Here is a 72,089-nt window from a genome sequence, read left to right on the forward strand (position 1 = left end):
TCCTCACATTTTTCTTGCAGCCATTTCATTTTAGCTTCCCTGCACTTTCTATTTATTTCATTTCTCTGAGACTTGTATTTCTGTATTCCTGAATTTCCCTGATTATTTTTGTACTTCCTTCTTTCATCGACCAACTGTAGTATTTCTTCCGCCACTCATCTTTTCTTTGCAGTTACCTTCTTGCCACGTGTGTTTTTCCTTCCAACTTCTGTGATTGTTCTTTCCAGAGATGTCCATTCCTCTTCAACTGTACTGCCTACTGAGCGATTCCTTATTGCTGTATCTATAGCCTCACAGAATTTCGAAGGTATCTCCTCATTCAGTATCCCACTTCCTTGCGTATTGATTATTGGTAACTAATACCTTACACTTCAGCCTACTCTCCATTACTACCACATTGTGATCTGAGTCTACATCTACTTCTAGGTACACCTTACAATCCAGTATCTGACTTCGTAATCTGTGTCTGACCATGACGTAATCTAACTGAAATCTTCCCGTATCACCTGGCCTTTTCCAAGTATACCTCCTCCTCTTGTGATTCTTGAACAGAGTATTCGCTATTACTAGCTGAAATTTATTGCAGAACTGACTTAGTCTTTCTCCTCTCTCATTGATTGTCCCAAGCCCATTTTCTCGTGTAACCTTTTCCTCTACTCCTTCCTCCTACAACTGCAATCCATTCCCTCATGACTATTAGATTTTCGTATCCCTTTGCATACTGTTTTACCCTTTTAACATATTTATATATTTTCTCTATCTCAACTTGCGACGTCAGCATTTATACCTGAACCGTTGTTGTTGTTATTAGTTCATTGTTGATTCTGGTAACAACAATCCTATCACTGAAATGTTCACAGCCGGCCGACGTGGCCGAGCGGTTCTAGGCGCTTCAGTCTGGAACCGCGCGACCGCTACGGTCGCAGATTCGAATCCTGCCTCGGGCATGGATGTGTGTGATGTCCTTAGGTAAGTTAGGTTTAAGTAGTTCTGAGTACTAGGGGACTGATGACCTCAGATGTTAAGTCCCATAGTGCTCAGAACCATTTGAACCATTTTGAACTGTTCACAGTAACGCACTCTCTGTTCTAACTTCGTATCCATAACGAATCCTACGCCCGTTATACCATTTTCAGGTGCTGTTGATGTTACCCTGTAGTCATCTGATCAGAAATTATTATCTTCTCACCGTTTCACTTCACTGACCCCTACTACATCTAGATTGAGCCTTTGAGTTTCCCTCTTCAGACTTTCTAGCTTCCTACCACGTTCAAGCTTCTGTCATTCCACGCCCCCGACTTTCGCTGGTTATTCAATCTTTTTCTCGTAGTCACCTACCGTTTGGCGGTCCCCTCATGGAGGTACGAATGGGGGACTATTATGGAATATTTTCAAAGGGAGAGATCATCATGACACTTTTTCCACTACAGGCCACATGTCCTGTGGATACACATTATGTGTCTTTAATGCAGTGATTTTCATGTGTCCATCAGCGGCCACGCCATGCGCTGGTGTCCGCTCGGGCCTTGCGACTGACTGACCGGTTGTCACGCTAATCCCCAAACAAAAGCACCTGCGAAATTTCGGTCGAAATACGTGCCCCTGCAGAATACCGACACACGTGAGAACTCTTCCCACGGTAAATTTCTGACTGAGAATGGATTCCGCCATGTGCTGTAAACTGTCGTCTATGCTGGAGAGAAAGTATCTCACGACAAAAAATTCAGTTTTATATATCATAACAGATAATGATTACTTATAAAATATAATTTTCAGGGTCTGGATCTCACTTTCATTTGTTGGGAAAGTTCACATCCAGCAACTACATATCCTAATCACGTATTTACACTGCAGGGGATTGAAGGTGTCGTGTTATTAAAAAATTTTCCTGTGTGCTCCCATCTACCTCTAAACTTGCTTGCATCTGCGTTAAAGGATGACAGAAAGTCGATAGAGCGATCGCTTGAGATGGAGTTGTAACGAGATTTAATGTTAGACTGATGATGCATTCTAGAGAGACAGGGAAATGTTGCTGCAGGTCTTTGACCACTTTTTTCGGTTGTTCTGTCGGGACGCATCAGTTGAGTGTCATAACTTGCGTCCGATGTGTGTTCTGTGGGTGTGACTTAGACCACAGTGTACTTGGGATCGTTAACAGTAAAGCGCTCAGTCATGCGCGATGATACGTGTCCATCCTGTTTCTACATATCCTCTAGATGAACGATGATTTTTGCGACGTACTCCATTCCCCTCCTGCAACTTGAGCATAAAATCGAATCTTCATTTTCATAACTATGGAGATTAAAAGTTAGCAATATGTGTCTGTGAGGTACTGCAATCCTCATGTATGCATCCGCTTGAAAGATGTCCTTTTTATGGAGGTAGTGGCGTCATGACGTGCAGTTTCACATGTCAAATACTACAGCGATGCGCATGTCCCTTTCTTTGTACGAGGCATTCTCCGTTACTAAAGATCATTATACCGTATATAGGACCGATACGAGCATAGTAAATTTTCTGAACCGTGATCAAGTCTAACAGTTGGCGTTTTACACCTCTGGAAAGATCTATTGTGTGTGCATCATAAAGAATCGATGTTTTCAGGAAGTAGTTTTTTCATTTTACAGTTTGTAACCATAGTTTATCGTAGAGGAACCTGCGGGGACAATGTATGTCATGCGCTGAAAATACACTCCTGGAAATTGAAATAAGAACACCGTGAATTCATTGTCCCAGGAAGGGAAAACTTTATTGACACATTCCTGGGGTCAGATACATCACATGATCACACTGACAGAACCACAGGCACATAGACACAGGCAACAGAGCATGCACAATGTCGGCACTAGTACAGTGTATATCCACCTTTCGCAGCAATGCAGGCTGCTATTCTCCCATGGAGACGATCGTAGAGATGCTGGATGTAGTCCTGTGGAACGGCTTGCCATGCCATTTCCACCTGGCGCCTCAGTTGGACCAGAGTTCGTGCTGGACGTGCAGACCGCGTGAGACGACGCTTCATCCAGTCCCAAACATGCTCAATGGGGGACAGATCCGGAGATCTTGCTGGCCAGGGTAGTTGACTTACACCTTCTAGAGCACGTTGGGTGGCACGGGATACATGCGGACGTGCATTGTCCTGTTGGAACAGCAAGTTCCCTTGCCGGTCTAGGAATGGTAGAACGATGGGTTCGATGACGGTTTGGATGTACCGTGCACTATTCAGTGTCCCCTCGACGATCACCAGTGGTGTACGGCCAGTGTAGGAGATCGCTCCCCACACCATGATGCCGGGTGTTGGCCCTGTGTGCCTCGGTCGTATGCAGTCCTGATTGTGGCGCTCACCTGCACGGCTCCAAACACGCATACGGCCATCATTGGCACCAAGGCAGAAGCGACTCTCATCGCTGAAGACGACATGTCTCCATTCGTCCCTCCATTCACGCCTGTCGCGACACCACTGGAGGCGGGCTGCACGATGTTGGGGCGTGAGCGGAAGACGGCCTAACGGTGTGCGGGACCGTAGCCCAGCTTCATGGAGACGGTTGCGAATGGTCCTCGCCGATACCCCAGGAGCAACAGTGTCCCTAATTTGCTGGGAAGTGGCGGTGCGGTCCCCTACGGCACTGCATAGGATCCTACGGTCTTGGCGTGCATCCGTGCGTCGCTGCGGTCCGGTCCCAGGTCGACGGGCACGTGCACCTTCCGCCGACCACTGGCGACAACATCGATGTACTGTGGAGACCTCACGCCCCACGTGTTGAGCAATTCGGCGGTACGTCCACCCGGCCTCCCGCATGCCCACTATACGCCCTCGCTCAAAGTCCGTCAACTGCACATACGGTTCACGTCCACGCTGTCGCGGCATGCTACCAGTGTTAAAGACTGCGATGGAGCTCCGTATGCCACGGCAAACTGGCTGACACTGACGGCGGCGGTGCACAAATGCTGCGCAGCTAGCGCCATTCGACGGCCAACACCGCGGTTCCTGGTGTGTCCGCTGTGCCGTGCGTGTGATCATTGCTTGTACAGCCCTCTCGCAGTGTCCGGAGCAAGTATGGTGGGTCTGACACACCGGTGTCAATGTGTTCTTTTTTCCATTTCCAGGAGTGTATATTTCTTACATTTGGATAGTAACAGCGTCGCATTCCACACGACTAATAGATCGGAGATGCAGCGATGTAACATTCCAGCAAGTTTTAAATGCAGAACCGTGTAGCCTTAGGAGTGCATGTGTTTATGTTCTGTCTTACAAATACGTTCTTATTACTAACCTCAGGCACTAGAAAAGTACCTTAGAATTGATAGCGCAGTTTATTTACGTAAAATGCTTCAAAATCTGTCCATCCGGAGCTCCGTCATGCATGGAAAGTACCTGATTCTTGTTCCTAACCATCTGTGATGTCATCACAACACTTTCATATCTACTATACACCGGCGAGGGGTGATAAACCCATCGACATTCTCGCATTTGGAGAAATCTTGTGCTCTTGGTGTGGGGCAGCAGTTTCAGTCTCTGTTCCTTCACGAAACGTGGAATCTGGAGGTCTACTTCTGGTCATTTGCAGATTAAATGGATGACGGTGTTGCAGGGAGCGTTGGTCAAAGACAATGTGGACTGATTTTTCAGTCTCTATCCTAAGAATGCGAGAACTCCCTTCCGCAAATTACCACGAGCAATTAAACAGAGAACCGACTCGTGGAGATAACATCTTAGACCTACTGATAACAAACAGAACCGAACTTTTCGACTCTGTAAGCGCAGAACAGGGAATCAGTGGTCATAAGGCCGTTGAAGCATCCTTGAATATGGAAGTAAATAGGAATATAAAAGAAGGGAGGAAGGTTTATCTGTTTAACAAGAGTAATAGAAGGCAGATTTCAGACTACCTAACAGATCAAAACGAAAATTTCTGTTCCGACACTGACAATGTTGAGTGTTTATGGAAAAAGTTCAAGGCAATCGTAAAATGCGTTTTAGACAGGTACGTGCCGAGTAAAACTGTGAGGGACGGGAGAAACCCACCGTGGTTCAACAACAAAGTTAGGAAACTACTGCCAAAGCAAAGAGAGCTTCGCTGCAAGTTTAAACGCAGCGAAAACCTCTTAGACAAACAGAAGCTAAACGATGTCAAAGTTGGCGTAAGGAGGGCTATTCGTGAAGCGTTCAGTGAATTCGAAAGTAAAATTCTATGTACCGACTTGACAGAAAATCCTAGGAAGTTCTGGTCTTACGTTAAATCAGTAAATGGCTCGAAACAGCATATCCAGACACTCCAGGATGATGATGGCATTGAAACAGAGGATGACACGCGTAAAGCTGAAATACTAAACACATTTTTTTAAAGCTGTTTCACAGAGGAAGACCGCACTGCAGTTCCTTCTCTAAATCCTCGCACAAACGAAAAAATGGCTGACATAGAAATAAGTGTCCAAGGAATAGAAAAGCAACTGAAATAAATCAACAGAGGAAAGTCCACTGGACCTGACGGGATACCAGTTCAATTCTACACATAGTACGCGAAAGAACTTGCCCTTCTCCTAACAGCCGTGTACCGCAAGTCTCTAGAGGAACGGAAGGTTCCAAATGATTGGAAAAGAGCACAGGTAGTCCCAGTCTTCAAGAAGGGTCGTCGAGCAGATGCGCAAAACTATAGACCTATATTTCTGACGTCGATCTGTTGTAGAATTTTAGAACATGATTTTTGCTCGCGTATCATGTCGTTTCTGGAAACCCAGAATCTACTCTGTAGGAATCAACATGGATTCCAAAAACAGCGATCGTGTGAGACCCAACTCGCTTTATTTGTTCATGAGACCCAGAAAATATTAGATATAGGCTCCCAGGTAGATGCCATTTTCCTTGACTTCCGGAAGGCGTTCGATACAGTACCGCGCTGTCGCCTGATAAACAAAGCAAGAGCCTACGGAATATCAGACCAGCTGTGTGGCTGGATTGAAGAGTTTTTAGCAAACGGAACACAGCATGTTGTTCTCAATGGAGAGACGTCTACAGACGTTAAAGTAACCTCTGGCGTGCCAGAGGGGAGTGTTATGGGACCATTGCTTTTCACAATATATATAAATGACCTAGTAGATAGTGTTGAAAGTTCCATGCGGCTTTTCGCGGATGATGCTGTAGTATACAGAGAAGTTGCAGCATTAGAAAATTGCAGAGAAATGCAGGAAGATCTGCAGCGGATAGGCACTTGGTGCAGGGAGTGGCAACTGACCCTTAACATAGACAAATGTAATGTATTGCGAATACATAGAAAGAATGATCCTTTATTGTATGATTATATGATAGCGGAACAAACACTTCTGTAAAATATCTGGGAGTATGCATGCGGAACGATTTGAAGTGGAATGATCATATAAAATTAATTGTTGCTAAGGCGGGTGCCAGGTTGAGATTCATTGGGAGAGTCCTTAGAAAATGTAGTCCATCAACAATGGAGGAGGCTTACAAAACACTCGTTCGAGTATTACTCATCAGTGTGGGATCCGTACCAGATCGGTTTGACGGAGGAGGTAGAGAAGATCAAAAGAAGAGCGGCGCGTTTCGTCACAGGGTTATTTGGTAACTGTGATAGCGTTACGGAGATGTTTAGCAAACTCAAGTGGCAGAGTCTGCAAGAGAGGCGCTCTGCATCGCGGTGTAGCTTGCTCGCCAGGTTTCGAGAGGGTGCGTTTCTGGATGGGGTATCGAATATATTGCTTCCCCCTACTTATACCTCCCGAGGAGATCACGAATGTAAAATTAGAGAGATTCGAGCGCGGACGGAGGCTTTCCGGCAGTCGTTCTTCCCGCGAACCATACGCGACTGGAACAGGAAAGGGAGGTAATGACAGTGGCACGTAAAGTGCCCTCCACCACACACCGTTGGTTGGCTTGCGGAGTATAAATGTAGATGTAGATGTAGATGTCCGCATAGGTAAAGATCGGCAATCGTAATCGTAGATTACGCACTATGATCGAAGTGCTAGAAATTGTGCTCGCTGTCTGGTATACTTTGGTTTATATGTTAGATAATTAACAGTGAATCACGTACTGTACCTGTCATCTACCTGTATTCGCAATGGTACTTGCAAAGTAGAGGAGGGGCAGTTTAGCGATGATACAGAAACTGGGAAGCATGCTACCGTGTCACTGATCGGCATTGTAAAAAAGTTGGTTCAGCTGCTAAAATTGATAGCACTATCAATTTTGATGCTTATTATAGTACATCGGTGGTGTCTTTTCCATCCCATCCTTCCACTAGTACGTTGTTGATTACCACATGATAATTGACTAACATCGCTTGTTTGAGCTGATGAGAGAGTTGGACAGCAGTTCTGAAACGCTCCAGAATGCCGCAAAACTTCCAGTTTCCTAGTGTTGTGTCCTGTATTTCAATCATTCAGTGTGTGTGTTGTGGGAGCAGCAGCAACATGATTTACAAAGTTCGATGTCCAGTTTCCTGTGAGAGACAATGGATCGAAAAGTGTTAATGTCAGTTTAGGACCTGACACAGAACACAAAGTCGTGGCGGAAAAAACAAAATGTATGGCTAGTTACAGCAGCAAAAAACAATGTAGGAGACAACAGAACAGGGACCCTCTCTTGCGACTGAGAGTCTGTGGGTTATGACCCTCCTACAGTACAGCGATGGAACTTAACGCTGGTCTGTGTAAGCGACTTCGATCTTTGACTGAATCAATATCTGTATATTTAATGGGATCGGCACATAAGCTCAATGTCAGCACACAGACGATATTTGTTTCTGATATTATACAGGGTGATTCAAAAAGAATACCACAACTTTAGGAATTTAAAACTCTGCAACGACAAAAGGCAGAGCTAAGCACTATCTGTCGGCGAATTAAGGGAGCTATAAAGTTTCATTTAGTTGTACATTTGTTCGCTTGAGGCGCTGTTGACTAGGCGTCAGCTTCAGTTGATGCTAAGATGGCGACCGCTCAACAGAAAGCTTTTTATGTTATTGAGTACGGCAGAAGTGAATCGACGACAGGTGTTCAGCGTGCATTTCGAACGAAGTATGGTGTTAAACCTCCTGATAGGTGGTGTATTAAACGTTGGTATAAACAGTTTACAGAGAATGGGTGTTTGTGCAAAGGGAAAAGTTCTGGACGGCCGAGAACGAGTGATGAAAATGTAGCACGCATCCAGCAAGCATTTGTTCGCAGCCCAGGAAAATCGACTCGCAGAGCTAGCAGAGAGCTGCAAATTCCACAATCAACTGTATGGAGAGTCCTACGAAAAAGGTTAGTTATGAAACCTTATCGTCTGAAATTGGTTCAAGCTCTGTCTGCAACTGATAAGATTAAAAGAATCGATTTCTGCGATTTTATCCTTGCTCAAATGGAAACAGATGAATCTTTCGTTTCAAAGATTGTGTTTAGTGATGAAGCAACTTTCCACACTAACGGGAAAGTCAACCGTCACAATGTCTGTATATGGAGCACTGAGAATCCGCGGGAAAGAACTCAGTATGAACGTGCCTCGCCTAAGGTGAACGTTTTCTGTGCCATTTCAGCCAATAAAGTTTTTGGTCCCTTTTTCTTCGAAGGTGCTACTGTAACTGGACTACAGTATCTGGAGATGTTAGAGAATTGGCTGTTCCCTCAGCTCGAACAAGAAGCACAACAATTCATATTTCAGCAGGATGGAGCGCCACCACATTGGCACTTATCTGTCTGTAACTACCTGAACGTCAACTACCCGAGGCGATGGATCGGCCGCCAGGCAGCCCGTGACAGAGCACTTCATCACTGGCCTCCAAAAAGCCCTGATATTACCCCCTGCGATTTTTTCTTATGGGGGTATGTTAAGGATATGGTGTTTCGGCCACCTCTCTCAGCCACCATTGATGATTTGAAACGAGAAATAACAGCAGCTATCCAAACTGTTACGCCTGATATGCTACAAAGAGTGTGGAACGAGTTGGAGTATCGGGTTGATATTGCTCGTGTGTCTGGAGGGGGCCATATTGAACATCTCTGAACTTGTTTTTGAGTGAAAAAAAACCTTTTTAAATACTCTTTGTAATGTATAACAGAAGGTTATATTATGTTTCTTTCATTAAATACGCATTTTTAAAGTTGTGGTATTCTTTTTGAATCACCCTGTATATCGGATGACAGGAACATGGTAACATCTTATCGAGTTCTCTGTCAGGTGAAGTTAGCGGAGCTTTCATATTTCATAGTTTTTCTCTGTTGTATGGTACAAAATAACAGTGATAGAGAGAATGTGACGGACATGAATGAACCCTGTGGGATGCAGATCTTCAGAGTGTGGTACCTGTAAGTAGTTTGCAGACACACAGCAATGCAGAACCAAAATTCTCTTCCAGTTCCTGTATGATGTAGAGTCTTCCTAACTCTCCCAGTAAGCAACACCAAATGCAACGGTTCGTACTGTCTTACTATAGTGTACTATACTATACTATACCACCTAGTGTTGCAGGGGGAAGCTTCGTTTTGGAGCAGATGTTATGCATCGTACATCGTTAGCAAAGTGATGACAACATGTTCCCATTTTCATCAAGTCATCAAAACACGATCCTGTTGCATTAACTCTACCCTGTTTCTACACAGATTGCAAAAAGTGGTAGATATAGCTCTCTCAGGTTTCTCCTCAGATCCGACTTAAATTGGAATGATTACATGCGCTAAGCTGCAGGGGTGGCGGGTAGAAACCGAGGAGCAGTTACGAGATGCATAGGGACTATCTAAAAGCAAGTTGGAGTTTTACTGTTGCAGATAGGTTCGAAAAGAGATATGAGATCGCCACGAATACGATTCAGTAGTGGCTGTAAACATTAAAAGACATTTCCATACAATCCAACATATGCGATTGAATGGACAGACTTGATTCCAAAACGCTGACAGCATTTATACCAGAAAGCGTAACACTACCAATGACTCCTGTGTGTACCTGTAGAACCAAGACCGCTTTTCATGCAGGGTGCAAGTAAGACATCAGTTGTGATCGTACTTTTAATAGCGTGGTCCTTATGCGTGATGTATGTTGCCGGTGGTAGAATACTTCCGTAGTAAGCTACAAATACTTTCTCTTGCTGACAGTACGGGTAATGTAACGGATGATGATGAACAGAGGGCCAAATTCTAACCCAGCTTTCAAAAACTGTAGAGGACTGCAGAGCCATTCCCCCTTTCAATTATCGAACAAAGACAAGGATGGCTGGCATAGTGTTTAGTGTATCTGGGATTGTAAAACAGTTAAGGTTATTGGATGCCAAGAAGGCATCTGGCCCAGACGGTATCCCCATTATTTGATGACTATGCTTCAAATACAGCACCATTCTTGTCCATCATGAATCAGAGATCATTGGAACAGCGGAAAGTTCCACGGGACTGGAAGAAGGCCCAGGTCATAGCAGTCTATAAAAAGGGTAGAAAATCGGATGCACATAATTACCGGCCAATGTCACTGACATCGATTTGTTGTAGACTCGTGGAACATATTTTGTGTTCAGACATAATGACATTTCTATGAGAAGCTCATCTGCAGAAACCAGCACGGTTTTAGGAAACAGCGGTCATGCTAGACACAGCTGGCCCTCTTTGTGCATGATGTACAACAGGCTCTAGATACCGGCTCCCAGGTTGATGCCATATTTCTTGACTTTCGAAAGGCGTTCGACAGTTTCGCACTGTCGCTTGCTCTTAAAAGTGCGCCCTTACGGTCTATCCGATGACATATGCGGTTGGATAGAAAATTTTCTAACAGATAGAGAGCGATATGTCGTCCTGAATGGGGTGACTTAAACAGAAACAAGGTGTGCCCCGGGACAGCGTAATAGGTCCGCTGCTTTTTACGATTTACATAAACGATCTGGTTGATGGTACTGACAGCGGCATTAGACTGTTTGCTGATGATGCTGTAGTCTACAGGAAAGTAATATCACACGAAAGTTGTGAACAAATGAATGCGGATTTGCAGAAAAAAAATGCGTGATGTAATGACTGGCAGATATCTCTCAATATTAGTAAGCGTAACCTACTGCGTATAACAAGGCGAAAATCCACATTAATGTACGTGTACAAAATAAATGCCCAGTTTTCGGAAGCGGTAATATCCGTCAAGTATCTGGGTGTGAATATTCGAAATGATATCAAATGAAAAGATAATATTACACAAGTAACGGCAAGGCGAACTCTAGATTGCGGTTTATTCGTAGAATCCTGGAACGATGCAGTCCTTCAACAAAGGAAATTCCTTACAATACGTTAGTTCCTCCAGTCTTCGAGTATTGTTCTTCTGTATGGGAACCTTACTAGTTGAATAAGAGACTGAAAGGGCCAAAGAAGATCGGCAAGAGTCGAAACTGGTACGTTTACCACGAGAGCGTTACAAATCTCATAGAAAGTTTGAAGTGGGACACACTTGCAGATAAACGACGCGCTAAACGGAAGGGGCTGCTCACTAAATTCCGAAATCCGATCTTTACCGAGGATGTAGAGCATATATTATTGCCACCAACTTTCAGATAGCGCAGTGACCACCATTCAAAGATAAGAGAAATTAGAGGTCGTGTTGAGGCGTTCAGACAGTGGTTTTTCCCTCGCGGGATCCGCGAGTGGAACAGAGGAGGGGGAATATGACTTTGGTGCGAATTGTGCCCTCCACCACACGCTGCTTGGTGGCTAGCGGAGTCTATATGCAGAAAAGAACGTCGTCTTCCCTCCAGGGATTCCCATTTTAACTACCCGGTGAATGTAATTTGTCTACTGAAAAAGGGAATTTACTAGGCAAAGTCTCTCATGACGGTTTTAAGTAATTAGCGTATCACTTGGATATCAATGACATGCCACCTGGCGGGTGTAGGCGATGAATAAGACACCATGGATATGATTATTCTCTTGGTGTTTCCTCGGTGCGGTGATATCTTTTAAAGATATTTCAGTTGTCGACCCTTACAGAGAGAGACCACCATCATAATGAAATCGGATGTGTTACCGAATCTATAAAGTGATACATAGTGTAAAACTTACATTTAGAACTTCTCTGTGCTGTAACCTTAAGAGGCTTCATATGTGGCGAGACATTTAGATATCTTAACAGTGAGTTCGAATGTGAGGGGGCGTCCTGTGACAGAGGTAGGGCTTAGGACGCCGTCATGTTCTAAAAATGAATTTAGTATTCTAGATAGACCTGTGATGCATGACGACACAGATAAGGAAGGATATTTACCTACCTGATGAAAGAATACTACGCACAGGATTTTCACAAGTAACGATACTGTAGCAGTAATAGCTCAAATCCCTGGGCGAGCAAAATGGTTCAAATGGCTCTGAACACTATGGGACTTAACATCTGAGGTTATCAGTCCCCTATAACTTAGAACTACTAACTAACCGAAGGACATCACACACGTCCATGCCCGAGGCAGGATTCGAACCTGCGACCGTAGCGGTCGCGCGGTTCCAGACTGAAGCGCCTGGAACCGCTCGGCCACAACGGCCGGCCCCAGGGATAGCAGGACAGAGCGGATGCGGTTATATTTGTGGAAAGGGGCCAAAATAAGTTACTGGCTGTTGCACTCAACATATATTTATTTCTTAAAACACACTATCGCCGGCCGGGGTGGCCAAGCAGTTAAAGGCGCTACAGTCTGGAACCGCGCGACCGCTACCGTCGCAGGTTCGAATCCTGCCTCGGGCATGGATGTGTGTGATGTCCTTAGGTTAGTTAGGTTTAAGTAGTTCTAAGTTCTAGGGGACTGATGACCTTCGAAGTTAAGTACATAGTGCTCAGAGCCATTTGAACCAAAACACACTATCACACAAGCAAGAATCAAAACTCTCAAGGTTTTAACGAAAGATCTCCTTTGATTTAATTTAGATCGGCTGAAGGCCACATCGAGATTCCAAGGCACAAATCCTAAGCAAGAAATAGAGTTACAAGAGTTCTTGTGGAGGTTTCATTTCTTTAGAAAAAAAATTATGTCTTCAACATAAATAGGCTGAAAGCCTTAGCTTACATTTTTCCCATAGAACTCTGCTGAAGGCCACACATTAATCAAGAACAGTGATACGGCTTAAGGCTGACACAAAGATTTTCAAAGTTTAATCAAAATGGCCTGAAAACAAGGCCGATGGTCGCAAATCAACAAAACAATTTAACGGCTTAAGGACTAGGAAGATCTTTCAATTTGAAAAGGCTGAACGCCTTATCTTAAAATATTTCGTGTAAAACTTGGCTGAAGGCCTCATACTAAAGAATAGCAACCTTATGACTTAAGGGCAAGACAAGGATTTTGAGTTTTTAATTTAAGAGACATTAAAACTCGGCTGAAGGCGACACCATGCAGAAAATGGAAGAGCTTCTAAATTTCAACTAAAATAGGCTAAAGGCTTTATCCTAAAAGACTTCACATAAAACTCGACTGAAGGCCACATACCAACTTGGAACAAATTTACGGCTTAAGGCCTAGGCGCAAAGAATTTTCAATTTTAGTTTTGAAAGGCTGAAACTCGGCTGAAGGACACATACCAAATAAGAAACAATTTTTTTAACAGCTTAAGGCCTAAGAAGAAAAGCCTTCCAATTTTAGTAACCTAAAACTCAGCTGAAGGCCACACAGAGTACTTAAGGCTAAAAAGGAAATCACTTCGTAAAACACAAGGAGCGGCGCTCAGAAGGTTCCAAGGATTGGCCTGGGAAGGTAACACTAACACATGTTTAGGTGAGGCAGGCAGACAAACCGACAACCTCTTAATCTGAAGGCAACCCAACCGAAAGCCAGCCGATGAACCAACCAACAAGATCAGTTCTGCTCCACCCGACCAGCAAAACGACAACAAGAGGTCAATAGCACAACGTTATGAATACTCGTGCACAATCCAACCAAGTCAGTATAAACAGCCAAAACTACCGACAACACCTCACCTGTCGAACTACACGCCATGCTGGACAGCATCAACACGACGAGGAAAATACACTGCCGAAAACTACGTCAACGACCAGGGAAGGTAACCGGAACGTCAACGGCCACAAGGCAGAAGATACCGCTGGTACACTTCATTAATGAAGGAATGAATTAAATTAAGTTAAACACCGCAAAGGAAGATGGCTGGAATTCTACCCGACTTCAATGCACACACATTGTTGCTCGCGGCGATCTCCCAGAAAGCGACAACGAGGATCCAACGAAGAGGAGTAATAGCAGTTGAGGCTTGATAATAGGCTAAGTGAGCACTCAACTTTAGTATCCAGGATCGGTGGGAGACGAACTTCGTAACCCTCGCAAGAAGCGCCTCACAACTCTAGCGGGTCCGACTTGACTACGCGCCACGGAGACTTCCTCGCTGCTCTGCCCCAGTCGACCGACTGCCTACACCCAGAAACTCTCAAAAGACCAAACACAAGTCGGCGGATGAGACGACCGACTGAATGACCTACCAACGGTCGTTCCCGCTCCAGTCTCCTTCCATTGGATAGTTCAAGTGTGTCGCCAGCGGTCAGTGAGCACTGGCTGTCCGCGCCTCACAGGCGCACCTTCCCCGACTTCACTGCTGCTGCGTCCCGACCGAACTCCAGACACACGACGACCTGGAAATACTATCGGTCGCTGCAGAGATGGTACTACAGTGCAGTTATCGATAAGCGCTGCTGCTGCCACTCATGGCAAGTAAGAAAGGAAGTTAGTGACGCCAGTAAGTGGAATAAGAAACCGTGAAAGAAGATGACAAACAATAAACTGCATAAACACAAGCTGCCCACGGCTCACTAGCTTCTATACCACAGATGAATTTTTGAATAGGAATAAATAAAGCTATTAATATAATATATGCATAGTGTGCCATTTAATGGAATAGGATAAATAATAGAAATATTAATCTTAACAAAATATTAATCTTAACACCGTATATATATATATATATATATATATATATATATATATATCGGATGATCAAAAAGTCAGCATAAATTTGAAAACTGAGTAAATCACGGAATCATGTAGATAGAGAGGTACAAATTGACACACATGCTTGGAATAACATGGGTTTTCATTAGAACAAACAAAAAAAAAAAGAAAAAAAGAGTTAGAGATGTTGGCCACTAATGCATTGTGTATATGAACGGTGTTAAGCCCATCAGCATCTGCTGAGGCCTGAAGATGGTGCACTGAAGCACTGAAACTGGTAGGCATATGATGAACAACATCATATGGATGGCTGTAGGTGTTTCATTATGTTACAGAAGTGAATGACCGATGTCTCCCAGACCTCCACACACAAGGATGGACACACCAAAACAAAAAAAAAAATTACTTGTAACCTAACATGGAAATTTCTTTCAGTACGACCTAGTGAGGTCATTCATTAATTTTATTTTACAACAGTTTCACGTAACTGACAACGCTCAATTCACTGAGGCAACACTGAGGAATAAACAAGGAGCACTTAGCTGAAACTTCTGCCTACTGTTCTGACCGACGACGTTGCTGTCATGAACCCGGTAGTCACCTACAGAAATGAACCATTCCGAAAGCTCAGCACTTCATGTACTTTGACCCTTATCCTTAGAAAAAAGAAAAGAGGCTATAAATGCTGAACTATTACCACCTAGAGTACCATGTCATAGTAACACTCTACCAATTACAGTTGCGATCGAACCATCAGTACTCACCTTGATTAAAGAATGTATAATATTTATCGTACACAGCAAATTAATAACAATAACATGAACTTTGAAGAATCAGCTGGTGAAAGACTACATCAATCTTAGTAAATCGTACATTATGACAAATGGTCAATTTAAGAAATGTACTGTGCAGTCATTAGATCTCAAATGTAAACCATGTTTTTTTCGTTTTTTCAGTGACGGAAAATATATATCATTTTAAAATGTTAACATCTGAAGGCCACATCACAGTTTTCTCATCTTTGGTGTCGACCGCGCCCAGATGGGAGAGGGTAAATATTTAATTAAATAGTCCTGAGCTCATTCAAAATTCCAGGAATTAACACCAACACCTGACATTTAACATTGTGTTACCATAGGATCGAATAATCCATTGTGATTCACAGCTTACTTAAAATGTCATGATAAGCGAAACGCACTTATTGACGTGTGCAACCAGCAAGAAATTGAAACTCCTTAAAAACGTGTAAAGAACCCATTTGTTGAAGATGCAAATATATCAAAAACTATCTTGTCAGAAACCTAAACTGGGCAAAACTGTGTTATTGTTGTATTTTATACTAATCTGACATGTCATTATTGTGTTATTTTTTATTCTACAATTCGTGAAAATACTCAGCCCCTATATGAGTTACGATTCAATGACGAAAACAAATTGTTGTCAATTGTCATTCAAAGGGGCATTATAACGAATCACCGTGGTCGTAATGTTACTGACCAGATTGTTTTGAATTGAAAGCAGAAATTATATGTATGGAAACTAATGTATTTATGTTTCATTTTCATTTATCCTATGTTTTGCAAAAACAGTATAATGCGTTAAGTCTTCTTTTTGTTGCCCATTTGTCTCCAGGGTGTCAGCCTGAAAGGTATGAGTGGTTATACGTAATTTGCTTTTAAGAACAATCATAATGAACTAAAACATATTTTCATTTATGGAGAAAATAGTCCATTCCTTTTTCTGGCAATATGTGAAAACAGTATCTGAATGTTACAGCTAATTAAAGCATTGAAAGTGAAAGGTTTGGTGGCGCGAAAATCGTGTGCCTCCAGTGCCCTGTGCGATGTCTATTTCCGTCTTGTGTATGTTGAAGCTTCAGTCTGATTTTTCGTTTATGATGTCTGATTGTTATTACTTTTGTCATGCAAATTATTTTTTACATTTCAATTTACTGTGATCGTGTATGTAAGACACTAAGCTACACCATTCACTAACGACGATTTCTGCACCTGGCTTTCACCAGAATAAGAGAGTTAAGGTAATCATTTGTACCTGATGTGGCAGGAAGTTAATTTCAATCATTAACATAACAATTTTACAGTTTCCTTCATGCACATGGCCAGATGCGGTGATTTCGGAATTCCAGTGTTTTCGAACAGAATCTGCAGTGATCCTCTACTTGTTGTCTGATCAGAAGTATCTGTACATCTACTAGCGGAGCGCCTTAGTGACTGTGTGAACATTGCTGGGGACTCGTTCAGTGAGGAATCTGAATTTCTGTGGAGGAATGTCAGCCCATTCTTATTCAAGAGCTGATACCAAGTAGGTAGGGATGCTAGATGCTGTCATCTGCAGTCAAAGCAGCGTTCAGAATCATCCGAAAGCTTCCCCATTCTGTACAGGTCACGGCTCCAGACAGACTAGACCAATTCAGGAATGCTATTGTCCAGAAATCATTGGCTCATAGGTTCTGCTTCAAGACATGGCGCAGTTGCCTTGCTGATACAAACCATCACACACTACTGGCCATTAAAACTACTACACCAATAAGAAATGCAGATGATAGACGGGTATTCATTGGACAAATATATTATACTATAACTCACATGTGATTAAACTTTCACTCAATTTGTTTGCATAGATCCTGAGAAATCAGTACCCAGGACAACCACCTCTGGCCGTAATAACGGCCTTGATACCACAGTTCATGAAGAGTAGTGACTGGCGTATTATGACGATCCAGTTGCTCGGCCACCATTGACCAGACGTTTTCAATTGGTGTTACATCTGGAAAATGTGCTGGCCAGGGCAGCTGTGGAACATTTTCTGTATCCAGAAAAGCCCATACAGGACCTGCAACATGCGGTCGTGCATTATCCTGCTGAAATGTAGAGTTTCGCAGAGATCGAATGAAGGGTCGAGCCACGGGTCGTAACATATCTCAAATGTTAAGTCCACTGTTCAAAGTGCCGTCAATGCGAACGAGAGGTGACCGAGACGTGTAACCAATGGCACAACCATACCAACACGCCGGGTGATACCCCAGTATGGCGATGACGAATACAAGCTTCCAATGTGCGTTCACCGCGATGTCACCAAACATGGATGTGACCATCATGATGCTGTAAACAGAACCTGGATTCATCCGGAAAAAGACGTTTTGCCATTCGTACACCCAGGTTCGTCGTTGAGTACAGCATCGCAGGCGCTCCTGTCTTCATGCAGCGTCAAGGGTAACCGCAGCCATGGTCTCCGAGTTGATAGCCCATGCTGCTGCAAACATTGTCGCACTGTTCGTGCAGGTGGTTGTTGTCTTGCAAACGTCCCCATCTGCTGACTCAGGGATCGAGACGTAGCTGCGCGATCCGTTACAGCCGTGCGGATAAGATGCCTGTCATCTCGACTGCTAGTGATACGAGGCCGATGGAATCCAGCACGGCGTTCCGTATTACCCTCCTGAACCCACCGATTCCATATTCTGCTAACAGCCATTGTATCTCGACCAACGGGAGCAGTAATGTCGCGATACGATAAAGCGCAATCGCGATAGGCTGCAATCCGACCTTTATGAAAGTCGGAAACGTGATGGTACGCATTTCTCCTCGTTACACGAGGCATCACAACAACGTTTCACCAGGCAACGCCGGTCAACTGCTGTTTGTGTACGAGAAATCGGTTGGAAACTTTCCTCATATCGGCACGTTGTAGGTGTCGCCACCGGCGCCAACCTTGTGTGAATGCTCTGAAAAGCTAATCATTTGCATATCACAGCATCTTCTTCCTGTCGGTTACATTTCGCGTCTGTAGCATGTCATATTCGTGGTGTAGCAATTTTAATGACCAGTAGTGTAGTTTCGAACTGTTCCTCTACCACTCTACAGTCGATGTCTGTCATTGCATGAGGTATGCCAGACCTTGGTTTTTCTGTGGTTGTTCCTGCCGGTTTCCACTTCACATCACGAACAGTTACTTAGGGAGCCTTAGAAGGACTGAAATCTCTCTGATGGACTTGTCGGGCTGGTGATATCAACATAGCTACTCCACATTGGACGCCACTGACCTCTCCTGATCGACCTGTTATACTGGCACTGCTTTTCTACCGATAACGTCCGCAACTCCTGGTCTAGTGGCTAGCGTTGCTGCCTCTGGATCACGAAGTCCCGGGTTTGATTCCAGACCGGGTTGGGGATTTTCTCTGCCCCCGGACTGGGTGCTTATGTTGCCCTCATCATTTCGTCATCATTCGTGAAAGTGGAGGGATAGGACTGTGTGAAGATTGGCACTGATAACCGCTTGGTTGAGCGCCCCACAAACCAAAGACGATCTACTGATAACACAATACTTTCGGCCTCCTTTTATAATGGCGGATCCGCCTCTCATGATATCTGGTGGCCCGCTCCCCGTCACATAGTGGTGTCTGGATAGTGTGGATCAGATAGTGCATTTTACGTCGTCCAAACCTCTTCCAATACTGAAACGTCACCTGAGGCTGTAGAGCGGGTGGAGCCAGTTACCGCACAGATGCAGCCACAGCATCGCCGGCTTGTCCCCCCTCCTCCGCCGCTCTCTCTGCCGCTAGGCAGGCCATCCATCACGCCGCTGGCGTGGGGGCGGCTGCGGAGGCGGCGCTGATGGAAAGCCTGTCGATGACTTCCTGTTGCGTCACACCAAGTGGACGGCGCAGCCCCCACCACCCCAGCCCAGCGCGCAATTATGAATACAGCCGCCTCATCGTGACGAATGCCAGTCTCCCACTCTAGAAAAATAGCGTTACGCGAGTAGCCGAGGGGCGGAGGAATGCCGATGCTTTCAACATATACTCATGTATTATACGTAGCAGTTGGTGCTTCACAGATAGCAGACACTACTCAGAATTCTTCAACGAAAGCCTTTATTAGTGAACCAGTTTCGATTTTTGCTTATCATCATCAGGCAGAAGATGTTTTTAAATTACAGTGTCAGTAGGAACGTCATGTATGCACGAGGTGTGTGAGGAAGACTGATAACACTGCGTGGAATCTGGGAAAGTTATGTTTTTGTACTTGTGTATGCTGGTGTTTTCATCCCTTCCTGATGCTCCGTCCGAGTTCCAGCTCTCTGCAGCCATCACGTGATTTATGAGAGTTACATCAGTAATGTGATGTTACGGAAATAGAGCTGCGGAATTTAGAGCAACTTTATGCCGTCAAGTTTTCTTTTAAACGTGGGGAATCAGCGAGTTTGACGTTTGAAATGTTTGAACAAGCCTTTGGGGAACATTCCTTGTCAAGAGCACAAGTTTTTCGCTGGCACAGACCAATTTTGTAAGCCCGAAAACAACTTGTAAACGAACGTCGTTCAGGTAGGCCTACAACTTTAAATATCGACGAAAACTTCGAACTCGTGTGTGCTCTTGTGAGAACAGACCGAGGTTTCAGGATAGAGATGTTGGGTGACAAAATGATGTCCTTGAAAGGCTGAAGAAAAGGGTGGACCTAGTGAGACCGGCCATTGCAGACAAGGGAATGGTGCATCTTGACAACGCCCCATATTACACGGCCACTTCCACCACGGAATTTTTGACCTCGAAAAGCATTCCTGTTGTTACGCAGTTCCACTGTTCACCTGTTCTGAGTTGTTGTGACTTTCTTCTATTCTCGAAATTAAAAATATCTTAAAGGGGCGTCATTTTGGAACAACGGGGAACATTCAGAAAAGTGCGACCGACATGTTACAAAGGCCCTACCAGTTGAAGGTTTCCAGCGCTGCTACCATGACTGGGATCAACACACAGGTACCGAAAGGAACTACTTTGAATGGGGCAGTATTGTTGTTTGGAAAAAGTAAAAATCTTGGTAGATAAGCAATCAGTCGCATTACTTTTCTCACACTCCTCATATACACACGTACAGTAACTGAAAACCTTCTTCTGCCTGATAATGATCATGGTGGAGTCCAAAATCTGTTTCACAAAGAGTGCGCTGCAGCACTGGTCCCTTACTTAGCTTGCATTTATTGTTTATCTCTCGCCCAGCGCGAAGCTCCAAGGGACTTGAAAGCAGCACATCTGACTCCTTTGTACATGGTGATTTTTTCCTCCGTGTAACGAACTCTACGGATACGTCGACAAGAGGATGCGGAACAAAAAAGTTCTAACGAACGAATGTCCGGAAATACGTGGTTTCTATGCTAGAGACCATTTATTAAACCATACATTGTTCCAGAGCCTGCGGTCTAATACAAACTGTACCATGCAGCCACAGGTACAGCACGCGCTGAAAATAATTTCCATGTGCTTCAGTACATGCGTAGTTACCAACCGTGCACAGGCAGGGTGACGACTCCAGCGAGCTACAAAATGGTGTAAATAGCCCTGAAGATGACCCCACCGCGGATTGAAACCGGTTGGCGGCAAAATAAACAATGCGATTGTGACTGTCATTTTGAATAATTGATTATTAGTGGCTTTTCCCTTGCTGCTGTTGTTAAACGAATGATTAGCAGAGGTGCAAAGTACCCTTCACCATGCACCGTTTGTTGCCCTGCGGAGTCTAGATGACCAGTAAAATCTAAAGTGGCAGCAATAATAGAGGTATTTCGTAGCCGCTAATGATAGTACAACTTACTTTTCGACAAGTTCTTTCCAATATGGAAACGTATACAAACAGACCTAGCGTGCCTCACTGATTTATGCTTTGAATCCAGCCTATGAATGACAAGAACCTGGTCCGAAAAGTCTGTGGCGAAGTGACTTCTGAAATATTTAACTAAACCAGGGACCTATTATAAATTATGTTGGTTCTGAGCACTATGGGACTCAACTGCTGTGGTCATTAGTCCCCTAGAACTTAGAACTAATTAAACCTAACTAACCTAAGGACATCACACACATCCATGCCCGAGGCAGGATTCGAACCTGCGACCGTAGCAGTCGCACGGATCCAGACTGCGCGCCTAGAACCGCGAGACCACCGCGGCCAGCTATAAATGTGTCTCATTGGAAGTCAGGTCTGGACGCTGGAGAGATCTGGAGAGAGTGAGTATCTCTGACCGTTCTTTCCACCAACCTGTTGTCTTCTAAAGTTGTTTCCCCAGCGCAGAAGACAGCTCGTCGGGCGTGGGATCTTCTTCGGCGGAGGCTGCGACGCTGTCAGTTCGAACCGGCGATTCTGCCGTTCGTGAGATGCCACTAGCTCAGGTTAGTCTCTGTACCTGCAGAGGGCAAGATGTGTAGTACTGTGAATGATGGTAGGAAGCACTTCTCATTAATGTATCTTTTTTGGTTATTATTCAAATATTCACACATTTACAGTGTCTTTTGCAACACCCTACATAGTTTTCTTAGTTGTATGGTAACTTTTCCATCCAACGTCAGAAATATGATACACGTGTCCAGCTCTCCAGTACGCACTAGACAGAGTGAGTATTACATTTTCACAACTAAGTTACGCCCGATGTAGACTACAACACGTCCGGCTCTGAAGAACAGCCGAAATAGGGTGACTATTACAAATTCACATCTAAGTAACGCACGATACTGAGATACGTGTACGGCCCTCCAGAACGCCTCAAACAGAATGACCAGCAGCCGGACTTTTCGTCTCCCCAGACATGCCAAAGTGACCCGAATGTGTCCGAAGCAGATCGGTTGCACTATCGTTACTCTTATGTTTCTCAAAACTCGTGAAATTTAATAAAAAAAAGCGATAGGCTCGTAGGGTAACCATTAGAGACTGTCATACTAATAACTGGGTTAAATACAATGAAAAGTAAGCAAATAATTACTAAGAGTAGGAGTTTTGGCGCCTCTCACCCGAACGCCCCGATCAGTTAGAAGCAGTTCAGTACAACTGACGCACTCTCCCACGGGACTGGTACATACTGTACCACCTGTCGCTTGTACCTCACTCCACGTTTATACCATATACCACTTCACGTGTATCAAGTTACATCAAGGCGAGCTTCTAGCAAACTAAAATACTGGTGGCCATAGCCAGGCATATCACACTATTTACGCAAATGTTATCATAGCAGCAACTCAGGGACTCGATAAAGAAAAATGCAGAAAAGTCTATGTTTCAATAATCATGACTCCTAATGCGGCTGGTCCCGGCGGAGGTTCGAGTCCCCCCTCGGACATAGGTGTGTGTGTTTGTCCTTAGGATAATTTAGGTTAAGTAGTGTGTAAGCTTATGGACTGATGACCTTAGCAGGTAAGTCCCATAAGATTTCACACACATTTGAACATTTGATTTGAACTCCTGATGGTAATTATTTTGTGCTGGCTCATTTGGATGGGTTTCTCAGTGGACAGCTGATGTGAATAAAGTCAGTATTCACATCTTTCAACTTGCTCTCTGTAGCATCAAACTGTCGATGACACCCAGTCGTGTGACTCGTGTTTCAGTTGGCAAAACCACCAATACCTTTGCCTGAATGCTTAATGGAATTCGGGAATTTTGCGGTGAATTCCACTGTGCACGAAGTCGATTTCTTCCATATCTCATCTCATGCAACACAGAACTCATGAAAGTCAAAGATGGTTTCCCTAGTACCGAGATCGGACCAAGAATATATCTGTTATTTATGACTGGAAACTAGCTTAGAACCTCCATGACAGCAAACAGGCTCAACGCTTTGGCTCAGCTCAGTTTCAAGAGCGATCTTTTTAGACAGTTGAGACAGTTTTCGACGCGGATATGCACTTAAAATTTATGTTCCTGTTTAAATACTTGTTCACATCCAATGTTAATTAATCGTGTTGAATACCTTAATAATTTCAACTCTTTTCATTTTTTTTAACCTCATCAGAGCGTTAAAGCATAAATTCTACAGTAAAAATTTATACAACTAAATAATAAATGTTAAATGCTTCGTTATAGGCTTTTACTTCGAAAATTGGACTCAAGGGCCGTTTTTGAGGGTTAATCATCACAAAATTTCCCCACGCATTGGGGCGCAACAACGAATTCAGCATACTGCTTACAAATCCCGTATACAGCCAATAACTAATACAAGCAGTGCACCGAATTCGACGTAGAACGAGCCGTCTAAGGTACTACTGTGTCTACAAGGCTCGGTAGTAAGTAGTTTTATAATTCAGTTATCAGTGTAATCGAAAATTAGGAAGTAAATCACTTTACTGAAATCTGTGGAATACAGTGGACACAAATAATATATCGCTGCACATTTGATACGGCACTGATTGATGGTTTTGTCACTTCATACAACACAATTACATGGCGTCATCGCCTTATTTTCTGGCGGACGTAAAGAACAGAAATACCTTTAGTCACAGAAACGTATCAACACATTAATAATGCATTAAGACACATGCACATAACACAAAATGATTTACACAAGTTGTTTAATGCAATGCAGTTGAAAGTCGTCTGTTGTTAGAACATTTTCAATCGCGTAATTATGCGCATCGATGAGTATTTGGCTGAATCAAAGGACCTGTATTCATCTAGCTGTCCGTAGGGATCGTATATCGCTGATTAGAAACTGTGAATTAGGTCTGAGGAAGTCATCTGAGCTTTGGCATGAGTCTGCCAGTAGGCGAGCTTGGCGGCAGAATCAGTTTGTATGGCCGCGTGGGCTGCAGAGAAAGGCTCACTTTATCCCGGTCATTCTCTTCCTCCCCTTGCTACCGAGATGACGTGCCGATCTCTTCAGTATAGGCGCTTTGTCTAAACCAAAATGTTACTGATATGAGAACAGTAAAGTGATTTCGTTCTGGATGATAATGAGACGGTTGCTGGATTGGAAGCTTGTGCTGCATTTAAGGAAGTGTATGTCACGTAAATCTTCAAATTAGGGAATATTCCATTTCTCTACGCGAGGTACTTTGGAGTTGTGTCTAGCTTGGGCGATGTTAGGGTTCCATTCGAGTTCACACCTTCCTTAGAAGGCGTAGGAATCAACACCGAATTTTTATTGAGTCATTAGAGCTAGCAAGTTGCAATACCTGTACAGAGTACGCTGGACAAGAATTATGTATGAAACATGTATTCAATCACTGAGCAATACATAAAGAGTGAATATAATTTTTGACCCTAACGGTATTATTTGGGAATCTCTTTGGTCTTTTTCGGGTTAATCTTTCACGTGCTCCATATCTGCACATATGTTCTCTTAAGAACTACATTCTGGAATCTACCACATTAGCTTTAGCGGCAGTTAAAGCTGAGAGGGAATAAGCTGTCTTCAGTGCTGATGAAATTTTTATTTTAAATTAAATTTTCTGCTGTATAAGTAAATACCCGTTGCTGATGAACTTCAAGAGTTATGCTTAGGGAGACGGAGGATTCGAGATAACATTATGTTACCAGAACGGGTTAGATCACTACAATTTATAACGTCTTGTAGGATACAGAGTGCAAAATTATTTGTGTCGTACGAAATTTATCTTTCAGGTATAGTTCACACACATGTATAGAGAGTAGCTGCAAACCGTCTCTTGTAAGAGTTATGGTTTCAATTTTGGCTGAGCTTTTGAAACCCACCTTTAATTATTCCACTGCGCTCTTGGAAACGTCGACACTTAAAAACAATGTTAGTCAGATTTTGTTTACTCACAGTTCGGCCACATTTTATGTAAAGGAAGCCTTGCTGCGTCAGGGCATTAAAGCCGGGGTCATAGTATCTTATCTACGTAACGATCAAAGAATAAAAGCGTGAAAACATGGAAGTTAATTACCCGACACATAGGAATAGATCTAAACGAATAAACTGAACATTTAGGTTCAACCAAACGTCATCTCTATTTCGTCATATCGAATGGTTCATGTTTACAAAAACGGTAAACTCCGAAAGAAGATCCAAAAGAAAACGGTTAACTCTGAAACAAGATGCAAAAGACAATGCTGACGTGTTACAACTTTCTTTATCACGGAGTTGCAGCAGTCCCATATTTACTGGGAACTCAGAGCACTTTTAAACACGATGGACATTATCCTGTTGTGGCTGGAACATCCTGAACAGACCAGTGAACGACTCCTTCAGGTCCATTCATTGATAACTGCTCTGGGTTGTTTGCCTCCTTTACCAACTTGGGATACTGCTTAATTATTGCGCATCCTGCTTGCAGCGAAGACGCACTTTCAGTTTTCCGGCTGAAACTTTGTCCTTTTACTCTAAAGGCGCCACCTGTCTCTCATCTCCTGTCCCGGATGAGCCGCTTTCGATAACGTAACTAAAAGCACATGACAAAGCAGCGGCCGTAGTCAAACTGCGACTCGCATGACTTCTTCTTGCGGACCGCGATTGTTTCATAAATACTGGTCTTATCGTTTGGAGTTATTTCAGTTTCGCACCAAAACTGGAATGCGAGTAATAATGACGACCAAACAAAACGCCAGCTGCGACGACTACTGCCGCCAGTGAACCTCCGTCGCCGGCCGATCGAACGTAACGAGTTAGCTGTGAATCACTGTACGAAAGGAGCAACTACTGTATAATGTTTTGAATTTCAGTAAATGTGAGTGTTCTTTTATTAGAGACACTTGAGTTCACAAATCGTGCATGCAACCTAATAATACTTCTTCTGTTGCAGTATTTACTCTAAGTTGTAAGCTTAATAACCTTCACAGAGTTAATACATATTCTAACTGCTATTGCTTCGTCGATGCAAACTCTCTCTTCTGTAATTGCCTATTCCTTTTTTGTTCCATGTGACTGTCACATCTTGTCCTCTGCTTAGTGTCTTCCAAATACACTCCTGGAAATGGAAAAAAGAACACATTGACACCGGTGTGTCAGACCCACCATACTTGCTCCGGACACTGCGAGAGGGCTGTACAAGCAATGATCACACGCAAGGCACAGCGGACACACCAGGAACCGCGGTGTTGGCCGTCGAATGGCGCTAGCTGCGCAGCATTTGTGCACCGCCGCCGTCAGTGTCAGCCAGTTTGCCGTGGCATACGGAGCTCCATCGCAGTCTTTAACACTGGTAGCATGCCGCGACAGCGTGGACGTGAACCGTATGTGCAGTTGACGGACTTTGAGCGAGGGCGTATAGTGGGCATGCGGGAGGCCGGGTGGACGTACCGCCGAATTGCTCAACACGTGGGGCGTGAGGTCTCCACAGTACATCGATGTTGTCGCCAGTGGTCGGCGGAAGGTGCACGTGCCCGTCGACCTGGGACCGGACCGCAGCGACGCACGGATGCACGCCAAGACCGTAGGATCCTACGCAGTGCCGTAGGGGACCGCACCGCCACTTCCCAGCAAATTAGGGACACTGTTGCTCCTGGGGTATCGGCGAGGACCATTCTCAACCGTCTCCATGAAGCTGGGCTACGGTCCCGCACACCGTTAGGCCGTCTTCCGCTCACGCCCCAACATCGTGCAGCCCGCCTCCAGTGGTGTCGCGACAGGCGTGAATGGAGGGACGAATGGAGACGTGTCGTCTTCAGCGATGAGAGTCGCTTCTGCCTTGGTGCCAATGATGGTCGTATGCGTGTTTGGCGCCGTGCAGGTGAGCGCCACAATCAGGACTGCATACGACCGAGGCACACAGGGCCAACACCCGGCATCATGGTGTGGGGAGCGATCTCCTACACTGGCCGTACACCACTGGTGATCGTCGAGGGGACACTGAACAGTGCATGGTACATCCAAACCGTCATCGAACCCATCGTTCTACCATTCCTAGACCGGCAAGGGAACTTGCTGTTCCAACAGGACAATGCACGTCCGCATGTATCCCGTGCCACCCAACGTGCTCTAGAGGGTGTAAGTCAACTACCCTGGCCAGCAAGATCTCCGGATCTGTCCCCCATTGAGCATGTTTGGGACTGGATGAAGCGTCGTCTCACGCGGTCTGCACGTCCAGCACGAACGCTGGTCCAACTGAGGCGCCAGGTGGAAATGGCATGGCAAGCCGTTCCACAGGATTACATCCAGCATCTCTACGATCGTCTCCATGGGAGAATAGCAGCCTGCATTGCTGCGAAAGGTGGATATACACTGTACTAGTGCCGACATTGTGCGTGCTCTGTTGCCTGTGTCTATGTGCGTGTGTTTCTGTCAGTGTGATCATGTGATGTATCTGACCCCAGGAATGTGTCAATAAAGTTTCCCCTTCCTGGGACAATGAATTCACGGTGATCTTATTTCAATTTCCAGGAGTGTACTTCATCGTAGGTCCGTCGTTTTCCGTTCTTTCCCAGCACTTTCCCTTCAAGAATTTTAATGATGAAGGTGTTATGTTTCATGACAAATCCAGTAAGTTTTATGTCCTGTTTTACATTTCGTTTAATATTCTTTTTTCTTCTTTGACGTCCTCGGGAATAGAGGTTGGTTTTTCTTTCCGTCCAATTCGTTCTTGCCATTTTCCGCCATATCCACATTTCAGTTTACCCACAGTCCAATTTTCACTTCCACCCAGCAGTGTACTCCATACAATGTATTCATATGTTTGCTGGTTAAAATATCTTTCTTAGTCATAAATGCCGGCTTTGCTGTCTTCCTCTTCACTTCCATTAGGTATCTATTGTCCTCTGTGATTATACTATCGAATAACAAAATTGTTTCACCTACTTAGTTCTGACGCCTTCAATTTTTTTATTGGTTTTAATTTTTGGTATGCATTTCCGTACTAGCATTACTCTTGTTTTCCGTTTGTTCACTTAGGTCACTTTTAATTTTCGTAGTTTAAGAGTGGCTGACAGGATTTTCAACATTTTTTCGAGGTCTGCAATTATCACGACATCGTCAGCAAATCTTATACAAAGTATCCTTTCATCAGTGGCGTTTCTTCAATTCGTTTTCTCCTTCGTCTGAACAGCTTCCTCAATGAACGCAATAAATAAATACGGGAATGTGGGACATTCTTTTGTAACTTCTTTTCTATACTTGCCCTTCCTTTACCTTATTGACTTTTATTTTTGTGATTTGCTACTGATGCAGTTGAATTCCAGTCACGTCGTATTCCTTTTGATAATTGTAAAGAGTAGCTCCCACTTCACACCGTCAAGAAAGTAAGTCCTATTTATATCCGTCCTTATATCCAATAGCATTCGCCAGGCCAAAATTGCTTCTCTTGTTACTCTGCCTCTGCCTCCACTAAATCGCCTTTAACTGTATTTTAGAGCCATGTGATAACACTGACAGTGTACTGTAATTGGTGAAGTTAAATGCTTTTCCTGTTTTATTTGCGATAACGGTACCACATTGTGTGAAATCTTCTGGAGTGATTCCTCTTTGTAGTATTCATTTACCCTGAATAACTGATGACATCTCCTGTAGAACAGCTGAAAAATGTAGGTAGTAACTTTCAATGTTTTAAAAAAGGACAAAAAAAAAGATATTACCGGAAGAAAATACTGTTTAACGATGCATGAACACATTTATACTTTCTATTTACGGTTAAGGAACAGATCTGTACCTAACATGTCAAAAAACTCGACGTATGTGGTTCATATCAAGGCTGCACAACAAGATTCCCACAATCGGTCACATTGAGTTACAATTTCAGCGGTTCATACTTCGCATACAAGCCTCATTCATTCCCTGATCCACTCAGACCACATAACAGACCAAAAAAGCAGTATGAAGGAAACTGAAAAAAATGGGTTTTCTGAGCTTTTAACAGTATGTAACTTACGCTGTTAAACACACCAGTGTTTAATGAACAACTTTGGCTACTTTATATTGAATTTATGTTATCATATGACTTTTTTTTTCTTTATTGTGATTTTAAACACCTTATACAAAGGCGGGCTGTCAGCAGCGTAGTACGCCGCTCTTCAGCCTTGAGTTTCACAATAAGTATTACAGACAGGTGGCACAGAGAATATAATCAAAACGGCGGGCAAAAAATGTAGACACTAAAAAACAAAAAAACATGGAGCCCTTCACGCTGGACGAGAAACATCACTAACACTAGTTGACACGGCGCACATAACACGGATGACGGCGACGGCACACGTGAACGGTGGTGGCGTGACGGAGAACAAACACTAAACACAAACGAAGGCACACACACGAGACAGGGACCTGCCAAGAGGGGAAGAAGGGTGAGGTGAGGGAGAGGGGAGAACAAAGATGCCAATGGCTGAGGAGATGGGGAGAGGAGTAGAGGGACATGGGAGGGGAAGCCGGGGGGAGGAGTGGGGAGAAATGGAGGTGGGAGGGAAGAGGGAGAGAAGGGAGGGAGGGTGCCCAGAGGAGCAAGCACAGGAGTAGGGTGGGAGGATCAAAGTAGGTAGGAGTGGTAGATGGAGGGGAGGAGGGCATCATCAGGGAGAGCCAGCTGGCGGAAGCCACCTTGGGAGAGGGTAAGAAGGGTGGAGAGATGGAGACCGGGTGGGACGTGGGAATACAGGCGTGGCAGTGGGCGGGGGTGGGAGAGGACAGGGGAGACGAGTGAGTGAGGAGGATCGAGTTTACGGGAGGTGTACAGGATCCGTATCCTTTCAAGGAAAAGGAGGAGGTGGGGGAAGGGGATGAGATCGTACAGGAGCCGCGTGGGGGAGGGGAGACGGATGCGATAGGCGAGGCGGAGAGCATGACGTTCAAGGATTTGGAGGGATTTATAACAGGTAGGGGGGGCGGAGATCCAAGCCAGATGGGCATAACGATAGGGCGGATGAGGGATTTATAGGTGTGGAGGATGGTGGAGGGGTCCAGACCCCACATACGGCCGGAGAGGAGCTTGAGGAGACTGAGTCGGGAGCGTGCCTTGGCTTGGATTGTCTGGAGGTGGGGAGTCCAGGAGAGGCGACGGTCAAGGGTGATGCCAAGGTACTTAAGGGTGGGAGTGAGGGCGATAGGACGGCCATAGTTGGTGAGATAGAAATCAAGGAGGCGGAAGGATGGGGTGGTTTTGCCTACAATGATCGCCTGGGTTTTGGAGGGATTGACCTTGAGCAACCACTGGTTGCACCAAGCGGTGAACCGGTCAAGATTGGATTGGAGAAGGTGTTGGAAGCGCTGCAGGGTGGGGGCAAGGGCAAGGAAGGCGGTGTTATTGGCAAAGTGGAGAAGGTGGACGGGGGGTGACGGCTTCGGCATGTCCGCCGTATACAAAAGGTACAGAAGGGGGGAGAGGACGGAGCCTTGGGGCACACCGGCGGAGGGGAAAAAGGTGTAGGAATCTGTGTTATGGATGGTGACATAGGAAGGACGGCGGGAGAGAAAGGAGCCGATCAGACGGACGTAGTTAATGGGAAGGGCGAAGGTTTGGGGCTTGAAGAGGAGACCGGAATGCCATAAACGGTCATAAGCACGCTCGAGGTCCAGGGACAGGGAGATTGCGGAGCGACGGGAGTTAAGCTGGTCGGAAAGGAGGTGAGTGAGGTGAAGGAGAAGTCGTCGGAAGAGAAGGACGGCCGAAAGCCACACTGGGTACTGGGAAGGAGGCGGTGCTGGCGGAGATGCTGGTGGATGCGGCGGGTGAGGATAGATTCCAGGACCTTTCTGAAGACCGAGGTAAGACGGATGGGATGGTAAGAGGAGACGGTGGACGGCGGTTTGCCAGGTTTAAGGAACATGAGGATATGGGAGGTTTTCCACAGGTCGGGGTGGTATCCGGTGGACAGGACTACATTGTAGAGCCTGGCCAGGGTGGAGAGGAAAGAGACAGGAGCTTCACGAAGGTGACGGTAGGTGACACGATCGTGACCAGGAGCGGTGTTGCGTTTTGTGCGGAGTGTAGCAAGGAGATCCTGTGTAGTGATAGGGGCATTGAGTTCCGTGTGTGCAATGTTGGATGTAACATACTCTGGTTGACTAGAAGTAATTTTCTTGCCTGTTAATGCTGGTGAGATGTGCTTTTCCTACCTTGTTGAGATTTTACGTAATTTTGGTGTTTGCTGTTTGTGGCTTTCGATGTGTATGTGTGATTAAATAACTCTGTTATATTTTATTTCACAACGACAGATGGTTTCGTTTTACTTTATCATTTTGGTTGTTTTCGCTAGTATGTATTTTACCCTTTAAGTTACGCGAGATTCTCGCGCATACCACTAGTGCCCTCTCTCGTTAGATGTGTTCCGTAGCGCAAGCTTCATCTGATTGACACTAGGACACAGGTAAATTGGTTTCATATTTTCTATTTCACGTAGATGTTTTTAAATGGTTCTGATATGTTTTATTTATTTACACAGAAGGTTTGAATTAGCACAACTTTTAATAATTTTCATGCGCATGAGTATGTATCCATGGGTTTTAATGTGCGCGAGCGTCTAGTGCATGCCACAAGTGCCCTCTCTTGGTGAAACTGTCTGCCCTAGGGCTTTCACACACTCTTCCCGCTAGTTCACAGGCGAAGTACTGATGCCTTGCTGTGTTCGAATCGACCCTCCGTCCATAATTATGCTGTATAAATGGAGATAATGTTTAAATTACTGACGACGCCTTTGGCACGATTGTTTAATGTATCTCCACTGCAGGATGTGATTTTAGTAAGCGACTAAAAGTTTTTGTGCTTGTAATACTCTGGTAATTTTACAGTTACTTAAGCTATAGTGTTTTTTGTTTCTCATTTCAAATGGCTCTGAGCACTATGGGACTCAACTGCTGAGGTCATTAGTCTTGTTTCTCATTTCTCCGCACTCGTGACCAGGATACACTTACAAGCCACTGGCAATTACAACGACACATCCGCAACCTGCTTACTGCGAAGAAACGCCGTGCCTGGCGCCAGACATGTGCACAACTCAACACCACGCTGCCCATAAACTCTTCCAAGTATTGGTCTGCTTTCCACCGCCTTACTGGGAACCCCTCCACTACCCTATCCTCCTTAATGACCGTCCCTTTCCTGACAACCTCAGTAAGGCCAACCACTTTGCCTCTCACCTCTCTGATGTTGTTTCCATCCCAGATGATCCCCACTTGCCGGCCGCGGTGGTCTCGCGGTTCTAGGCGTGCAGTCCGGAACCGTGCGCAGGTTCGAATCCTGCCTCAGGCATGGATGTGTGTGATGGCCTTAGGTTAGTTAGGTTTAAGTAGTTCTAAGTTCTAGGGGACTGATGACCACAGCAGTTGAGTCCCATAGTGCTCAGAGCCATTTGATCCCCACTTTGATTATTCCCTCTTCCCTGATGTCATGGGCCGTACAAATACCTCTGTTCCTCCCCTTGCTCCTAGCTTCCAGTACTTGGGCCACACACCACCATCTGAACTTAACACTTTCATCACTACACAGGACATCAGCCTCACACTCTGCACTAAACGCAACACTGCTCCCGGCCACGACTGCATTACCTACCGCCACCTAAAACATTGCCCTCCCTCCATCCTTTCAATCCTTGCCACCCTCTACAATGTCATCCTTGCCACTGGCTTCTATCCCGACCTGTGGAAAACCTCCCGTATCCTGATGTTCTGCAAACCCAACAAGCCTCCATTTGATGCCTCTTCCTATCGTCCTATCTGTCTCACATCGGTGTTCAGCAAGCTCTTGGAATCCATCCTTTCCTGGCGCATCCATCACCACCTCCGCCAAAACCACCTCCTCCCAAACACCCAATGTGGCTTTCGACCTTCCTTCTCTGCTGATGACCAACTCCTCCGCCTCACTCATCTCCTCTCCCTCCAGCTTAACTCCCATCGCTCAGCCATTTTTGTCTCCCTTGACCTCGAAAAGTCCTACAACTGTGTCTGGCATCCCGGTCTCCTGTTTAAACTCCAAACCTACGCCTTCCTATCAACTACATCCGTCTGGTGGCCTCCTTCCTCTCCCACCACCCCTCCTATGTTACCATCCATAATGCCAATTCCCACACCTTCTACCCCTCTGCAGGTGTGCCCCAGGGCTCTGTCCTCTCCCCTCTCCTCTACCTCCTGTACACAGCAGATATGCCCCAACCCCCCCTCCAGTACACCTCTTGCAATATGCTGATGACACCGCATTCCTCGCCCTCGCTCCTACCCTCCAACGGTCCCAACGCCTTCTCCAGAATCACCTTGACCTTTTTGCTGCATGGTGTAACCAGTGGCTCCTGAAACTCAACCCTCCTTCCAAGACCCAGGCAATCATCGTAGGTCGTACCACTCACTCCTTCCGGCTCCTGGATTTCTCCCTTACTGTCTGCACCTATCCTGTCCGCCTCACCCCCACCCTCACCTACCTTGGCCTCACCATTGACCGTCACCTCACCTGGATCCCTCATCTCCGCTCCATCCAATCCAAAGCCCACAACCGCCTCCAACTCCTCAAACGCCTCTCTGGCTGGACATGGGGGTTGCACCCCTCTACCATCCTCCACACCTACAAATCCTTAATCCGTCCCATCCTCTGTTATGCCAGTCCTGCCTGGATATCTGCCCCCCCCCCCAATTCTATAAGTACCTCCATATCCTTGAGTGTCATGCACTCCGCCTCGCCTTCCGTATACGCCTCCCGTCCCCCACATGGATCCTTTATGATCTCATTCCTCATCTGCTCCTATTCCTCGAACATATCCGCATCAAAAATGGTTCAAATGGCTCTGAGCACTATGGGACTCAACTGCTGAGGTCATTAGTCCCCTAGAACTTAGAACTAGTTAAACCTAACTAACCTAAGGACATCACAAACATCCATGCCCGAGGCAGGATTCGAACCTGCGACCGTAGCGGTCTTGCGGTTCCAGACTGCAGCGCCTTTAACCGCACGGCCACTTCGGCCGGCATATCCGCATCCTCTACACCTCCCACCGCCTTGAACCCCCTCACCCCCTGGTTGCTCCTCTCCTCCCCCATCCCCACCCCCTGCCACGTCTTCACCGTTGTGTCCCTCCTACCCTCCATCTCTACACCCTGCATCTCCTTTCCCAAGGTGGCTTCCATCAACTCCCCCTCCCGGATGATGCCCTCTCTCCTCCATTTATCCCTCCTATCAACTCTGATCTTCACTCCCCCTCCTCCTCTGTCCTTTCCCTGGGCTCCCTCTTCCCCCCTTCCATCCTGTTTCCTCCCCACTAAACCTCTCCCTACCTCCCTTCTCCCCCCCCCCCCGAGTCCTTTTGTATTCCCCTCCTCTGCCTACCCAACTCCCTGTCACGTCTGCCCAGTGCCCCCCACCCCTCTTATGGGTCCTCATCCTCAATCAGCTCCTTTCCCGGCTCCCCCCTTTTTTATTTTCCCATCATCAGTTTCCCCGCACCTGCTCTCGGCTGTGGTATGTCACATTTGCCAACATTTTAGTGCAGTGTTCCAGTGACTGTTCAGTGTTGTTCGTCTTTCTCATGTTGCGAACAGAAACCATGCTGTCGCTGGGTGTGAATTTTATGTCTTTTGCGAACAGAAACTAGACTGTCGCCGTGTCTTTTTAATTGTCTGTCTATTGTTTTACCTGTCTGCTTTGTATGTATTTTCTTAGCGTCATCATCCCTCTGTTCTTTGTTTTAAGTACCACGATTTCTTTTCGCCATGTTACTCTTTAAGTCTCCGATTTTATCGCCTGTTTTTATTATTTATTCTCTTCATCATTCTAACAAATTCTGTAGGCTCAAGAGTGGCATACTAAGCTGCTGCCAGCCCGCCCCCTTGGGGAGGAATTGAATTTCAATAAAGGAAAAAAAATAATTCTTTCTCATGGATCTCCAGCGGTAATCCGGAAGGATACCACCCTTCGATTGGCCTTTCGGTTCAAATCGAAATGTTAGGTATATTGCAGGTGCCAGCCAGCAGCCAGCAGCCAGCAGCGGTTCCTGCCAGCAGCCAGCAGCCAGCGTCCAGCGTCCAGCAGCAATAGCATCCCCACTGGCCGGCCAGCCAGGTCGCCTCCCCCGCCAGCAGCAGCAGGGTGGGGCTTCGGCCCCAGTCTCCTTCATAGTTTCTCTGTCCCTTCTACTCTGTTTTTCCCGTCGCCTTGTCTGTCCCTCGTTTGCTTCTTTGTTCTGTCCTGTGCTTTTCCCCTTCTGGTAATGTTGACCCCCACCACTACCACTGCCATCATATACACGTCCCCCTCCGCCGCTGCCACCACTATCACGTGGTGTGCTGCATCACTCCCCCCACTCCTCACTCTCCCATATCCCTCATTATTTGTCGCCCCATCCCCGGCTACTCCCTCCCGCACCTCCTCTGATCCCTTCCCTCCACTCCCTCCCTCTGCTGCTTCCATTTCTGCGGCCCCCGCTAGGGTGGTCCCCCGGCGGGCTATGGCCCTCATTCAACTGTCTCCTTCGCCTTCATCATCATCATCGTCTTCACCATCACCTTCGCCATCGCCCTCACCGTCTCCGGCACCGACTCCAGCACCAGGCCCTGCCACTCCCTGCCACATTCCCGTCGCTCCCATCCCCCACACCTCCTCCTCCGCCGTCAAGCGCCCCAGTGGCACCCCTGCCTCCTCTACTCCCAAAAAGGCTCTGCCTCGTCACCCTTCCCCAGCCCATGCTGCCATGAAAGTCTCCCCGCCTGTCCCTGCCCCCTTCTCCTCCCCCTCCATCCCCTCCTCCTACCGCTACCTCCTGTCCTGTCCTGATCCCTCCCTTCTTGAGGCCCAGAACCTCACCCTTTTCCTTCGCCAGAATTTTCCTGGTGCCCCCATCTCCCCCCTCACTCCTCGCCGTGATTCGGTCCTCATCTCCTCCCCCAGCCCTACCCTCCACACAGATCTCCTTTCCCGCATCCCTGTCACCCGCTTTGGCCCTAATGCCTCCCTCACCCCTGCTCCTTCCCCGCCTCCCTCCCGCCAACCCTAACCCCACGTCGCACGCTGACCCTCACCGCCGTGATCACTCGGCTTAGTCCGGCGATCATGGAGGAGGAGGTGTTGGCGGAGCTTGAGGTGCATCCCCATCTGGAGGTGGGTGCAGTTCGCCGCATCCATAATTCAGTCGGCCCCACCCACCTTATGCAGGTCTTTTCCGAACACACACCCTCCATCGACCATCTCCTGAAAGGGGTTGTCCTTCTCTTTCACCAACGCTACCATGTTGACCCTTCCCGTTCCCTTCCTCAATCTCTCCGCTGCCAGAGGTGCTTGCGGTATAATGCACACCCGACATCTGAGTGCCGCTAGGCCCCCACTTGCCCGCACTGTAGGCAAGCCCACTTTTTACGGCAGTGCCCCAATCTCCAGTCCCCCCCCTCCTGTAATACTTGTAACCCCCCTCATCCTACTTACTCCCAGAAATGTAAGGCCCAACCCCCTCCTACCACTCCTGAACTCACCGTTCCTGTCCGCCCTCTGGACGCCCCCACCCCTCCCGGCAATTCCCTTCGCCCAGGCCCTAGTGCTGAGGACATCATCAGATTCCTCACCATCGTCCTTCAGAATGTTCATCCTTTTCAGCGCCCACACACCCTCCAACAGATATCCCTCGCCGCCCGTTCCGTTTTCCAACTAAAAATGTACGCCACCTACTCCAACAACCAGGCCCATTTCACCTTCTCCTGTCTTGACACCCTCGTCTAAATCCCTGTCATGGCGCGACAGCACCGTATCCTTTTCAACAATATCCGCTCCCTTCCCGCCAACAAGAACCTCTTCCTGCACACCCTTGCCACGCACTGCGTGGGTGCCTTCCTCCTCGATGAAACCGTCCTCCAACCCCACCACACCGTCCACACTTTGCCCTACCTCCTCCACCGCTCCGATAATCCCCTCCCTATTGCGCGTGGCAGAGTTGCCATTGGTCACACCGCCAGATCCCAGTTCGGCTCCAACCTCTCCTTCCTGACCCCACCGAAAACCTGATCCTTAGTCTCTTCTTCCCTGGCCTTACCGTTACCTGCGCCACCATCTATGTCCGCTCTGACACCCCTATTCCCTTCGACTTCCTCTCCCACATTGACCGTACCTTCTCCTCCTACGTGATCTCCGCCGACCTCAACATCCATAGTCGTTCCGCCACCCAGTTACGGTGGTGGCATCGGTTCCTCTCCTCCCTTCACGGCGACCTCATCCCCATCCCCCAGCACACCCATCCCGAATCCAACTCCATTCCCGATGTTATCCTTTCCTCCCCCAACCTCCATGGCCGCATAACGGTGGATGTCCTGGAGCCTATTGGTAGCGACCATCTCCCTGTCCTCCTCACCGTTTCAGATGGTCGTCGCCCCCAACCCGACCCTCGTAATGACCCTCCCCCTAAGTACATCCATGACTATTCCCGTGCCAACTGGAATGCCTACCGGGATACCCTCTCCACCCAGGTCGATAGCCACCCCTTCACCTACCACCACCCTGATGATGTAACCCATGCCGCCTCCTTTCTCCAGCAGACTTTGTCTGAGGCCGTGGAGGCCATCCACCTCCACCGTCCTACCTTACCCCCACAGGCCATCCTCCTCCTCCTCCGTGAATACCGCCATCTCTACCGTGCCTTCCTCCGCATGCGTGACCAGGACACACTACGACGCCACCGGTAACTCCAGCGACACATTCGTAATTTGCTCGTGGCTAAGAAACGCCAGGACTGGCGACAGACAGGCACCCGTTTAAATGCTACCCTACCTATCAAGTCGTCCAAGTTCTGGTCAGCCTTCCATCGCCTTACCGGAACTAAACCCTTCCCCTACTATCCTCTTCTCCATGATGATCACCCCTTCCCTGACACCCTTAGTAAGGCCAATCACTTTGTCTCCCACGTCTCCAATGTATTTTCCATCCCCGATGATCCCCAGTTCGATTACTCCCTCTTCCCGGATGTCCGCGTTCAAACTGACACCTCTGTCCCTCCCCTCGCACCTGGTTTCCAGTACTTGGACAACATTGCACACACAGAACTCAATGCCCCTATCACTACACAGGATCTCATTGCTACACTCCGCACAAAACGTAACACCACTCCTGGTCACGATCATGTCACCTACCGTCACCTTCGTGAAGCTCCTGTCTCTTTCCTCTCCACCCTGGCCAGGCTCTACAATGAAGTCCTGTCCACCAGTTACTACCCCGACCTGTGTAAAACCTCCTATATCCTGATTTTCCTTAAACCTGGCAAACCGCCGTCCGCTCTCTCCTCCTACCATCCCATCAGCCTTACCTCGGTCTTCAGCAAGGTCCTGGAATCTATCCTCACCCGACGCATCCACCAACATCTCTGCCAGCACCGCCTCCTTCCCGTTACCCAGTGTGGCTTTCGGTCGTCCTTCTCTTCCGACGACCTTCTCCTTCACCTCACTCATTTCCGACCAGCTTAATTCCCGTCGCTCCGCAATCTTCCTCTCCCTGGACCTCGAACGAGCTTATGACCATGTATGGCATTCCGGTCTCCTCTTCAAGATCCGAACCTTCGCCCTTCCCATTAACTACGTCCGTCTGATCGGCTCCTTTCTCTCCCACCATCCTTCCTACGTCACCATCCATAACACGAATTCCTACACCTTTTTTCCCTCCGCCGGTGTGCCCCAAGGCTCCGTTCTCTTCCCCCTTCTGTACCTTTTGTATACGGCGGACATCCGCTGCTGTCACCCCCCGTCCACCTTCTCCAGTTTGCCGATGACACCGCCTTCCTTGCCCTTGCCCCCACCCTGCAGTGCTCCCAACACCTTCTCCAATCCCATCTTGACCGGTTCACCACTTGGTGCAACCAGTGGTTGCTCAAGGTCAATCCCTCCAAAACCCAGGCGATCATTGTAGGCAAAACCACCCCTTCCTTCCGCCTCCTTGATTTCTATCTCACCGTCTATGGCCGTCCTATCGCCTTCACCCCCACCCTCAAGTACCTTGGCGTCACCCTCGACCGTCGCCTCTCCTGGATCCCCCATCTGCGGACGATCCAAACCAAGGCACGCTCCCGACTCCGTCTCCTCAAGCTCCTTTCTGGCCGTACGTGGGGTCTGGACCCCTCCACCATCCTCCACACCTATAAATCCCTCATCCGCCCTATCCTTTGTTACGCCAATCTGGCCTGGATCTCCGCCCCCCCCCCCTACCTTTTATAAATCCCTTCAAATCCTTGAACGCCATACTCTCCACCTCGCCTATCGCATCCGTCTCCCCTCCCCCATGCGGATCCTCCACGATCTCATTCTGTTCCCCCACCTCCTCATTTTCCTTGAAAGGATATGCATCCTGTACACCTCCCGCAAACTCGATCCTCCTGACCTGCTTGCTCGCCCATCCTCTCCCACCCCTGCCCACTGCCGCACCTGTATTCCCACGTCCCACCCAGTCTCCATCTCTCCACCCACCTTACCCTCTCCCAAGGTGGCTTCCGCCAGCTCCCCCTCCCTGATGATGTCCTCCTCCCCTCCATCTACCCCTCCTATCAACTTTGATCCTCCCCCCCCCCTTTCCTGTGTCCTTTCCTTTCGTCACCCTCCCTCCCTTCTCTTTCCTTTTCCCCTGTCGCCTTCCTCCACCCCTCTTCCTCGGGCTTCCCCTCCCCCTTCCTCCATTCCCCGTATCTCCCTTGCCCATGGCATCTGCTCTCCCCTCTCCCTCTCCCACCCCACTCCTCCTCTCTTGGCATGTCCCCGGACTTGTACATGATTAGTGAACTTTCGCGCACCAGAGATCAACGGCTCGTGTTTCTGTGTGTGCCGTCGTTTTGTGCTTGAGTGGTTCAGTGTTATTCGTTCTGTGCACCTACGTTCACGTGTGACAATTTCCGTCTATGTATGTGTCCAAGTGTCTGAACAAATTTTATCTTGGACTCAACGCCCGTGAACGGCTCCATGCATTTTAAAATGTGTTTGTCTCAGTTTATATGTCCACCATATTTTTATCTCACATTGTCTTCATTTGTCTCTTTTGTGTTTCTCTGAGGCCAAAGAGCGGCGTAGTATGCTGCTGCTGGCCTGCCTGTAAACAGGTTTAAAAATAACAATAAAGAAAAAAAACATTTGTTATCAGTTCTCGTGCAAACTTTTTGCTAATGAAGGTGTCTTCCTGTTCAGGTGTATTTTACTTCTGGTGAAGGTATATGTAGATATGCCGAAACCGTGGTCAAGGATTTTAATAAATCTGTATCGTGCAACGGTTTGGCTGTTATCATTTACCGCGATCAACCCTATGTGGTAAGGATCCCACACCGCGCAGCAGTATTCTAAAAGAGGACGGACAAGTGTAGTATAGGCAGTCTCCTTAGTAGACCTGTTACATTTTCTAAGTGTCCTGCCAATAAAACGCAGCCTTTCGTTAGCTCTCCCCACAACACATTCTATGTGTTTCTTCCAATTTATGTCGTTCGTAAATTAAATCCTAGGTATTTAATTGAATTTACGACCTTAAGATTTGACTCATTTATCTTGTAACAGAAGTTTAACGGATTCCTTTTAGCACTGATGTGGATGACCTCACACTTTCCATCATTTAGGGTCAACGGCCACTTTTCACACCATACAGGTATCTTCTCTAAATTTCTTGCTGTTTCTGAAATAGCAACATCCAAGTAACCACTTCCTACTGCTCGTAGGACTTCAAATTGGCCGCCGCATACCACATCAATAATAAAGAGACTGAGGGCCTTCCAACTTCTGTATATCTTGCGGTGCTTATTGCACTAAAGCTTCACTGATGAGTGAGAGTGCTATCTGGTGCCTCTGTTCATGGTCATCACTGTTAGACACTTCTGGGTGCCAGAGCCTACCTGTCCGATGCGGCCAGGATCAGCTACCTGTACGATCTCTGACACCGTGGCACCTGCCAACGGGCATCGTCATCTTCTGGAATGAGGTGAGAATGCTCTAACTGTGTGGGGTTGTAATTTAATGCTGTAGCTTCACCTGCAGACCATGAGAAGTCAGCCCACAAGACTTCACCTATAGGAGCAGCCTTGCTAGCTAGCCGAGCCGACGTCAAGAGCCTGCAGTTTCACCGTATCACTGGCATGAGGCATCTGCTAAGGCTGACAAGAAGACACAGGAAGATTGTTCTGATTTTTTTAAATGCTGAATCAGTCCTTCCAACAATAATTTCTATTTCGATTTCTTCACGTTTTTTCATGCATCCATTTCGCCTTAGCTTCTCTGGACTTCCTCTTTATTTCATTCCTAAGCCACTTGTATTTCCCTAACGCTTTTGTACTTCCTTCTTTCATCGTTCTTCGGTTACCCGTGGATTCCTCGCAGTTACCTTCCTTGTTCTATTTTTTTCTTTCCAACTTCTGTGATTGCTATTTTTATACGTCCAATCCTCTTCAACTGCACTGCTTACTGAGCTTCTCCTTATCGCACTACCTTCTGTTTAGAGAATTTCGAGCGTACCTCTTCATTTCTTAGCACTTCCCTATGCTACTTCTTTGCGTATTGATTCTTCCTGACTAGTCTCTTGAACTTCAGGCTACTCTTCATCAATAGCTAATTGTGATGTTAGTATATATCTGCTTCTGGGTACCTCTTGTACACAGTATCTGATTTTGGAATTTCTGCCTGAACATGATGTAGTCTAATCGGAATCCTCCACTACCTGCCAAGTATACCCCCTTCACTTTTGATTCTTGAACAGAATATTCCGTATTCCTATCAGAAATTTATTACAGAACTCATGTTTCATTAGCACTGAAAGATGCTTTACAGGTTCCACTACACCGCTCTACCAAGGTGTCTCCGCTTGGCACTCACACAGTTTGTCTTCAGACGTGATTCGACGACATCAATAGGAGATTGATATCCTGGAGTCGCTGACGAACCAGGAGAGGACGTCACAGCATCAGCAACACACATCTGATCTCTCGAATGGCATCCGCATGCCTCAGCCACGACCACAGTGCGGTGAGTCCAAAGAAAATTCTCTACTTGATTTTATTTTGTTATGGTCAGGACTGAACTTAGAGATTGACTTAACGTTTGGAAAGTCCGTTTGGTCAAACCCGAAGAACTTTCAGCTCTGTCACAATTTAGAGGGAACTGCAAGGAAACTTATTTGCTTCCTTTGAGATGGGAGAGCTGTATTTTATCTGGACATAATGTTCCATGCCCTATAATGGTACCAGTAACTTGCACCACTTGTGGACATTATGTACAGGCAGCACACTGTTGTACCACGTTTTTAGCTGTGCTATGATCAGAATTAAAGATTATTAAGTTTGTCTGTGGAGTTTTTGGTGTACTATGTCTGTGGAGTTTTGATATAGCTTTTAGAAGAGGAACTTGTTTTAATTTTCTGAGTGCAAGGTAGTAATAAATTGCACAGAGGCGGCAGAAACATGATCAGCTGCAAGTCAAACTACACCTGCTCTGATGGAGAAGATATGGAAATTGTTAGAGGATAATACTCAGCATGGGTTGTATAATGATAGGTCAAGTAAGCAACAAGAAGCATTTCAAGATGTGCAACAGTCAAAGACTGGGCAGATGATGATAAGGCAGCAAAGAGTAGACACTCCTTCTCCAGAGATCCTTCAGCAGCTAACCTAATAACACTTTTCGCTGGTAAAACAACAGAGGACGAGGTCGTATTCATAAATGATATTTTAACCATAGTTAAACCGAATAACTGGTCAGATGAAACGAGTCTGCAAATGACCAACTACTTCTAACAGGTGAGGCTAAAACTAACGACATGTACCATGAAATGCTTGCACATTCAAACAATTAGCAGAGGCTTTACGGCAAAGATCCTAGCTCAGAACAGTGCTAGTTCTTTTAGAGAAAAGTTGGATGAGTTAGTACAGAAAGACATTGAAAGTGGCGATGCTTATTCTGACAGAATTCGAAAGAATTCGAAAGGTGAACACTCAGCCATGTGAGTTGACACAAAAGTCAGTAGCGGATTTATTCTTAGTGAAGCGGAAAATAGGACTCTATACGTTTTTCCATTGGATATTCTTACGGAATTTTCACGTAAAGTACGTATGGGATATCCTGATGACCTACCTGTGGCGCTTTGCACTAAACGCACTTGCAGGAAGTCGACATTGCTACAAGGGTACACAATGATCGACGGATCTGTGCTTCCGAAAAAGAATGCGATAAGATTGGGAAGAAAGGATGTTTGAAGGCACAGTGTCGGCAGCCACACTCTTACAGTTGCAAATCCTTTGGCCACAATGGACTCGAAAGTGAGCGCTAGAAACAGGCTAAACGAAATAAATGCTAGCAAGCGTAAAACGCAAACAGGTAAGTTTCGTCTATCGCGAAACATTCCCAGTAAACCATAATATTGCGAGCACATGTGCTGAGATCGATTGCTGCTTAATGGGGTTAGTACAGGGCAGAGAACATAAATTTCTGGTAGACAATGGTGGACATACGTTAGTCGCTGGTCTGTACCTCATGGGAAGACAAGACTAAATGCTACAAGATGCAATATACTTGGAGTAGGAAACAGTGGTGCAAAGTCGTAGGGGACAACACAGCTAAGCTTTAGTACAAGAAATAAATGGTTTCTTGAGCATATGGAAGTGTTGCCAAATTTGGGACAGGTTTAACCCGCAATTATCACACTTGTCTTTCTGGATACACATCATATCAAAATTGATTTTTGGCAGCATGTAGTTGAACTTAGCAGGAATTCATTTCCATTGGGTGCAACAGCTGCAACTGTTTCAATGTCACAAGGTATACCAATTGTCAATGTGTCATCAGTACAACTGTGAACATATGCATTAAAGACATTTCCACATGACAAGAGAAGTCGATCTGGGTAACTGTGGATGACGACATACCATAACGAGTATTATGTGAGACTGAGCCACTGCAGAACAGCGAAGCATTATATGAAAACCATTGGTTATGCGCAGAAGCATAAGCAACGTAAAGGGCGAATTTATAGTTCTGGTAATCATTGAGATGATTGATATAAATCTTTTGAAGGGTTTAATAGTATCAACCTTAGAGACACTCTGTGAGGATTATATAAATAGATCAGCAATGACTGTAGCCTGAAGTAAACCATGAATGCATTTGCTGTCTGTGCCAAGGTTCATAACCTGGAAGACAGTGAATAGGAAGCTATGGACACATAGTTGTTAGAATACTCAGGCTTCTTTAATTCAGATGGTTCCTTGCCGGCAGCACCCATCACACATCGAATTTCTACACGTGATAGTATACCAGTTTACAAGGAACTGTTAATTAGTACATCAACAGCTAACTGAAGGCATTGTAGACCATAGCGATAGTCCCTGGACAGCGAATAAAGTCATTATACCAAAAACGTCATCCAATGGAATCAAAAAGAACATTATCTGTGTTTCCTAAATGCACATACTATAACAAATGAGTATTCAATCCCAAACATCATGCAAACATTAGACAACATGGGACCTTGCAAACATTTTTGGACAATGGGTTTATAAGTAGCTATCACCAACATGACTAACACAGCATTCACAGCACCCTCGAGTCATTGCCTGTATTGCAGCATTCCACATGGTTTTAAAAAATTCTCCTGCTACATGTAACTGCCTGTTAGACAGAGAACTTTGTGGCTTGAAACCAAAATTACATATGGTGTTGGTTTTTCAAGAAATGTAGAAAAGTACGTAAAGCACTAGGACGAAGTGTTCAGCAGACTAAGAACTGCACATTTGACACTCACCCTGGAGGAGCGTCATTTTGCTCAAACAAGAGTTAAATACGTCAGGTATATTATCAGTCCTTCCCCATGAACCATAGACCTTGCCGTTGGTGGGGAGGCTTGCGTGCCTCAGCAATACAGGTTGCCGTACCGTATGTGCAGCCACAACGGAGGGGTATCTGTCGAGAGGCCAGACAAACGTGTGGTTCCTGAAGAGGGGCACCATCCATTTCAGCAGTTGCAGGGGCAACAGTCTGGATGATTGACTGACCTGGCCTTGCAACATTTACCAAAACGGTCTTGCTGTGCTGGTACTGCGAACGGCTGAAAGCAAGGGGAAACTACGGCCGTAATTTTTCCCGAGGGCATGCAACTTTACTGTATGGATAAATGATGATGGAGTCCTCTTGGGTAAAATATTCCGGAGGCAAAATAGTCCCCCATTCTGATCTCCAGGCGGGACTACTCAAGAGGACGTCGTTATCAGGAGAAAGAAAACTGGCGTTCTACGGATCGGAGCGTGGAACGTCAGATCCCTTAACCGGGCAGGTAGATTAGAAAATTTAAAAAGGGAAACGGATAGGTTAAAGTTAGATATAGTGGGAATTAACGAAGTTCGGTGGCAGGAGGAACAAGACTTTTGGTCAGGTGAATAAAGGGTTATAAATACAAAATCAAATAGGGGTAATGCAGGAGTAGGATTAATAATGAATAAAAAAAAAGTTTGCGGGTAAGATACTAGAAACAGCATAGTGAACGCATTATTGTGGCCAAGACAGACACGAAGCCCACGCCTACTACAGTAGTAGAAGTTTATATGCCAACTAGCTCTGCAGATGATGAAGAAATTGAAGAAATGTATGATGAGATAAAAGAAATTATTCAGGTAGTGAAGGGAGACGAAAATTTAATAGTCATGGGTGACTGGAATTCGAAAGTAGGAAAAGGGAGAGAAGGAAACATAGTAGGTGAATATGGATTGGGGCTAAGAAATGAAAGAGGAAGTCGCCTGGTAGAGTTTTGCACAGAGCATAACTCAATCATAGCTAACACTTCGTTCAAGAATCATGAAAGAAGGTTATATGCATGGAAGAGTCCTGGAGATACTAGAAGGTATCAGATAGATTATATAATGGTAAGACAGAGATTTAGAAACCAGGTTTTAAATTGTAAGACATTTTCAGGGGCAGATGTGGACTCTGACCACAATCTATTGGTTATGAACTGTAGATTAAAACTGAAGAAACTGCAAAGAGGTGGGAATTTTAAGATGGGACCTGGATAAACTGAAAGAACCAGAAGTTGTACAGAGTTTCAGGGAGAGCGTAAGGGAACAATTTAAGGGAATGGGGGAAAGAAGTACATTAGAAGAAGAATGGGTAACTCTGACGGACGAAGTAGTGAAGTCAGCAGAGGATCAAGTAGGTAAAAAGACGAAGGCTAGTAGAACTCCTTGGGTAACAGAAGAAATATTGAATTTAATTGATGAAAGGAGAAAATATAAAAATGCAGTACATGAAGCAGGCAAAAAGGAATACAAACATCTCAAAAATGAGATAGACAGGAAGTGTAAAATGGCTAAGCAGGGTTTGCTAGAGGACATATGTAAGGATGTAGAGGCTTATCTCACTAGGGGTAAGATAGATAATGCCTACAGGAAAATTAAAGAGGCCTCTGGAGAAAAGAGAACCACTCGTATGAATATCAAGGGAAAGCAAAAAGGTGGAAGGAGTATATAGAGGGTCTATACAAGGGCGATGTACTTGAGGACAATATTATGGAAATGGAAATGTAGATGAAAATGAAATGGGAGATATGATACTGCGTGAAGAGTTTGACAGAGCACTAAAAGACCTGAGTCGAAACAAGGCCTCCGGAGTAGACAACATTCCATTAGAACAACTGATAGCCTTGGGAGAGCCAGTCCTGACAAAACTCTACCATCTGGTGAGCAAGATGTATGAGACAGGCAAAATACCCTCAGACTTCAAGAAGAATATAATAATTCCAAAGAAAGCAGGTGTTGACAGATGTGAAAATTATCGAACTATCAGTTTAATAAGTCACAGGTGCAAAATACTAATGCGAATTCTTTACAGACGAATGGGAAAACTGTTGGAAGCCGATCTTGGGGAAAATCAGTTTGGATTCCGTAGAAATGTTGGAACACGTGAAGCAATACTGACCTTACGACTTATCTTAGAAGAAAGATTAAGGAAAAACAAATCTACGTTTCTAGCATTTGTAGACTTAGAGAAAGTTTTGGCAATGTTGACTGGAATACTCTCTTTCAAATTCTAAAGGTGGCAGGGGTAAAATACAGGGAGCGAAAGGCTATTTACAATTTGTACAGAAACCAGATGGCAGTTATAAGAGCCGTGGGGCATGAAAGGGTGGCAGTGGTTGGGAAGAGAGTGAGACAGGGTTGTAGCCTCTCCCCGATGTTATTCCATCTGTATATTGAGCAAGCAGTAAAGGAAACAAAAGAAAAATTCGGAGTAGGTATTAAAATCCATGGAGAAGAAATAAAAACGTTGAGGTTCGCCTAGGACATTGTAATTCTATCAGAGACAGCAAAGGACTTGGAAGAGCAGTTGAACGGAATGGACAGTGTCTTGAAAGGTGGATATAAGATGAACATCAACAAAAGCGAAACGAGGATAATGGAATGTGGTCCAATTATGTCGTGTGATGCTGAGGGAATTAGATTAGGAAATGAGACACTTAAAGTAGTAAAGTAGGTTTGCTATTTGGGAGCAAAATAACTGATGATGGTCGAAGTAGAGAAGATATAAAATGAAGACTGGCAATGGCAAGGAAAGCGTTTCTGAATAAGGAAATTTGTTAACATCGAATATAGATCTAAGTGTCAGGAAGTCGTTTCTGAAAATATTTGTATGGAGTGTAGCCATGTATGGAATTGAAAGATAAACATTTCGGATAAGAAGAGAATAGAAGCTTTCGAAATGTGGTGCTACAGAAGAATGCTAAAGATTAGATGGGTAGATCACATAACTAATGATGAAGTATTGAATAGAATTGGGGAGAAGAGGAGTATGTGGCACAACTTGACAAAAAGAAGGGTCCGGTTAGTAGGTCATGTTCTGAGGCATCAAGGGATCACAAATTTAGCATTGGAGGGCAGCGTGGAGGGTAAAAATCGTAGATGGAGACCAAGAGATGAATACACTAAGGAGATTCAGAAGGATGTGGGTTGCAGTAAGTACTGGGAGATGAAGAAGCTTGCACAGGATAGGGTAGCATGGAGAGCTGCATCATACCAGTCTCAGGACTGAAGACCACAACAACAACAACATATTATCAGTCAAGAAGTAGTGAGAATGGATCCTCATCTCATACTGTTAGGTGTGAAGTTGCAACACCACACACAACAAAACAGTTGCAGCTATTTCTTGAATGATGTAGGTATTGTCATAAATTAGTAAAGGGATTAGCTGGAATTGTACAACCGTCTTTGGAAGAGATTAAGTATTGGACAGCAGAATGTCAGGAAGTGTCTCAGAAATTTGAGGGAAACTGATATCGGATCATGTGTTAGTATTCCCTGATTTTGCCAAGGAAATCATAATTTCATGAATAGCTAGTAACCTGATGGCATATGCATCTAAAGCCGTTAAACATGACTGAGCGAAATTACTGAACAACTAAAACGGAGAAGTTGGCAGTAATACATGGAATATCTCTTATTTGTATGGTCAGAAACTTCAACTGGTAACAGATCATCCATCTGTAACAGATCATCCATCTTGAAGTGGTTGTTAGGCCTGAAACATTCTTCATTCAGTCAGCAAGGCGGCACTCACAGTGAGTCAGGTTAACCATGAAATACACTCCTGGAAATTGAAATAAGAACACCGTGAATTCATTGTCCGAGGAAGGGGAAACTTTATTGACACATTCCTGGGGTCAGATACATCACATGATCACACTGACAGAACCACAGGCACATAGACACAGGCAACAGAGCATGCACAATGTCGGCACTAGTACAGTGTATATCCACCTTTCGCAGCAATGCAGGCTGCTATTCTCCCATGGAGACGATCGTAGAGATGCTGGATGTAGTCATGTGGAACGGCTTGCCATGCCATTTCCACCTGGCGCCTCAGTTGGACCAGCGTTCGTGCTGGACGTGCAGACCGCGTGAGACGACGCTTCATCCAGTCCCAAACATGCTCAATGGGGGACAGATCCGGAGATCTTGCTGGCCAGGGTAGTTGACTTACACCTTCTAGAGCACGTTGGGTGGCACGGGATACATGCGGACGTGCATTGTCCTGTAGGAACAGCAAGTTCCCTTGCCGGTCTAGGAATGGTAGAACGATGGGTTCGATGACGGTTTGGATGTACCGTGCACTATTCAGTGTCCCCTCGACGATCACCAGTGGTGTACGGCCAGTGTAGGAGATCGCTCCCCACTCCATGATGCCGGGTGTTGGCCCTGTGTGCCTCGGTCGTATGCAGTCCTGATTGTGGCGCTCACCTGCACGGCGCCAAACACGCATACGACCATCATTGGCACCAAGGCAGAAGCGACTCTCATCGCTGAAGACGACACGTCTCCATTCGTCCCTCCATTCACGCCTGTCGCGACACCACTGGAGGCGGGCTGCACGATGTTGGGGCGTGAGCGGAAGACGGCCTAACGGTGTGCGGGACCGTAGCCCAGCTTCATGGAGACGGTTGCGAATGGTCCTCGCCGATACCCCAGGAGCAACAGTGTCCCTAATTTGCTGGGAAGTGGCGGTGCGGTCCCCTATGGCACTGCGTAGGATCCTACGGTCTTGGCGTGCATCCGTGCGTCGCTGCGGTCGGGTCCCAGGTCGACGGACACGTGCACCTTCCGCCGACCACTGGCGACAACATCGATGTACTGTGGAGACCTCACGCCCCACGTGTTGAGCAATTCGGCGGTACGTCCACCCGGCCTCCCGCATGCCCACTATACGCCCTCGCTCAAAGTCCGTCAACTGCACATACGGTTCACGTCCACGCTGTCGCGGCATGCTACCAGTGTTAAAGACTGCGATGGAGCTCCGTATGCCATGGCAAACTGGCTGACACTGACGGCGGCGGTGCACAAATGCTGCGCAGCTAGCGCCATTCGACGGCCAACACCGCGGTTCCTGGTGTGTCCGCTGTGCCGTGCGTGTGATCATTGCTTGTACAGCCCTCTCGCAGTGTCCGGAGCAAGTATGGTGGGTCTGACACACCGGTGTCAATGTGTTCTTTTTTCCATTTCCAGGAGTGTAGTTCACAAGGTTGAAGTAAACCGTATTAGAGCAGATACCCTAAGCAGAAAATTAGCGGTATTCAGGCATTACATAAGAGTCAGCCAGACAGACAAAAGACACCTAACGTACCACGATAGTCTTAGTTGTCTTCGAGATTGGTCACTGTAACTATCGCGTTCCCTGTGTTGTATACTGCATTTACTTAACAAGTGGTGTTTTAGAAAGCGTCAAGAATTTATGAATAAATACTGTCAAGTATTTCTGAATAAATACTGATAACGTAAAAGGCACCAAAATGCAGTCGACTTTTATTGAAGCAAAATAACCGTTTACCTATTAACTGGAAACCATAAACAGAAACAGTCAGCCTAGACAACGATACAGCCATAGCAAGACAAGTAACATTCGTCTGCTAATATGATATTTTTGCCCTCATGTCATTATATAAACGTTGACAACATTTGAATAGTTAGTTCAAAGTAGGATATTTACTTTCTGTTTATCCAGAAACATTTTGATAGTAACGGATATGTAACATTATAGTGTGTTACCATCTATTAAGAAAGAGCAGTTCATTCAACGTACGGCCACGTGAAATTGTAAAATACAACCACTTCTTGAGAAAATGGAAGCAGTGGAGTGTAAAAGAGAAGAAGTATCCCTATTTCCATAAAACTGAAGACCACTGGATTTACTCCATGTTCTCATCAAAAACAGTGACTGTCAGTTGTTACAGAAACGAAAAATCAACAGGAATGACAGCATTAGAATTGCAAAATAGTGGATTACAAATCAACATTACCAAGTGTGACATGTCCTGAATATCCAGAACATGGTTTCATCTTCCAGCTATTATTACAGAAGCAATCATGATTACCTTTGCTCGACAAATGTAGGGAGGAAGTTTAGCTGATCAGCTGCTACAAAAAGTAACGCAATATAATTCAAAATTTCACACTGTAAATCAGTTGCGTGTATGAGCACAGTTTGCTACGTGAGAATGAATCAGCAGGACCAACTTACACACTCAAAAAACGTCCACCGTGTGTGTGTGTGTGTGTGTGTGTGTGTGTGTGTGTGTGAGAGAGAGAGAGAGAGAGAGAGAGAGAGAGAGGGAGACAGGGAGGGAGAGAGAGAAAGAGAGAGAGAAAGAGAGAGAGAGAGAGGAATATTCATTACCGCTTGTTAAATGAAGCAACAAACAAGCAAAACATAATGTTAGTGCGTCAACAATATGTGTTACCCTGATACTAGTATTAATTACTGCAACCTACTTTTGGTTAAAAGGCAAAATATCCTTTTCAGATGAATAACCAATCCATTAAATAGTCATGGAACGCACACGTATCACGTACTACTGATAAGAATTAAAAATAGAAACTATAAAATACATTAGCAGTAGGAAACATACCAGAAAGGCAATGTAAAGTTAGATAATTAAGTTAATACAAAGATTAAGAACCCTATGATTCAGCTGAAGATGCAAACAAGGGATTAAACTCAGAATAAGATTAAATTGTAAATAAATATATACAGACTAGGTTAGTAATGGACCGAGAAAGTAAAATTTGGGACGAATATTTGATGGAGATGGGAATGTAATGTCACAAGGCAGGAAAGGGGAATAAATTAAAATTTTCCTTAAGTTCACACAAGCACAGGCTAAGGTGATGACGTAGCTATGCAGCAGAAACAAACAGTCAGCACTGTACGTCAGTTGCGTGCACGAGCACACATTGCTACATCATCATCAATCGGCAGGCACAACTCCACTGAGAGAGAGAGAGAGAATGGGAGAGGGGTACATTTGTTAGCACTGGCTGCGTGAAGCAGCAAATTACGTTGGATGCAATAGCATCATTGAGAGATCCAACAGCGCTGTTAAGATTCTGTAGCAAGTTGTTACACACAGTGGAATGGGGACTGCCGACCACTAGTAAAGAACCAGGCCATGTTCTGTCATAATGAATAGAGCCTCATGTTATGACTTTCCACACATCTCCATAAACACTGCTGTGTCCAGCTCTGAATTCAGTTGGTCTGTAGGGAGCACACAATTCAAGTAGTGTCATCCATGTTTTAGACGTTCCAACACATGAAGAATGCACAGTTCTCTGCCTGGAAATTTTTTGGAGCTGCTAATGTAGATCACTGTCGAAAAGCATTTTGCTGGACACACTACACTATTTTTGAATATTCCACCAACTGGAGTTTTTACCTGACATCTCACGCTGCAATAGGTAAATGAATAACTGTGACATATTATAGCCATTAGAACAGTGCTTGAATGTCCTTTATAATTAAAATAAGAGGTCCACTGTACTGTACAAGGTACCAGAAATTATGTAGAGTGGAGGAGTCATTTTCTAACGTCTTTTATTTAGTTAATGTGTCTACTATGCTGTGGAAAATCTCTCTATAAATGCGAAATTAGGCCATTTGCTGGCATTCATCTCTATATGCAGACTAATCTCAGTATCTGCCGTAAGAATTTTGCTCCGATTTTGACCAATAGATACACTGATCCAAGAGGAATCTTTTCCTGCGTAAATATAAACATTTCATTCAAACTGTCTGAATTACGAGAAATTAAAGTTAAATTGTGCAAAAGATTGCATTACCACCTAGTGAATGGACGGCATAAGTAGGAGAGGAAAGGAATATGCGAGAAACACTTACAGGGAGAAGGAAGAGGATGACAGGGCATCTGTAAAGGCACCAGGGAGTGACTTCCATGGTACTAGAGTGAGCTGTACAGGTCAAAAACCGTAGAGGAAGACAGATGCAGGAGTACATCCTGCAGATAGTTGAAGATGCAGGTTGCAAGTGCTACTTTGAGATGAAGGAGAAGAAGTCATGGTGGGCCTCATCAAACCATGCTGATGACTCAAAAGTAAAGAATAAAAATAGATTGGAGCATTACCTCAATAACGCAGCAAGCGGAGTCATCTTTTTGTGTGGTACGGTGGCCTAGCGGCTCGACTTAGAGGTAAGCTGAATCGATTCTGTCAGTGGGTGGAATTCGTATTCCTGAATCACGCTTCGAGCTAGTAAGTTGTCCTAGTTCCTCGTAGTACCGCGTGTCGTCCTTGTTTTTTATTCAGTGTCGTGTGTGTGTCGCGATGCTTTTTTTTCGCCTAGTGTCTGGTGATTGCACAGCCGTTCTTGACACGGCGTTGTATCGCGCCGTGATTTCCAACACGCGTCGCGCGACTATTCGAAGTAGAGGTAACGTCGGCTGCAGTTTTGATAAATCCAAGCAGCATGTGCAGCTCGGCCTTTTGGAGATAGGCGACTGGTGAGTGATTCGGAATTATATGTGTTTTAATGATTAAAATTCTTCTGGGTATTATGCCGCGTCATTACTAAAAACTAACAACAATAATAAACTAAAACCAACGTTTCGGCCGAATTGCAACGGCCTTCCTCAAGGCACGACTGGTTTTGCATGGGGATAGCAGCTTCTATTTATTACAGACTATCTATGTCTGACGTCACTGTTATAAAACTTTTAATTGGCCCTCTAATATTATGAACAGTTAGATGGAGTGGCAATGGGTTCCCCCCTCTCCCCTGTAGCTGCGCACATCTTCATGGAAGCCTTTGAGCAAACGACCCTAGCTTCTGCTCCGTTACGTCCCAGTAGTTGGCTACGATTTATGGACGACACATTCGTTATCTGGCCTCACGGTGAAGCGGAATTGGGAAACTTCCTCCAGCACTTAAATAGCCTGCACAAAAATATAAAGTTCACACATGAGACTGAAAACAATGGTACCTTGCCATTTCTGGAAGTGGAAGTATACAGAGCTGCCGAAGGTAAACTGGGACACAAAGTGTACCGGAAACCAATCCACACTAATCGGTACCCGCACGCGGAGAGCCACCACCACCCAGCTCAAAAGTATTCTGTTTCGCATACGTTAACTGCCCGAGCCTACCGGATAAGCGATGAAAATAACATCAAAGAAGAATTCAAGGAGCTACAACACACGTTTAGTGCCAACGGCTATGATGACAACATCATAAGAAAGGTAGCTAAAACCAAATGGAGCAGAACACGAGAAGAAGGCAAAGAAGAGAAGCTTCCACAGGTACAATTACCATATGTAAAGGGCGTCAGTGAACGGCTAGGCAACGTCCTCCGCCGACGAGGTTTCAAACCGATTTTTCGAAGCAGTCACAGGATCCACGAAATGATAGGTTCCACCAAGGATGTAGTCAACAATCTTAACATTGCAAGTGTTTACGAACTACGGTGTGAGTGCGGAGCTGCCTACATAGGAAAAACAAGGAGACCTGTCAGCTTACGAGTAGCAGAACACGAACGCTATGTACGATTACAACAACATAATAAATTGGCGATAATGGAACACCACCGTGACTGTGGACCACCTATCAGGTTCCAGGAAGCCCGAGTACTGGTGGAAGAATCGTGGATGCGAGAACGCAAAATACGGGAGGCGATCGACATTATTAAGCAGCCTGACAACTTCAACAGAGAAGATGGCTACAAACTCCCGACGTCCTGGCTGCCGGCCATCCCAGTCCAACGGGCCGCGAGCGGTCGCGGGGCAGAAGCTGCACGGGACACGGACGTATCGTCACAAACAGCTGTAGAGCAACTATCAGTCCACTTCCGCGCACACCAGGAGGAAAACTTGCCGACCAGAAGTAGACCGGTGATTGGCGGACAGCTACCAATCGTTGACAACATGGACATCCACGAATAGCCTCTTTCCTTCCATCTTCCCTTGCGTCATGACTAGCCAATCATATTAGAGGGCCAATTAAAAGTTTTACAACAGTGACGTCAGACATCGATAGTGTAGTGGACTGTCAAGGCAGCCAGTCCACAGAGACGGGTAGCCGAAAGGGCACGCGTACACACACGCCGACTGGCGCGAAGTCTGGAACAGGATTCGTAATGAATGTGATAAAGAAAAGAACGTAGCTACTAGAACACTTAACTTTTATATCGTCCTTTGGTATACAGCATTCTTGATGATACAAGTGAGACTCTTTAGATTCATGAAGTAACTAATGGCGCCTTGCTAGGTCGTAGCCATGGACTTGGCTGAAGGCTATTCTGTCTCTCGGCAAATGAGAGCAAAGGCTTCGTCAGTGTAGTCGCTAGCAACGTCGTCGTACAACTGGGGCGAGTGCTAGTACGTCTCTCGAGACCTGCCTTGTGGTGGCGCTCGGTCTGCGATCCTGACAGTGGCGACACGCGGGTCCGACATGTACTAATGGACCGCGGCCGATTTAAGCTACCACCTGGCAAGTGTGGTGTCTGGCGGTGACACCACAGATAGTCTGTAATAAATAGAAGCACCTATATCCATGCAAAACCAGTCATGCCCTGAGGAAGGCCGTTGCAATTCGGCCGGAACGTCGGTTTTCTTTATTATTGTAGTTAGTTTTTAGTAATGACGTGGCATAATACCTAGAAGAATTTTAATCACTATGACACCGGCCACGGAAGCTTATGTTCTTATATATGTGTTTTCTCGTTAAATTTCTTGAACCGCTTCAGGGTGGTCGGATATTACTACATCACGGTCTTCAGGTCCCCTTTACTCGTCCACTAACATGGTTCTTTTGGCGAATGCTTAAGTGATTTATACAAATGTTTGGGTTTTTAATCGTCTACTCGTGATAGATGACAGTTTTCTGAGGTCCAGCCTCCTCTCTTATATGACATTTTCCAAGAGGACGCTGGTCTCTTCCGCACCAGGTATTCAGAGCAGCCACCTTCACACAAATTGTCCATGTCGTGTGGTTTCATTAAAACCCGCTGATGAACAACGTAAAAAAAATATAGCAGATCTTCCCCTACGGGAATTTGCAGCTATTTGACGGATAATGATCGTTATTTTGCCCCGCTAGTCACACGTAGGGGCATTAACGCCACCACTTACACGATGCCGGCCCTCGTTATTCAAAAAGAGTGTCGCAAAACATTGGACAGCGACGCAGCTGACGAACCTTTTACCTTGGCACGCCCTTCGGGTGGCCCTCCATTGAAGGACCCTCTTCTGCGGCCTGATTTTATAGGTGAGGACGGCATGAGTGCTTCTGCACGAGATCAGTCGGTTACTGATCAACTCACCCAACATAGAGGCCGCCCCTTCAGAGCCTGTTGTTACGGAATCTGTTTCAGGACCTCAATTGTCTCCTCTGGCTCTATCGAATACCTCTTCTGCTCTCTCAGCGTCCCAAACTGCTCCTCAGTCGCGGCCTTTATGTCAACAGCCTCTTGAGGTCCATAACCTGATTAATTCCCAAGGGCAGGAGGATCCCACTGTTACTAAACAACTTCTCCTTATGCGAACTCCTGTCCGCCGACGAGTGGTGTATGAAGATCTCTCCGTCACCATCTGAAACGGACTTTCTGCATGATCCACTCACACAACCGCATGAAGGAGCCGCAATTCCGAGGAGCCGCAATAAACAAGTTATCCAGCATGAGAGAGTCGCATTACGGAAGAAGAAAAACCAGTTGGAAATCTGGGGAAAAGTTTACTTCTTTCCCCATGTTTTCCACTAATTTTGCCATGGATACTGCTATACAGCTCCGTCAGATGGTTGTTTTGTAATTTCGTGGTCTTTGTTTTGGTTTCTCACTTTCAACATTAACGGAATTTGTTCTAAACTCTGACTCGCAGCTTTGTGACAGTTTATGTATGACTATGATGCAGACGTTATTTTTTAACATGAAGTATTGTTTGATAAGTTTTTACTTCCTGTCTTCTTGAGCATTTTTAATGTGGCTTCCGAGCATTATACGGGCACTGCCATGTTTTATAGGGAAGGAATTCCATTACGAGGTTTCGGAACTCTCGATGATGGCAGGAATGCACCTTTCGTGATCCCACTTTTCTTCTTTTCTACGCTTCTTCTGGCTTTGATCGTTCTGTGGCATATTCGCGTTTCTACAGAGAGGAAGTGATTTAAATATTTCGTAAATCCCTCAGAGAGATTCCATTTCATAGCTCGTATTACGTCAACTTTAGGATAACGCTGGGACAGCTCCTCTACGGATTATGGATGTACGGCGAGTTAAAGCCAGATTGCTAGAACTAAAATAATTTCAAGTTTAGGGATCTCGGACAAGATCTCAACCGAGTTCGCTTTGACAAGATGGACTGACGTCACTAAATCGTCTTATTCGTTTGCGAGCGCGCAGGAACCGCGTTTGCACTGCATCCCTCGTTGACGCCGATGGTCGAGTGTCAACGTCCGACTGCGACATTTTCAATTTCAATTTTGACTAATCTACCGAACTGTATGATGCTCATGTTCCGACTGAAAATTTTTCTGACGACTTTTCCCCTTTTCTGGATTGTGTCGTCATCCATGAATCAAATTACAGTTTCTTGAGTGATTTACGCAGGGCCGCTATATAACATGTTATTACCAGGTGTCACGCACAAATCACCTGCATTGGATACCAAAATAACGTCGATGGTCAACGAAGTGATAAGGGTTGTCTCGCTTACTCCTCCTTTCGAGGAACGGAAAATGGCCTTTGTTCCGAAAACCACTGGTCGGCATGATATTGACTTACTTCGTCCGATTGCTCTCCTACATTTCGACTACAAAATTTTCGCTCGAGCTATAAAGACCCCTCTCCGTAATGTGCTTATTTCCACGGCTGAGGCCACTAATATCTCGCCATCCTTGCTTTTTCTCGACTTCCACAAGGCATTTGACCGTGTCAGCCAATTTTTATAGTGAGTGTGTTAATCTATTTGGGTTTTACTCACGACGCATGCCAGGTCCAAGCCAATCTTTTCACTGGTATCCAAGCCTCAGCGTTTGTGAACAGTCCAATGGGTTCTACCACAGGAAGCCCCTTGTCCATATTACTCTTCTCTTCTTGGGACCCTTGCTACACCGTACTCACATGCAATTACATGGCTCACTATATTTGAGGAACGATTTTCGGTCAGCACGTACTCCGGTGACATCGTGGTTTTAGTACGAAATATGGACATTTCCGGGCTCAAGGATACTCGGAATTTCTTTTCTTGCCTGGGTGCCCACATTAACGATCGGAACTGCACGCTGCTGTACTTTACGCAAGTGGTAATACCTTAGGCGATGGTGATCGATCGTCGCAGGACTTTATGCATCGTAGTGGATCGCAATGGTACCAAACCGGCGGCGCATGACTTGTAAGAGGTTACGATTCGCGCTCGGGGAGCGGTTTCTAAACACTAACGCCGTTCGCTTAGCTTCCTTCACCAAGTGCGGGTCTTAGACATCTATATTTTCAGTAAAGTGAATTATATGGCACAGATACTCCCGCTTCCCGCGATATTGGCACAGAGACTCAAAACAACTATCCATTTGATTCCTGTGCTGGTGCCACATTTTTCGAATTCGGTGTGGTGGCCAGGCCCCGAACTGGGAGAATTAGGTCTTCCCGGCATTAAGGTGAAGGCGTCTGTCTTGTTTGTACGACATTATGTCTCCAGCCGGTCAGTCTAACTCCTCCCAAAAATGTTGAACGTATTAAACACGAATTTTGTCATTTTCACGAATATTTTATCATTGTCAGGTTGTTAGGTTCATTTATTCTCCCATCAGTTCACAATTTTGACAAGAAAATGCTATACAGGATAGCAGCCAGTCATGGATTATTTTAGGGAATTGGTTTAAGACATTTATTTCAAAGGCCCAGTGGAATCTTTACAAGTTTTCTCCCAGATTAATTCACGCCGTGCCTACGTGACACAAGCCGTTTGCCTTTCAAAACCAAGGCGGTTCAGTCCAGTTAAAGCTGCTGACAGGAGAAGCCCTGAGCCCTCTGCTGAAACTGCTAGCGAATTCACGCGATTGATTTTAGCCAATAGCGTGTGCGGGATACCGAACACATGTGTGGACGCCGGAGCGTCCTGCGGAGTGGAACACACTTGCTTCTCTCTCTTGTAATCCAGACCTCGAGCAGAACAGTCGCCTTTTCGGAACGCAGAGCCTCCGGCTTTGCCTTTCGCGACCGGCCACCAACGTAAGTTAACATGAACCGCTTCCATTTCCGTTGCCTACTTTAATTAATTATTCGACCTCCTAGACCGGTCTAAACCTGCTAACTTCCGACCCTAGACACGCCCTTTGTACTCCGTATATTGAAATATATCCTCTTCATTGTACTTAATTTCCTATTTTGTCATTTAACGGCAGCTCCGGATGCCCAATATCAAATCCTGACCGCTCGACCTCCTGTACACTGTCGCCACGAGGCGTATTTAACAACCTTCTTCCCCCTTTCCTGCGAAGCTATATATTAACATCGGTTGGAAAAGTCCCTCGTAAACTTCCCCTAACTTTACAATGCTTAATTCTCAATTATATTTCATAAAGCCATCCTGTTGCAACATCTCGATAAGGCAACCTGTGTCAACGCAGATCTGTTAATCTGACGTGGGAGAAAACTGGAAATAATTCATAAAAGTGCAGACTGATTGTCATGAAACGAATTCGTAAAGTACAGAGCTGCTGAATGCAACACGTAGAATTACGAAAGATAGTATTCCACATCTGTTATAGAAAAGTAAACGTTTGGTGATTGATAATGCAATTCGTCTGAGTGAAGCTGTAAGTTGTAACTGATTTGAATTACCCTATCTCATGCAGAAGCAGCTCGGTCTTACCATATTACAGCTTTTGGCGTAGGAATGCCGCGACCTCAATATGCGGTAGCACCAACGATCTTCCGTCTACGATGGCGTCAAAAGGAGAAGTTCTGCGAGATGACCAGGAGGAGAGAAGAGTCACTGAATTCCGTGTATCCTCCTGAGACGCCGTCCATCAAGGAAGCCTCGCTTCACAGGATTTTGCGTTGTGAGCTAGCCTTGGTTGGCTGGATGTTTATCCTGCGAGCTCCGACCACTAAGGAGGGGTCCTTAAAGAGCAGATCGCCGTCCCTCCACTATGTTTAACTTTTTTGCCCAGTGAAATTCTTCATAACAATTTCCTCAGAAAAAAAGTCGTTCCTCACTCTTTCTGTCTCATTCTTCAGCCAATCAGGGAGCTTCCTTTCAGCGACGCTGTGGTCTCAGTCACTCTGGGACGAGTTCCATAAGAACCTACGTCCACCCTTTTCATTTTCTTAAACAAAGTTTTTGTGTAGGAGCTGTAAGGATTAGGAACTTTCTTTTTACTTACCCAATAGCAACATCCGGTGTCCGTCCTAACAGTTGTATCGCCGTGCGGCAATTAATAGCGTTTTCTGCTAACGTTCCTACTCACCCCAACTCACAAAACATTTTCGCACGTAGTCGCTACACGAGGCCCTCCCTGTTGCGGAATTCGGCAGGCGGCGCCGCACGGGGTCAGAGGAGGCCCTTCCAGACACTCAGCCACTGTGTGTCGCCCAGTGTTCGATTCACTGACTGGGTCCTCCAGTTTGCTTCCAAATATTTCCGAACTCCCCAACAAAATGCAAAACTATTTTTATACTACTCCAAGTAGCAATCAATCGCTTGTTTAAGATCGATTAATGATGCAGATCGAGGCTGGGTCTCAAATTTCAGGCACAATCAAGAAGAATGTTTTGAGGGTTTTACTGATAAAAGTGGCGCATCTCGTGTTGTACGTATACCTTAGGGAGAGACACGACATAGGATGATGTCTCGTCAGAACAAGCCAAGGACGGCGCTATTGATATGTTTACCTGTCGTTCAAGTCCTCAAATCGAAGGTGAGATTAAAGGGGCGTCCCATTTCTGTTTAGCTGAGGTAGTTCGCCTCGAACCATTGTATGAGAAAGCTAGAAGATTCATTTAGTGTCCCTCATATAATAATGTCCCTCATCACGTGTTGGCAAACGAACAAACTGCGTGAGACGCTAGCGGCTGGGTCGCATTGTCGACAAGAGCCATGTCCCCGGCTGCATTCTTTGTAAACAGATTAGCCACCAGTGTGTCTATTGCCGCCAGTCGCGTGGTAAATCAACCAGGCACAGAGCAGCATTTCGAAATTAATTTTTCTGGTTTTCCAGACTCTTGCAACTTTCGACTTACAGAGAAGTAACCACAGAAACTCCTAATCCAATCCCATGCCACGATCCGTCCTCTGTTCTTTCATCTTACCTATTGACTGCATTTTGTGTGCACTTCGATGGTTGTAACCTTCACCTTGCTCCACAGACGTGAGTGATTTAGGGACCATGCAAATCCTTGTACTCAGAAAGAAACGCCACTGGCACACCAGGAAATGGAATCTTGAGGGAGGTTTTTCTTTCAAGGCCAAACACAGATTTGGAGCCAGAATCTAGACGTTGAGAGAAAGAACCATACATTCACAGTTTCTGACAATCCTGATAGTGCCCATCACGTTAGTAACAGGAATAGGCGGCTATAGGCCCGAAGTGCAACAACAACAGCACTCGTGTCCGGGAAACTGCTGGAACGCTGCGTTACATATTATCACACTGCCACACTGCGAAACGAAAGGATTCATTTTCCCTTCACTCTTCGCCTTCTTCTCTTATATAGTCAGGGAGTGAGAAGTCTTTGTATTAGAACTGGAAGTTAGCGGTGATAACTCTGGGTTTTTTGAAAGATAACGTCGATAGTATGTTAATTATACGAGAAGATTAATGATAAAGACTAATGAATTTATAGAAAGAGGGGAGAACCCCTCCCAGGAAATAATGTGGAAGTGCTGTGCACAGGTATTAGGGCGGTTATTTTTATATTCATTTTTATATTCGTATCTTTCTGCTGACATCTTCAGTAGAACCAGCGAGATACGGGAATGGTTTCGAAGCGTGTTAGCAGTACCAAACATCAGTTACTTTTGGAGTTGTTTTATTTCGCAACCTCTGTCACCATCGAACGTTTTCTACAGTCTTCAGGCAGGATGGTGAGACTGTACGGCCCGGCACGCAGCTGTTGCTTTCGTATATCCCGGCCACTTGAAGGATGCGCCGCCATCTCTCCTTCCTCTGCCTTGCCAACAACAGACTTACGGCACCGCTCACTGTGCGTGACGTCATGCATCCCTCTACTCCTTACAGACGTGGCTCGCAACCATCAGGATGAAATGAACACAGGACAGCTGCGCCAGCGGAGAACTTCACCGCCTCATGGGCGAAGCTCTCGCCACGCCCTCCAGTGCTGTAGAAGCTCTAATAAATGTTCCTCACTATTAACTGAACATTACACAGATTTTTTTATCTTCATATTATGTGAAACTCCAAGTATCTCAGCTGTATGTGCTAATGGAAAGTGGTGATCTGGAAAACTCTCATGAACATTTCATGTTTAAGGATAATTACACATTGTCGTAGAGACTATTATTTTGTTCGTGTTTCATGGGTGACACAATGCTACCTAACTGTTTTTGCATATTTTACCCCTATGTTAGGTGACTAAAGACATCAAATTTAGATTGACATGTAATAATAGAATTTTATATGTGTGCTCATTACTATATCTACGAGCCCCTTTGATCGAGCACCATTCCTTGTCTGTTATCTGAATTTTTTAGTTCTAAACGCATGCCTTTCGTCTGTATATTAATTTGAAGGACTACTAACCAGTGGTTTTACACATAAAGAAAAACTTCTTGCCAGACCTGTTGCTCCTACAAATTTCTGGGTATATCTGGCTAGCTTATATTGTCATTTTTCCAGTGATGTACCTAAGTGGAGGCTATAGTATTTGTTGACCCTGATATAGATGTAAATTGTGTACCTGCCTTAGGATTCATTTAAATGCATGTTCAGTGGTGGCAGGCTAATTGACAAGTGGTACTTAAGACTATTCCCTAGCTTTACGTTGTTGTAATTGCCTTTTAATATTCAGTGGCACGTTTTGTTCAATGCTGCTGAGCCGATGGCACTAAAAGTGGCCGGGCTGCCAAACTGCCCTGCGATTTTATATTGGTGGGCGATTGCTGTCTTGCACTGAGCAGGTGATTTTGATACCAATCTTGTTTCCTCTTACGCTCTTGCCATAGCGCTGGTGCTATTCTGTCCTCTTCTGCTGAAGAAGGGTAATTAACACTGAATTATTCCAGCAGTAACGGTTTCTATATCTCATCTTTCCACCAACAGTTATTGAGGCATCGAGCTTCCATTCTATCAAACTTCCTTAACAGAAGTCCTGTGGCCCCATTGCTGATATTGACACTTTCTTGATTTACAGACTAGGCCCTAAAGATATAACACTCCACAGTACACATTTTAGTCCAGTACATCCCATTTTAAAACAGAATCATTTTATTATTTTTAATTTTATTATTGCTGTACCTATTCTGTACAGTCTGTGTTACTCAAATTACCTTATGATACATGGGAATGTCACCTTCATTTATCCCATGAGCTACTTCTGCAATTTCTTTATTTTTTTTGAGTCAACAGTCGTCTGCCTGGTTTGATGAGTCTCGTCACAAATTCCTCGCCTGTGCCAACCTTTTCATCTCAGAGTAGTAATTACAACCTATTTCCACAATCATTTGCTGGACATATCACAATTTCTGTCTTCCTCTGCGGTTTTTACGCTCTACAGCTCCCTTCTTCTTTTCAGTATTTTCCATATGTTTCTTTCCTTGCTGATTCTGCAGAGAATCTCCTCACTCGTTACCTTATCAGTCCACCCAATTTTCAACATTCTTCTGTAACACCACATGTCAGATTCTTCGATTCTCTTCCATTCCCGTTTCCCCACAGTGCATGCTTCAGTGTCATACAATGCTGTGCTCTAAACGTATGTTATCAGGGGTTTATTCCTCAAATTAAAACCTTTGTTTAATACTAGCAGACCTCTCTTGGTGATGAACGCCCCTTTTTTCGGTGCTAGTCACCTCATTACGTCGTCTTTACTCCATCCATTAATTTTTTGCCTCGTTGGCAATATTCCTAAACTTCGTCTACTTTACAGTAACGGAAAGTGGTATGTTCTCTATTACCTCTACTCCGTTACAGGGGATTTCACGGGTACATATAATTCCACTGTCTATGCTTTAGGATACGGTTGGGTTTCAAGGTTTTCTATACAATTTCTTCCAAGCAGCTACAGAGCTACAGATGATTGAAAGAGCTGTGATGGTTACACTTAAAGGGCACTATTTCAGTTTGTATTACTTTCTCAATGTATTAGTAGAGTGTACGGCCTACAATTAGTTTTACAATAACTATAATAGCATTAAGAAATGCAGATTCCCTACCACTTCTGACAAGTGCCTAAAACTGTCGCACGTCATACCTATGTCTAGTAGGAAGAAAACGTGGAGTTTTAATACATTTAAAAGTAAATTACGAATTAAATCTAAAAACAAGAGAAGTTTAAATGTAATAGTTCCTGCAAAGTATCTGACATTCCACTATAGTACCTTGAACTAGATGTAAGTACTGGGTCATTTGCCCTAAACCGATCTCTCCCATAGAGATAAGTCGTTACTAGGGTCAACCCCCCCCCCCCCACTCCTATGGATCTAAAGGAAGAGAGGAGGATTGTACAGCTTAGGAATAATCCATTAACCTTTGTTGACAGTCTGCATAGACTTTCATGTTTGAAGCTGCGACCAAGCTAGACACCTGTATTCCCAAAGTGTCATACACAGTGCATGTCGGAAGCAGTGAGCATTAGCATCATGCCTGCTTTGTGTTGAATAAACCAGCATCACGCGTAGTGTGTGCTGAACATATCACCATCATGCCACCACTGTGCTGAGTCAGCCAGCCACACGAGGCTGTAGGCCGCCAATAGGAGGCGTGAGAATGGGTTTACGCGGCGGTTTGCTCGCCGTTGTCTTGGGGAACGGCGACCTAGCGAGTGTCGCTCTTAGATTCCAGATTTCGACCTAGCCGACACCTCCTCACATCTGTCACCAGACAGGTGGACGACCCCATACTCGGAACATTCATTTATGCATATAGTCCTAGTTTACTTAACTTCACTCTTTTGTTTCGAACTCTCCGTCCGGACACTGTCCTCCCCCATGCCTACCACGTCGCTGCTTCTTGCGCCTCCGCAAGTCATGGAATATCTGCCTCCTAATATCGGGCCAGACATCTTTTCGCCCAGCGTAGTGCAGCAACATGATGTGGCTTACACTCAAGCAGTCGTTGGAGGACACATGCAGAATTAGTCAGCCATGTTGCGTATACAGACGTTCCATAGTAGCGAAAGAGTTGCCGGTGCAGGATTTTGTACACGAATTGACCTCTCTATTGCGTCCCGTAAGTGTTCTATGGATGGCCAAATAATTCGCAAGAGCTGTCCAGAATGTTCTTCAAACCAATCGCGAACAACTGTGTTCCGTTGAGATGCAGCAAAGTCGATGAAAGGCTGTAAATCGTCTCCAAATAGACAATCATAACTATTTGGACCATAGCATCCAGTCCATTACAAGTAAACAGTGCCCACACCATTATGGAGCCAACATCATCAACTTGCACAATGCCTTGTGTTGTGTCTAGACAAGACAGTCTAGACACAATGAGAGGAAGCCGAAAGGCACGCGCTTAAACTCACGCAGGCTGGCGTGAGGTCTGAAACAGGATACGTAATGAATGCTATAAAGAAAAGTACGTAGCTTCTGGAATACTTAACTTTAATCCACATTTGTAGAACATCGCTCTTGATGATACATTAACAGAATCTCAATATCAATTGAATACGGCGCCTTGCTAGGTCGTAGCAAATGTAGCTGAAGGCTATGCTAACTATCGTCTCGGCAAATGAGAGCGTATTTGTCAGTAATCCATCTCAGGCAAAGTCGGCTGTACAACTGGGGCGAGTGCCAGGACGTCTCTCTAGACCTGCCGTGTGGTGACGCTCGGTCTGCAATTACTGACAGTGGCGATACGCGGGTCCGGCGTATACTAATGGACCGCGGCCGATTTAAAGGCTACCACCTAGCAAGCGTGGTGTCTGATGGTGACACCACACCTTGTTGACAAATTGGGTCTATGCTGTCTCCGCCGCACTCTAACCCTACCATCAGCTCTTAACAGCTGAAATCGGTACTCATCTGAGCAGGTCACGGTTTTCCAGCTGGTTAAAGTCCAACTGATATGGTCACGAGCCCAGGAGAGGCACTTGGTACAGGGAGTGGCAACTGACCCTTAACATAGGCAAATGTAATGTATTGCGAATACATAGAAAGAAGGATCCTTTATTCTATGATTATATGATAGCGGAACAAACACTGGTAGCAGTTACTTCTGTAAAATATCTGGGAGTATGCGTGCTGAACGATTTGAAGTGGAATGATCATATAAAATTAATTGTTGGTAAGGCGGGTACCAGGTTGAGATTCATTGGGAGAGTCCTTAGGAAATGTAGTCCATCAACGAAAGAGGTGGCTTAAAAAACACTCGTTCGACCTATACTTGAGTATTGCTCATCAGTGTGGGATCCATACCAGGTCGGGTTGACAGAGAAGATTCAAAGAGCGGCGCGTTTCATCACGGGGTTATTTGGTAACCGTGATAGCGTTACGGAGATGTTTAGCAAACTCAAGTGGCAGACTCTGCAAGAGAGGCGCTCTGCATCGCGGTGTAGCTTGCTCGCCAGGTTTCGAGAGGGTGCGTTTCTGGATGAGGTATCGAATATATTGCTTCCCCCTACTTATACCTCCCGAGGAGATCACGAATGTAAAATTAGAGAGATTCGAGCGCGCACGGAGGTTTTCCGGCAGTCGTTCTTCCCGCGAACCATACGCGACTGGAACAGGAAAGGGAGGTAATGACAGTGGCACGTAAAGTGCCCTCCGCCACACAACGTTGGGTGGCTTGTGGAGTATAAATGTAGATGTAGATGTAGAGGCACTGCAGGCGATGTCGTGCTGTTATCAAAGGCACTCGCATCCGTCGTCTGCTGCCGTAACGTATTAGCGACAGATTTCGCCCCACTATTCTAATGGATACGTTTGTCGTACGTTCCACATTGCTTTCTGCTGCTATTACACGCAGTGTCGCTTGTGTGTTAGCAATGACACGTACTATACGCAAACGTTGCTGCTGTCGTTACGTGAAGGCTCCGGATCACTGCGTTGTCCGAGGTGAGAAATAATGCCTGAAATTCTGTATTCTTCGCACACTCTTGACAGTGTGGGTCTCGGAGTACCGAATTCCTCAACGATCTCCATAGTGGAATGTCCCACGCCTCTAGTTCCAACTACTATTCCGCGGTTCAATGTTTTATTATTCCCGTTCTACAGCCATTAATCACGTCGGAAACCTTTTCGTATGAATCAACTGAGTTAAAATGCCAGCTACGCCAATACACTGCCGTTTCATAATTTATGTACGTGATACTGGCATCATTTGCCTATGTGCCTCTCGCCACCCCATGACTTTTGTCTCCTCAGTTTATCGCGCGCCATAAATGAAAATAATAGCCAAGAACAATTTCGCGAGATAATTATTAGGCTAATCTAAGAAAATAACATCAGAAGCCTGCTTTTCTGTGGATATGCTTTCTTTCCATTTCTAAAATATTCAAAGGTAATGAGTTCTTCCTAGCTATTAATATTCAGTCTGTTGTAGGGAGCTTCATAATGCAGAAGCAGGCACTATCGCTTCTGCACTGGCTTGCGTCAGAAAAATAAAGTAGCTGATTTAAAATTGTACGATTCTAGAAAGAGCTCATTATTATTGCACGTTGCAACAAATTAATCTAAATAATTTATCATTCCATTCAATAATTATTATCGCAGAGATTTTGAAATTTTAATTACATACTAAAACACTAAAAACTGTTAACTTCCTGTTTTTCGAACGATTGACTTTTATTACGTATACTGAATGAAAGCAGAGGACGTTTAGGAATGAGAAACAGAATACGTTAGCGAATAATAAAGTATGCTAATTTTCTTTTACAAAAGGTGGAGGATGTGATTTAAGGATAATTGATAAAATGTGTCGTAATAACCTTCACCGAGAGTGAGTCTCTTGAAAAAAGTTCAATAATTTTCCGTATCCTTAGACAGGTTGACAGCGTTTAACGCTCTAGAGCTCCAGTGGCTTGAACACTAATCTCTCCAAAATCAAGAAGCTGGTGCCTGCAAGAGTTCGCTGTCTAGTATATTCAAAATACCGGCTTCCACTAATAAGTACTCCAGTGCAATGATTGGACCTCAAAGGGCTAGTTACATAGCTGTTTAGCTGCAAATGATGATATTTTTAGCCACTGCGCGTTCTGTTAAGTCCTAGATCTTGACGAGGATTTGTACTCTAAAACCAAGCAGACACAGCTTCACATGCAGAAGCGCCTCTGTGATACTTTCCAGACACTGATACGGCGCCATGAATCAAACCTCTATAGATAAGCCTTCGTCAGTACGAAGGTTTGCTGTTAGATTCCCGGTCAGCCACACAGTTTTAATTTATTACGCAATTTGAGTACAAACTCAGTTACCAGCCTTAGCCCCAAATACTGATGGCAAGATGTTACGAAGTCCATGTGTGTAGGTCAGCAGAAATTACGCATTGTCCCGGCGGACTGCTCAGCGCTCGGATTTCTGATTTCCAGGACAGGATGGGCGTGGTGTGGCATCAGTCGCTGACATACAACGCCCACACACGCACCCACATTCACACACACACACACACACACACACACACACAAACACACACACACACAAACACACACAAACACACACACACACAAATACACGCACACGGATATGCACCCTAACGTCTCTACGTGTCATTAGTGTTCATTTGTGCGTACACTAGCTACCGTATATTTTGGAGCTTAAGGCTATAAGATTAAATGTCATTAACATTGCTTCTACCGAAATTCCTCTTGTTTAAGGTACTTTTTAGTGAAGGCACTTCGAAAACTCGATTTCTTTGTTTTTCATCTTAAATGGACGCTTAGGGTTTTTTGAACAAAGGAACTGAACTGTACATAACGAAGCTGTTTAAAAATCAACTTAAAAGATCTCTCGGTGTGCGCCCACATCCATGTTCCCGCTGCCCTCACACTTCAGTGCTATTATTAGACCCCTGTTCGAGAAACATATACTATACAACAGTTTTTCAAGTTGACAGCACTATTAGAAGATACGCTTTGCGATGCGTTTATTTATGTTTTGTTTGTCTGTCTTTGGTTTTTCAGCGTTGTTTTCCTTATACTCTTTTCTGTAGCTTGAGTTGCTGCTACTTTATCATTCTCGGAAGTTATTATACCTGTAATTTGTTTTAATGTGAGGCAGTTAACAGGTGTAAAGTTCTAGAGTTGCTGGGAATATATTCTGGGTTTAATATGAGACAATCACTGTTGACAGTCGATTCTATGAGAGTGAGTGAAGCAGATAAACGATCGTTGAAATAATAAAAGAAGCCAAACTAACAATTAAAAACAGGAAAAGGTAGAGAGAACATGCACATGTAAATCAATAAGATTAAGCAGCTGTAGTGTATTAGGAACAACAAGGGTGCGTCATAGATGAAATATAACTTTGAATTGAATTTCCCTAGAATTAATTTTTCTAACACGTTTACTTTATGCACAAAAAATCTATTTTAGCTAGAGGTCTACATTTATGTTGTGATGCTTCAGGGGACTATTTGGAGGAAAGTACGTTACAGACACTAACGTACTATCAACATGAAGGTAAATACACAGTAATTAATTATAAAATGTGACCGTAACTTTGATTATCAGCTGCAAATATTTTTAGAACAAAAGCTTGTAGCAGAAATGACATGATTGTAGTCTGGGTTTTAGATAGACATATTGTTTATATGAACTTAAGGTTTCAAGCGTCTAGGTAAGGTAGTTAGTGCATAAATTTCAAGCATATAAAAATGTAATTTAGCCTACTTCTCTTCACAAAAAACTTTTAACTAAGTCAACGTGTGAACTAATGTGATCAATTGTATATCAAAATATTCAGCAATAGTCACTCCTATTCTCCAACAATATTGATCCCAAAAGGAGTTTACTCTTTTTTAGTTAGAGCCATATAAAATTTATGAAAATCGTTTGTGTTTTCCCAGGGGTTCCCAAGAAATTTATCTGAAGTACCTTGGTTAGTAAACGAAAATAGTAGACGCTTCACCAGCCGTAGTGGTCCAGTGGTAAAGCGCGTGTATGGAAACCGAAACGTAATGGGATCGAATTCCAGTCAGAACACGGAATTTTCAGCCCTAGCCTACATTCACGTATCAGTGATGTGAATACTTACCAGCAACGGCATGTGGATCAGATTCCACCTTCCACCGAAGGTCCCCATTCCCTGGTTCGGTAACTGGGGTAGGTTAGACACACGCAAATCGCCGATGTAGCTTCAGATTGAAACACACTTGCACTGGGGCACTGACCCACACGGAATTAAACAGTTACAGTAAACCCCCACCTCAGGATCTTTAATATATCGAACTCCCATGTGTAAATCAGCTTCAAACTTCTGACGTGAATCTCCAGTTAATTCGTTGAATTTTGGCGTTCACCATGCAAGCGGGAAAAACTCTTGGAAACCTACGGGTTTGTAGTTAAAGTTTGCTGGAAGTCGCCAATTTCTCTAATTATCAAATATTGCGTGACTATAGTCTGGGTAACTAGCGCTCCGTTTTAATCAAACACTACATTTATACGCATCTCACTCTTTTTGAAGCCATGTCGCCTGTACTGTGTGTCATACAGTGACATAATTTTGTGGATACATTCAGTTGTATTTACGGACACAGTCTACAAACTCCGTTACGAAGAGAGGTGGTAGTAAAGAAGTAATGAATGGCAGTAAACAAGTAATTAATGGCAGTAAACTTGTAATCAATTAAAACGTCATGCTTGGTGTTGACATTTTATTGCGTAGAACAGAGAAAATCCGGTAAGGGATAACCTTTTCTTTTTCGTCATTTTGTGGCCGGTATCAGCCAAAAGGATTCAGTAAATGTTTGAAATTTTGCGTAAAGTTTGTTGCAAGTCACTGACTGGTGTCATTGGCATTTAGTGGAAGAGTTTAGCAAGGGTAATTTTGGCGCTCTGAATTACACGGCCTTCCGACGTACATACAGTTTCTGATTGTACTATTTGCCTTACTGTGTTAACCCATTAACAAAATATTCTACTTCTTATTGAATAGATTATTACAGCATTTTAAACTTTTATATTCAGGAAATACTAAATGAAATACCGAAAACCAAATGTTGTTGTCCCAAAATCCGTTAATTAGGCAACCAGCAGCTGGGACTGTGCACCATGAACCGGATTAGCCATCCAGTAATACAGACATAAAGCCAAAGACAACGCTCAGTGTCAAATGAAAGGGCATTTCTGTAATACATGCCGCTGCAAAAGTACCTTCCAGCCACGAGCAGTTTGAAGAGAAAATGTACTTTAATTTCTTTTCGTTGACTATGGCATACTGCATTCCTTATCACGGTGTGCGCCCGTACGCCATCCAACTGTCCAAACCCAGTTTATTACAGTAACCTTTCCGTTCCTATTATGGATCGCAGAGTATTGTCTTTTTTCTCGTCTTTTACAGTTTCATCCGTTCTGACTAACTAGTGTAGGACGTCCACCGTCCTCTTCCAATTCGATGTATGAAATGTTTAAGAGACGGTGCTATTGAACGCGGTGGAAATGGCTATTACAGGAATTTTGCTCTACGACTCTTTCATTTG

Source organism: Schistocerca nitens, chromosome 5 (genome assembly GCF_023898315.1).
Source record: "Schistocerca nitens isolate TAMUIC-IGC-003100 chromosome 5, iqSchNite1.1, whole genome shotgun sequence".
In the NCBI taxonomy this organism is placed as follows: domain Eukaryota; kingdom Metazoa; phylum Arthropoda; class Insecta; order Orthoptera; family Acrididae; genus Schistocerca; species Schistocerca nitens.